General features: G+C 39.0%; 6 protein-coding genes and 1 pseudogene across 7 annotated transcripts; 6 read left to right on the forward strand and 1 right to left on the reverse strand.

Annotated features, from left to right (window-relative positions):
- Positions 1–11,666: 11,666 nt before the first annotated feature.
- On the reverse strand, positions 11,667–12,775 carry Or52b6 (olfactory receptor family 52 subfamily B member 6). Of its 2 annotated transcripts, XM_026401006.2 has the most exons (2): positions 11,847–12,646; positions 11,667–11,685 (listed from the first exon to the last, which is right to left on the reverse strand). In XM_026401006.2, the coding sequence occupies exons 1-2, from the start codon at positions 12,644–12,646 to the stop codon at positions 11,667–11,669; spliced, it is 819 nt and encodes a 272-aa protein (XP_026256791.2). The 2 variants fall into 2 exon arrangements, with proteins under 2 accessions (XP_026256791.2, XP_077653734.1); XM_077797608.1 differs by lacking the exon at positions 11,667–11,685 and having other exon boundaries at positions 11,795–12,775.
- Positions 12,776–28,744: 15,969 nt separating this feature from the next.
- On the forward strand, positions 28,745–29,689 carry LOC113191239 (olfactory receptor 52H1-like). The gene has a single exon (XM_026400915.2). The coding sequence runs from the start codon at positions 28,745–28,747 to the stop codon at positions 29,687–29,689; it is 945 nt and encodes a 314-aa protein (XP_026256700.1).
- A 7,785-nt stretch (positions 29,690–37,474) lies between these two features.
- On the forward strand, positions 37,475–38,422 carry LOC113191312 (olfactory receptor 52H1). Its single transcript, XM_026401005.2, has one exon. It carries the CDS (start codon positions 37,475–37,477, stop codon positions 38,420–38,422), a length of 948 nt encoding a protein of 315 aa, XP_026256790.1.
- A 12,558-nt stretch (positions 38,423–50,980) lies between these two features.
- LOC113191240 (olfactory receptor 52D1-like) lies at positions 50,981–51,997 on the forward strand. The gene has a single exon (XM_026400916.2). It carries the CDS (start codon positions 50,981–50,983, stop codon positions 51,995–51,997), a length of 1,017 nt encoding a protein of 338 aa, XP_026256701.2.
- Positions 51,998–53,397: 1,400 nt separating this feature from the next.
- Positions 53,398–53,810, forward strand: LOC144254645 (small nuclear ribonucleoprotein Sm D1 pseudogene; annotated as a pseudogene).
- Positions 53,811–57,624: 3,814 nt separating this feature from the next.
- LOC113191241 (olfactomedin-4-like) lies at positions 57,625–64,088 on the forward strand. Its single transcript, XM_026400917.2, has 6 exons — positions 57,625–57,693; positions 59,657–59,809; positions 60,662–60,886; positions 61,079–61,244; positions 61,620–61,779; positions 63,368–64,088. Exons 1-6 carry the CDS (start codon positions 57,625–57,627, stop codon positions 64,086–64,088), a joined length of 1,494 nt encoding a protein of 497 aa, XP_026256702.2.
- A 2,272-nt stretch (positions 64,089–66,360) lies between these two features.
- Ubqlnl (ubiquilin like) lies at positions 66,361–68,175 on the forward strand. The gene has a single exon (XM_026400914.2). It carries the CDS (start codon positions 66,361–66,363, stop codon positions 68,173–68,175), a length of 1,815 nt encoding a protein of 604 aa, XP_026256699.1.
- Positions 68,176–72,089: the final 3,914 nt, after the last annotated feature.

A 72,089-nucleotide genomic window follows, 5' to 3' on the forward strand; every position in this document is an offset into this window, starting at 1 on the left:
TTCAAGAACGTACTTTAGAATGCCTTCTTCTTTATCATAACAACCTTCAACTTCTGAATTCATTCTCTGTTCTGTCCTCTACTGTTCCAAAGCTGCCTGGAGGTTTTTCTGCAGGGAACAGTTATGTCAGTGTTCATTCAGGATTTAGTTCTATTGCTTACATATATTCCAGGATGGTTTGAATGAGGTGGGCTTAGAATTAGATCTTTTTTTTTTTTTTTTTTAACATGAGATCTTACAAGAAACACTTAGCTTTTGCCCCAGAGAGTGAAATACCCAGCATTAACTCCACTGTGCCTGGGATCATGGGGAAAACGGGTTCTTACAGATAGAATGTCACCCATTTTTCCCATTGCCTTTCTCTGGACCCATAGGGCCATCCTTTGCTCAGAAAGCCCTGAAAAGTTTCAACCTTGATAGAATTCTTTTTTTTTATATAGTTCTTTTTGCAAACATTAGCAATTCTTTATTTTCCAATTTAATTAGGAAATTACATTTTTTTATTGGTTGTTCACAACATTACAAAGCTCTTGACATATCATATTTCATACATTAGATTGAAGTGGGTTATGAACTCCCAATTTTACCCCAAATACAGATTGCAGAATCACGTCGGTTACACATCTACAATTTTACATAATGCCCAATTAGTAATTGTTGTATTCTGCTACCTTTCCTATCCCATACTATCCCCCCTCCCCTCCCCTTTGATAGAATTCTTTATGCATGCGGGACTCAAGTGAGTAGCGTATTCCATAGGGACCACATATATTCCCTGATGCTTGCAGGATCTCATACAAGCTGAGCAAAGACTGTATTATCTCCTCACATAACATTTATATTTCTTAGACTGGGTGTGTGGCTCAGTGGTAGAGTGCTCACCTAGCATTGGGTTCAATCCTCAGCATCACATAAAAATAAAATAAAGATATGTGTCCACCTAAAACTAAAAAAGTATTTTAAAAAATTATATTTCTTTTCTATGTCCCTTTAGAACTGTCTAAGGTGTCTTCCCCTGTAAGTTTTTCACCATTGTTGATGAGGTTTCACTTTTACAGTTACTCTGTTTTGGGACTCTCATTTAAACATATCAGAGGAGTCAAGAAGCAAAAGGAAGTCATTGAAAAATACACAAAAGGAGGGGCACTGGCTGCTCAAGAAAAGTACAAACCAACAGACAACAACAAAGGAGAGACTGAGGCAAGGCATTAGAAAGGAAATTAAAGGAAACTCCCCTTTCCATTCTTACATTTACCTCAACCACACTACTGACATCAAAGTCCATCCTTTCCACACCAAACTATTTCCTCTCAAGTAAGAAACTCCCGTGGGCAACATTCTGCACCATCTATTCTTCCCTATCCCCCCAAAAATCATACATTTAGGTTCTATGCAAATCTTCTGTAGGTAATAGATCATTCTTCCTGACTTACTCTCATTTTGCCCTCAGAATAGTTTAGCGTTTCTGGAATCAGACTGTGGAAAGCACAACATCTTCAGTGGAGAACTGTATTTGCCCAATAGAAGTTGAATAGTTCATCCTCTTAGACAAAGCACCTTGGTCCACTCAGTCTGCTTTGCCAAAATACCCCAACCGGGTGGCTTATGAACAACAGAAATTCACTTCTTACATACCAGAGACTGAGAAGACCAAGGTCAATGTGCAGGCAGATTGAGTATCTGTGAGGACCTGTTCCTCTAGTGGTTGCTCTGATTGCTTTTTTAACCTGAGACTCTTCATAAACTATGAATCTTACTTAGACCCTGCCCTCATGATCTAATCACCTACCAAGAGTCACACCTCTTGACTGACACCATTTTTTTTTGGGGGGGGGGTGATAGACCCAACCTGATCTTTTCTTAAAATTGGGCATCTCGCCACAAAGCCATGAAAAGATAATTTTGGCTTTACTATAAATTACTGCAAATTCTGAACCTGCTTGGAATGCCTGCCCGTGCCTTGAACTCACCCATGCCTGGCTCTCTGACCAGATAGCAGCCCTCTCTGAAACTTTAGTGACACCTCACAAATCTTGGCCTTCCCTGGCCAGACAACTACCCTCTCTGAGGCTCTAATGGTCCTCATAAATTCTGATGTTGGGGCCAGCAAAAAAAAATGTAAACTACCATTAGTGTGATGCTTGTCAGAGTTCTGTTATCTGTAACCCCGCTTTGTGTAACTTTCTGGGCTATAAAGCTGGGCAGCAAGAAAGCTGCAGGGCTGTCTTGTTCCTGCCGTTTTGGGAGGGAGAGGCAGCCCGGCCGGTCGAAAAAATAAGCTTGCTTTAATTTGATTTTAATTGGAGTCAGTGGTCTTTTCTTGCGTCCTGGTCTAACAGGGGTTAGGGTTTCAACATATTAATATGGGGAATTTGAATAACTAGTCCAAATACACTATACCTATATTTTAACAAAAGAAAAATTTTATCCATGTATTAGACAGAAAAATGAAGACTGAAATTATGAAATAAGTTGTTCAAAATTTTATTCTAACTTGCCAGGTGCAATGGCACATTCCTATAATCCCACAGGCTCTAGAGGCTGAGGCAAGCCTCGGCAACTTAGTGAGACCCTGTCTCAAATTAAATGTTTTTTTAAAAAGAGTCGCAGATGTGGCTCAGGGTTTAAGTGGCCCTGGGTTCAATCACTGGCACAATATATATATATATATATATATATATATATATATATATATATATATATATATATACTAATTTAGTGGCAAGTCTAGAACTGAATCTAAAATCCAAGTCAAACTTCCAGTTTTAAATTTCTTTAATTCAAAGGCAAACAATAATTAGTGCATAGCACTGGGGGTAGGTGCAGTGAGCAGATATGCATTAAAATCATACAAATAAATTAAGTTTCTAAATCAAATGGTCATAACTATATTTGGTAAGTGATATCATAAGCATAGTCTCGGGTTTAGAGAATGTCTTTTTTGGGAGGTGACATATAAGAAGAATATAAGGAATGAACAGGACTTTTCTATGTGCAGGAGAGAAGGAACAGAATGTGCCAAGATTTGTGGCGGGAAAAAATTCTATTCTGTGTTAGTAAGGGATGACAGTGCCTGGTGTGTGAGGGGCTGGTGGGAGGCAGGTGTGACACAGACTAGACACAGGACAGACCATGTAATACCAAAGAAGTCACAACAGTCTTTGCCTTGATGGTAAGAATGGTAAATAATTGGAAGCTTTTCAAGGAGTGATGGTTTTAGATTGGCATCTTTTTTTTTGGTACTGGGAATTGAACTCAGGGGCACTTGTCTACTGAGCCACATCCCCTGCCTCATTTTGTATTTTATTTAGAGACAGGGTCTCACTGAGTTGCTAAGCACCTCACCATTGCTGAGACTGGCTTGGAACTCAAGGCTGGCTTTGAACTCAAGATGTAGGAACTCCGCCTCCCTGGCACTAGGAATACAGGTGTGAGCCACAGAGACCGGCTTAGATTTGTATTTTGAAAAACAAATCAGATAGTAGTCAAGGTAATTTGGAAAAGACCTGAGGGGAGAAAATTTAGAAATGAAGGGATCACTGAGGAAGTATATTCACCCAAACCTTAAGAATATAAGATATACTGGGGACAAGGAAAATGTTACAAGGAAAATGGAAAATGTAACAAGGAAAATGGAGAGCTAGGATGACTTCTGGCATCAGAATTGAATATGCAATAAATAAATAAATAAATAAATTTAACCAGAAAGGTACACAAGATTTAGTTATCATCATTGAAAGACTTTGATGGCTAACAAGAGAAGAACCAACTAACTGTTATAGTTAGCATTCAAATTAAAAAGATACATTGAGCACACAGAGAATTTATCCTGAACTTAATGATTTTGAGCATGTTTTCTAGGGGGATATGTCTCTACAGAGTCATGAAGCATTTATAAAAGTTAGCCAAAGAAACCTGGTCTGGAAAATACAAGGAAGAGGTGCTTAATGACATGAATACCACGAATGTACAAGAAACCTGAGTGCACAAAGTTTGGACTTTTTTTTTTTAATTTTTTTTTTTTTTGGTTGTAGATGAACACAGTATCTTTGTTTTATTTATTTATTTTTTGTATGTGGTGCCAGGGATCAAACCCAGTGCCTCATGCACATGAGGCAAGTGCTCAACCACTGAGCCACAGCCCCGGCCCCTGGACTTTTTTTTGATATGACTGCCTTAGTCAAGGTTCTTCAGAGAAACAGAGCCAGAAGATCACATATACATATAGAAAGAGATTTATTTTAAGGTAGCGAATCCTGAGATTATGGAGACTGGCAAGTTTAAAACTGGTGGCATGGGCCATCCGGCTGGGGACTCAGGAAGAGGTGATGCTGCAGTTTTCATTCAAAGGCATTTGCTTGTAGAATTCCCTCTCCCTGGTGGGAGGTCAGTCTTTTGTTCTATTCAGACCTCAGAATAAGGTCCACCCACATTACGGACTGCAGTTAGCTTCACTCAAATTTTCCTATTTAAATGCTGATATCATCTAAAATGCCCTCACAGGAAGATCCAGAATAAGGTTTGACCACACACATAACTGGGTGCTCTGGACAAGTTGACCCATACAATTCATCATCATAGTGATTAAAACAACAGAAACCTTTTAAGCAATTATTGAATTTCCCTTTCCAATTCGGAGAGGGAGCCTGGATGCTATGTACTGGGACCTGAGAAAGCAGGACTTGGCCTTGGCTACAGGAGAAATAAAACAGAAGTCTTATGCACCCATCACCCTAACTGAATTGGATTTATGTTAACATATTTTCTCCATTACTCCAATCTTTCCAACATTAAATGTGTACTTCCATTCCCAGGGGTTTGAATGAGGGCCAACTGGGAGCTGGAAAGAAATTGAGTTTATCATTGTTAGCTGTTTAGGGAAATGCAAATCAAAACCAAAATGAAGGCTGGGGATGTGGCTCAAACGGTAGCACGCTCGCCTGGCATGCGTGAGGCCCGGGTTCGATCCTCAGCACCACATACAAACAAAGATGTTGTGTCTACCGAAAACTAAAAAATATATATTAAAAATTAAAAAAAATGAGATACCAATTTATACCCACTAAGAAGGCTAGAATCAAAAAGACATCAAAAAGAGGGTGTGGAAAATTTGAGATCTTCATACCTTCTAGTGGAAATTTAATATGGTGTAATCACTTTGAAAAACAGCCTGGCAGATCCTTAAAAGTGTAAACATAGTTACTGTACTACTCAGCAATTTCACTTCTAGGTTCATAACCAAGAGAAATGAAAACAATTCCACCCCAAAAATTTGTAAACAAATGTTCATAGCAGCATAATAGAAATAATCGAAATGTGTACCAGTTAACGTATGGATACATGGTAATACTAAAAGGATATCATCTGTGGGGTCGGATAATGATAATGCTCTAAAATTGATGGTGACAATGGTGGCAGAGCTCTATAAATAAAAATGGAATTGTATATATTTAAAAAGTGAGTTGCATACTATGTAAATTATATCTTGAGGAAAACCTCTTATGTAGAAGAAAAGAAAGAAATCGCCCTCATCTCCTGGAGCAGAAAGGGAAGGGGTAATGTGGGCTGCTGGTCTCAATCCATCCTAGTCTAAAGGGATCCTCCTAATCCAAGGATTCAGTGCCTCCTCTCCCATCTCATTTAGCTTCCTGCAGCAGGCTCTGCTGGGCACTAGCCTTTTAACAGCCACCTCATGGTCCAAGATCAGTTCTCCTGTGCTGCCTCCCCAAGCCTGGGTCACACTTTAAACTGTCCAAATTCTTACATTTCTTCACCGAACACCAGCAAATTCCTGAGGTTAGGTAGAGGAATCGAAACTCTCAGTAAAGAATGTGAGAGGTGCCCGGTTTCCATGGCCTTTGATGGATATGCAGATCTGGATGGGATAAGGAAAACTCCTGGGGTGGGGGAGGGGAAAGGAGACAGCATGGGATGCAGAAGGGTCTTGAAGGGATTTAGGGACCAGAAAAAGCCTGCCCAGAGGGTCAAGTTCAAGTAGATCCAGTCATTCCCAGCTGTGCTTTGTTCAGGGATGCTGCTTCACCCATCCTGGAGTGGTGGGAGGTTGAAGAAACAATTGCCAAAGCAAGGAAAAGCTGTGGCAGGATCTTAGAGTCCAGGTATGTTCTGATATTGCCAGAGTTCAGTGGATGCCGGTGTTGGGGTTTTAACGTCAGTGGTGTTTGCTTTTCTCCCACAATTTAAAGCAAATAAACACAAATAATATATACATACACATACCCACATTAATAATTAGCAAGGAAAGTGAACTGAAGTATAACAATATGCTGAATAAATAGTCAGCGTTCACTAATTTTGGTTTTAAACTGTCTCCTCCTTCCATGAGGTCAGTATGTTATTGTTTTAAGGATTTAAATATTTTTATAAGGCCCAAAACTCTACTATTGTGTGCTTAAGGAGAAGAAAAGGCCTAGGGAGTACTTGACCATGCTGTGAAGAACAGAGAAGCTTTTTTTACCCAAAAGGAAAGACGAATGTTGGGGGATGCCCCAGGAATCAGGAGAATACTTGCCTGCTCTGGAGAATACCAGCTCCCACTGCCCCAGGAATCAGGAGAATACTTGCCTGCTCCGGAGAATACCAGCTCCCACCGCTGTGCCCCTACCTCCCCAGCCTTAGCATTTCCATCAGCTGCAGCAAAAAGCAGTGGATTCTCCTGCATACTCTGCTCATACCTCCCTCCAGATGATTCTGCCACTCACTGCTTTGAGACCACAGGGAACACTGAAATTTTGCAGTTTATCTCTATTAAGATACAGGAAGCTCAAGATTCAAAGGCATTGCTCAGATCTCCATCCACAAGGCTCTGTGTATCCCTATATTCAATTCCATATGCCATTCCTCTGCCACCTTTGATTTTCTTCACTGACAATCAGGAACTTAGCTATCAACAAAATTCCCTGTATGGCCAAAATCTTCTTGGAATTTTCCTTTTCCTTTCTTGGTCTAACTGACTTCTTGCTTTCCACAGGACAATTCTTTATTTTCCCCCACACTTCTTATAATGTCTTGTCCTGGAGTTGGGGTTAGTTGTTCTCCTTGTAATATACCACTGATTTCCTCCCTTCTCTTAAAACAAAACATACCCTCCCCCCACATCTTTATTTCAATTCTTTATTTAACAGCTTTCACTAATTGTCTTTAGGCCAATTATCTGCTCATGGTTGACATTCTCCTTCTTTCCTTAGCAGTTTCTGTTCAGATTCTTAGTCCTTCTTTCCATAATTCTTTTATCATGATTCTTGATGACTTTGGGACTCTTGCTTATTCTGTCACTTCTAGTCATCATTTTCTCTAAAATGAATGTGTCTTTCATCCTCCTTTCAATCTTTAACTCCAACAGTCATGCATCACCCCTATTATCACCAGTAGTTACAACCTGCCAGTAATGTTAATTTCATATAGTTTGCTATGTTTCTTTATCCGTTAAACTTCCCTTTGTACTATCATCACTCCAATGTTCTTCTAACCTGTGAGGATTTATAATCTACTGGCTCCTGTCACCTTCCCCTGTCCATAGCACCTCCACAGTGTCCACACTTCCTCCTGTTTGCTCAATTTAACTTTCAGTACTATAACCACTCTTTGCCATATGTATTCAAACACTCTATCATTCTCCATCTTCATTGGATTTTCCTTGCAAAATGTCAAGACTATTTAAACTGAGTATTTAAATTTCTCTCTTGTCATTCAACCCAGGTTGGAGACACATACACATTTATACACAGACACTTTTTACTTTAAATTCATAATCACAAACCTCAGGTGAGTCTGCATTGCTATTTAATCAGTATCCTTTCTCTACTTCCTTATCTTCTCTCTCTCTTGTTAAAGAATTTAAAACCAAGGTAAAATCATCATACATATTCCTACAGCTATAATACATGCCAAAGGCTTATTGAATTTGTTAATTAATGAGGAAACCATATTAGAATCAGCTCAAGTAAAAATGTGACTTCAAGACTAAAAAATGAAATGGTCTACCTCCACAATTTATTGTCCACATTAAAAAAAAAAAAAAAAAAAAAACCCAGGGGCTGGGGATGTGGCTCAAGCGGTAGCACGCTCGCCTGGCATGCGTGCGGCCCGGGTTGGATCCTCAGCACCACATACAAAACAAAGATGTTTGTCTGCCAAAAACTAAAAAATAAATATTAAAATTCTCTCTCTCTCTATCTCTCTCTCTTAAAAAAATTACTATCCCATTGTATTTGTCAAGATGATTTCATAAAGCTCTTGAATAAGAAGATGTAACTTTCTAATAACTTTATTATTCAACCCAGAAATACATTTAAGTGAGCATCAACTTGTTCAATTCCTCAACAGATAGCAACAAATAATAGTTTATTCCTCAGAAACTTTTAAGCACCCTATTTAAATGTTCTTTGCTGTTTCCATCAACTCTAAGCTGTTATCTTTATTAATCCTAATCAAGCCCTTGAATTGAAAGAACCATTTTAAACAAGACTCCAAATTTTTATAAATATTTCAACTTTGGCTTCCTTCTTTTGAAGACTGTATCTTACTCTGTTAAGATTAAACTCTGCTTTGTCTTTATTTTCATATGATTTATTTATTTATTGGTATCAGGTGCTTAAGCACTGAGCCACATCCCCAGCCCATTTTATTTTTTATTTTGAGACAAGGTCTTAGTTGCTAAGTTGCTGAGGCTGACCTTGAACTTGTGATCTTCCTGCATTGGCTTCACGAGAAACTGGGATTACGGTGTGTACCATGGTTCCTGGCTGAAACTGAGGTTTAAAAAGGTTAAAAATATTCTACTGGGACAAACAGCTACCTAGTATGTAGTGAATATGGGTACTAAAATACTAACCCAAGTCTGTGTGCCAACAAAGCTTTTGAGTACCTGGGTAAAATTACCAAATTCTTATATTTCTAGTAAGCATTAACATGAAAATTTGGAATCCAGAAATTCAGACTCCATTTTCGATGTCTTATATATTTTTAATGCTACAAAATTTTACCATAATGACTAACTTTGTGAACATGATACTTTGTACATGTGGAGACATATCTGAAATGTAATTTCCAATAAATGTGATTTGTAAGTTAAAGGAACAATGTATAAGAATTTTATGAAATATTTCCAAATTGAACAGAAATACAATCATATGATCCAGCCATAAGCAAAGTATGAAAAGACCTGATTTCTGACATTATGGGCAACAGAGGGTTAATGCTTTTCATCTTTGCCAATCTGACAGGCAAGGAATGGCATCTTGGTTTTATGTTTCTCTAATTGATGATAAGTTAGGATTGTTTAAATTATGTCTTTTCCCTTTTTGTTCATCGAACTTTTGATTACTTTTTCCCTCTATGTTTTAAGGACCTCTTCTACAGAAGGACAAATGAGTCTTTCATTTGTAACATAATCTGAAAATGATTCATCCTAGTTTGTCATTGACTTTTGTTTCTTTGCTTATAATGCTTTTACATTTATTTTATTTTTTGTCATGAAAAAAAGGGAAACATTTGTTGTTTTTACTGGGAGATTGTAAAGATGTTTCTGTGGAAGAGACATATAAACAGAGAGCTGAATGGAAGAAGGGAGCAGTGTGTGTGGGGGGAATCCTGTGAAGCTATGTCTCAGGCGACAAGAATAACAAGTATGAGCCTGAAGGGGAAAGGAACTTGGCATGCTTGCAAAACAGCAGGAAAGCCTGTGTGTCTTGAGTGGCATGGCTGTATTTAAAGCAACGTCTGCTATTTAAAAAAATATGCTTAATTTTTACATATTAAAATAATATTTGACTGAATTCAGTTATTATAAACAATGAAGTAAAAAACATTTTTTCTGTTTTTTTTAAATTATTTTCTTTTTCCTGTTTCTCCTTCTAGAAATGAAATCAGAGTATTAGACCAGATAATCCATCTGTTTAACTGTGAGTCAGCAAATGAGCCCTTGATTAACAATAATTGAAACAACAATACAAATAAAGCTATCATTTATTTGTAGAGCATTTATATACCTGCCAAGACTTGTTTCAGGAAAATGTATATATTAATTTCTCTCTCATTAAGTCATTAAGAGAAAGGTACTATTAATTGCTTGCCTTTTAAAGATAAGAAGGTTGAGACAGAGAGGTGAAGCAGCTTATCCAGAGTCATACAGTTAATAAATGCAAGAGATAGAGTCTCTAAAAAGATTTAGAACTTAAAAACTGGTCACTACTCCTGTAGAGTTTTCTCATTCACACAGCAAGAATGCTAATATCTGTTCTTTCTAATTTTCATTATCATCATTATAAAGATGTGGAAAGAGCTTTGTGGGAAGAAAGAAGAAAAACTATACCGAACATTTACTGAATGCTTACTAAACAATAAGTATACAATGATGTATCATTCTCATCTCCTTTACAGATGCGTAGAAAAGTAAATTCACTGATGTACAAACTTTTAAGCTCGTTGACCATGTCACTAGTATATCTGGGTTTTAAATTCACATCTTCTGGCACCTAGCACTGTTCTTTTGTGTATGGTACACTGAATCCCAGGACTTAGTATTCTCTCAAAGAAGAATGAATGGAGAGAAGAAATGTGACATTAAAAATTTTAATAAGAATTTTGTATACATACACACACATTGTATTTCATGAGTAGGCTGTCCTGCTTTAGGCCATGGCAATAATAATATTGCAAAATAATATTTTCTCCTAAAGCATACACAGTTTAGACACAGGGACTTAAGATACATTCATGAAAAGATTTCTAATAAAACAAGGAAGAATATAGTCATGACCAACAGAATAGTGATTTAGATGAAAGGTGGTGCAAAATCTCAAAAGGTGGATCTTTCACTATGTGAGGGAGTGGGAACAGTTGAGATATGAACTGTTTTCAAGGATGAGTTGATCTTAGGCTGAAATTCAGGCTAATCTGCTTTTCTTAACCGCAGAGAACAGCAGCTTAGGTAGAATCCTGGTGTTAAAAATTAGTGAATGTGAACTAGTTATTATATTACATATGAATGTTTATTGTTTCCTTAACTATTCCTTAAAGCATGCAGAAATCTGTAGCTATCATATTTGAGTAGGTATTTTGACTTCTAATTTTAATGATGAATATAATTTTTAAATACAAAGCATATTTGGATGGAAAAGAGTACTCGTTTCCTATTATCTAGACTCTGTCAGGTCACACCAGTTCAGGAAAACAGGTCACACCAGTACAGGCTCTATGAGAGTTTTTGAAATTATATGTTGTGCTTAAAGTGATAAGCAGGTATGTCTATCATTGCATGCTGTTGTGTGTTAGTATTTTTGAATTGGGGAAGGGGGATTGTGGTGTCAGGGAGATGGTAAGAAACACAAATATCCTGTGAAACTATGTAAGCTTTTAGATATGACAGTTCTCAGGAGTTACCATGAGGAAGATTTTAAACTGATAAATAAATGTGAAAATTATATGCAAGAAATTAAGAACATATTAGAGAATTACTGCAAGTTGATGCCATGAAAAGTCCTATTTGCATGGTAAATTTGGGGTAAGTTATTACATTAACCCTGGTTTTCTAGTTCTTATTGAAGTGATGGAAGATAAGAATGCATTTGAATATTAGAAGATAGTGGGATGAGTATTAAAATAGGCTTCTAAGAAAGGAAATCTGGTTTGCCTAGATGACATATTTAAATAAGTTGGGACATGGGTTAGAATAACATGGTGATAATTGGAAAATGTAGAGAAGAGGATGTAGTGAAAACAGGAGAAATGATACGTATTGAAAGGGATTAAGGTGAAGCCAAGTTTATAGCATTTATTTAAATTCCTTGGCAAGATTTGAAAACATATGCTTAGCCCCTTCCAGAATTTGCTTGGTCCTCACTCCATAAATGATGGGATTCAGCATAGGTGGGATGACCACATAGAGGTTGGCCAGCAGGATGTGGACATAACGTGGGATATGTTTCCCACCAAACCTGTAGGCAAAGACAGAAAACAGTGCAGGGATATAGAAGAGCAGAATGACACAGGTGTGGGATCCACAAGTGCTCAGGGCCTTGGACCGGGCTTCTTGAGAAGAGAGGTGGAAGACAGCTAGGAGGATGTGGATATAGGAAATAGCAATTAGAATGATGTCCAGGCCTGTGGAGAGAAGAGCAGCTGCCAGTCCGTACCAGACATTGATGGAGATATCAGAACAGGACAGACGGGCAATGCCCATGTGTTCACAGAAGGTGTGTGCAATGACGTTGATCCGGCAGTAGTGCAGGCGCTTGAGGAGAAAGATGGATGGAAACATAATGATGAAACTGCGGGTCAAGGTGGCAGCAACGATCTGCCCAATGACCTTCCTCGTGAGGATTGTGGCATATCGCAGAGGGGAGCAGATCGCCACATAGCGGTCAAAGGCCATGGCCAGTAAGATAGCAGAGTCAGCTACGAAGAGGAAGTGGATGAAGAACATCTGGGTGAGGCAGCCATCAAAGGAAATGTGGCTAGAACCTAACCAGAAGTTGGCCAGTGCTTTGGGCATGGTGGAAGTCGAGAGTAGGATATCAGCACTGGCCAGCAGGGATAGGAATATGTACATGGGCTCATGCAGGCTTGGCTGGGAGAGGATGATGCAAATTAGAATGCTATTGCCTGCCAGGGCAGCTATGTACATGGTGCAGAAGGGCACTGAGAGCCAGATGTGTAGGTGCTCCAGTCCAGGGATGCCAGTGAGGAGGCAGCCTGCCACACGAGTGTCAGAGAGGTTCATAGCCGCTATGCCGATAGCAGATGAAAAAGCCATGATTGTTCTGCAGACTGTATCACAGGGGAAAAAGAGCTTCAGACATTGAATATGCTAACAGAGCTCCTGTCAAACTTGCAAACAACCACAAGGTCTGCACATACTCACAGCACTTAAGGGTTTAGCACAAAGGCGTACTTTCTATAGACAGTCACACCCTGGCTCTGCACAAAGTACACAATCATAAGTCCTTTCCACAGATAGGTTCTGCATCCTTATTCAGGAGCTCTCTACGCAGCTGTAAGAGGGAAATCTACAGAGTTCAAATACATCACAGACTCTGCACAGTACCCCAGTTCTGAAAAACACTGACATCTATTGCAATAAAAACAATCTGTAGGGCTGGGGCTGTAGCTCAGTGGTAAGGTGCTTGCCTCGCATGCGAGAGGCACTGGGTTGATCCTCAGTCCCACATAAAATAAAGAAAAGATACTGTGTGTTCATCTACAGCATATATATATATATATATATATATATATATATATATATATATATGTATGCCTGAGGATGTAGCTTAGTGGTAAAGCACTTGCCTCACATGCAGAAGGCCCCGGGTTGAATTCCCAGCACATCAAAAAGCAAAAACAGGGCTGGGATTGTAGCTCAGCGGGAGAGTGCTTGCCTAGCATGGGCATGACCCTGGTTCATTCCCCAACACCACATTAAAAAAAAAATAAAATAAATAAAAGCATTGTGTTAAAAAAAAGCAAAAACAAACAAATAAACAAAGGAATACAATCTCTGTGAGTGCAGACTGTAATAAGCTTTGCAATAGCCTCAGGCTCTACACAGAGGACTGTGGTCCTACAACAGAGGACAATAGCCTCTGCAGATGTTGTGGAAGAATAGAAAAATAGGGTTGAGGGTGGTGGGCATTGCAGATCCTGCACTCTTTCCCCCCAGGCACAGATGCTCTGATGAGTGGAGGCAGTGAAAACAGCTATGGCAGTTAGAAAGGACCCGGGGAGCTTGTAAAAAAAAGCCTAGTCAGATATCTGCTTTGTCAGTTATTAACTGTGGCTATTGACAGTGTGTTCTTGGATAATTCACTGTATTCTCTGAGTAACAATTTTCTGGTATTTAAAATGAGCATAATTTTTATCCTGTTAGTATATTAAATTAAATTCTTGTCTGTGGAAGTCTTACTAAACTGTGTGATGTTTTCTGAGTCCCCAAGTCTTGTGAAATGTGGTCTTGTGAAATGTGGTCTGGAGTGGGAAGGAAAATGCTTCTTAAGTATGGCTCTGAGACTAATATCATCAACATCCTCAGGGAACTTGTGAATTCTACAAACCAACTGAATTAAAAAATCTGGGCTGGAGAACTGCAACTGGTATTTAAGCAAGACCCCACTCCCTATGATTCAGATTGATTCTAATGTTTCTGAACCAGCGATAGAACCTTTAACTTTCTTCTCTATTCCCAGCAGTTGTTCATTGCTTCTGCCAGGACCATAAACTTCTCAGTCTCTGTGGGTTTCTGCTGTGTTACCCCTGAATGTGTTCAGGCTTCAACTCAGTCTAATTAGTGCTCTCTTCAGCTCACATGGTCAGGATGCAATGGAGATGATAGCCACGGAAGCAATCTTCGTGATGTATGAGGGCACTTAACACTGCCCTCCCCAGTTCGATTAAATTATTCTCACAACAAATATGCTATTCTTATCACTGTCCAAATCCTGTTTCTCAATTGAACTTTTCTCCTATATAGCAGACTTCAAAACTAAACAGGAGCCAACTCATATGGTCATTCTCCTCCTATAACTTATTTAATCTCTGTATCCATTTTTCAGTTTTAAAGAAAGTGGTGTTAATGTCTCTCTGCTATTCAATGTTTCCTTTGTCACATTGTAATATATTTTATTTTACCTAGATATAAGATCCTTAAGGGTTTTTTGTTTTTGTTTTTGTTGTTGTTGTTTTTGTAGTTCTAGGGATCAAATCCAAGGCCTTATGCATTCTAGGCAAATGTTCTACCTTTCAGCTATGTCCCCACACAGCCCTTCTCTCTCTCTCTCTCTCTCTCTCTCTCTCTCTCTCTCTCTCTCTCTCTCTCTCACACACACACACACACACACACACACACACACACACACACACCAGGGATTGGACCCAGGGGTGCTTAACTACAGAGTCAGTGAGCCACATCCAGAGCCCTTTTTAAAAACATTTTATTTAGAGACAGAGTCATGCTGAGTTGCTTAGGGCCTCACTAAATTGCTGAAACTATCATTGAACTTGTGATCCTCCTGCCTCAGCCTCCGAACCCCTGGGATTACAGGCATGTGCCATTGTGCCCGACTGTCTATTTTTTAATTAGACCCTTATAGTTATACATAGCAGTTGGGTTCATACCAATAAACTCATAGATGCATAGAATTTGATTTCAGTTTATGATCCCCCTTTTCTTTCCCCCTTTCCCTCCTCTTCCCACCCCTCCCCCTTCTCCTTCCTCTACTCTGCTAGACTTCCTTTCACTCATCTATTTATTTATTTGATTGATTCTTTTTCCTTATGCATAAAGGTGAAATTATCTGTGGTATATCTATATATACTTATAATCATGGAAAAAAATTAATTCTGCATTGACAACCTTTCTTAAGTTATTTTAAACACACACATACACACAGACACACACACAATTGCAAATCTAGGCAGTTTTCCCTGGAACCCCTCTGTTATCCTTTGACTCAATGCTTATTGGTTTCTTAACCCATGATATTGTCTCTAAGGCTTCTCTTCTCTCTCTCTTCCCGAGCTCCAGTACAACAAATCTATACTAGGTTGTTCTGGTTTATCACTGCCAGAAGAAATCCAGATCTTCAAACACAAACTCCTTTCTTTCTTTCTTCTCTAGATGTCCTTTTCTGTCTTTTAATTTTCTTCTTTCTAGTGGATAAATTATCCCTTTTACTATTCTAGTATATTTATATTTTATACTAAAATATTTTATATTTTATTCTAGTATATTTATATTTACTAAATATAAATATACTATATTTACTAAATATAAATATACTATTCTAGTATATTTATATTTTATACTAAAATATTTTATATTTTATTCTAGTATATTTATATTTACTAAATCTATACTGGGTTGTTCTGGTTTATCTCTGCCAGAAGAAATCCAGATCTTCAAACACAAACTCCTTTCTTTCTTTCTTCTCTAGATGTCCTTTTCTGTCTTTTAATTTTCTTCCTTCTAGTGGATAAATTATCCCTTTTACTATTCTAGTATATTTATATTTTATACTAAAATATTTTGTATTTTATTCTAGTATATTTATATTTACTATTTATAGTATATATATGTTTTTGAATTCTTTACCGGACTGCTCTGTCAAGGAGCTTGACCCTCGTATCCTTTGCACACGGTTCCCATGCACAGGAGTTAGACTTTTCCTTCTTTCCTTCCTCAATGTTTTGGGATAGGACCCAAGTGTAATTTATGAATCATGCACACTCCTTAGGAGCCAACGGTCAATTACCCACCAATATCTCCATCCTTACCTGGAAAATGACCTCCTAAGCTGCGCTTCTCCCACTCCACTCCCCAGGAAAACACAGTGACTCCAGCCACCCCAGCCCATTCTTCTCTTCAGCCACCTGCCCCTCCGTGAACATTGCCACAGAGCTGTGCACTCATCTGGTATCCTTTTCTCACCTCTCCTTTGTATTAGTACCTCTTCTCCATCCTCAAAAGTATCTGACTCAGACGTACCTCTCTGATGCCACCTTCTCAGACTGGGATTTTCTCAATTCAATATTTTACAGGGAGCACAGGCTTCCTTAATATAAAGAACAGAATATCACATCTTGCCTCAGTGTTTATTAAAACCTCTTCTCCTCTGGGAGCTGAGATTCTCTTGCCTCTGTGTAACATTTCCTTTCTCAGTCCCAATTCCCTCCAGCAGTGTTTGGGTCAATGTGACCCATGTTTAACACAGTGACAAAAGGCACACAGGTACATGGTTGGGCACAGAGCTAAATGGAAGGGCTCTATTGACAGACACTCTGGGTCATCTGGGGGCAGGGCAGGGCTCAGCAACAACTCAGAGGCTCTCAGCCTGAGTTGCTGTTCATTTCCTGTTCCAATACTTGTTCTTTCCTATGCCTTCAATCCCACATTTTTTTTTTTCTCTTCCCATTGCTCCTCTTGAAAGCATTCTCCTTGTGGGCTTTATTTCATTCATTACCTTTCTAGTGTCTGCTTTCAAACCCACGTTTCTTTTTACTTTAGCCTTCTCTTCACCCCTCCACTACTCATAAGTATCTCTTACATTCTTTGGTCATCCTAAAGAAAAGGATGCATAGGGATTATTGTGTCTCGCTCATTTATCCGTTTAACAAAGCTTAATGCAGTCAGCATTCGAGGTCAATAGACCACCAGTGATTGTAATACTTGTGATTAAAACATGCTATGGGAGCCCAGAGTGAAGGGGGATAATTCTACGTGCTATGGTTAGGGAGTCTTCACAGAGTGTCATATTGTGGCTGGGACTGAAAAGTGTGTATGTGTGTCTAAGATTATTGTGCCACTGAGGCAAGGAATATGAAAATATCTTGTAAATAAAATATATGGTGATACTAATTAGTGCTTTGGAGAATTCAGATGAAGGGTTATCAGGGGAACTAGAGCAGCAGAAAGAAGGCAGAAATATTAAAGGCTAGTATTTAGGAAGACAGGAAATAGGATACATCTGTCTCAGCATCTTCCAAATTTAGGATGACTGCCACTTTGGGGCTAGATTTTTCTTAGTCTTTTTAAAAATCGAGGTACAATTCACTTACCATAAAATTAACCCTTTTAGGGTATGAAATTAATTTACTTTTAGAGTACTCATTAGATGGTGCACCTGTCACTAATACCTAATTCCAGAACTTTGTTTTATACCTCACAAAGAATCTCTCTATCCATCATCAGTCACATTTCATACCTCACTTTTCTGAGCCCCTAAAAAAGACTAATTTTTCTTCTGTCTTTAGGGATGTACTTATTTTGGACATTTCACATAAACAGAATCATAGGATTATCTGGCCTCTGTGACTGGCTTCTTTAATTTAGCAATAACAGCTTTTAGTGTTCATCCATGTTATTGTGTGTGACATTATTTCATTCCTTTGTATAAGCACATTTTTAAGGCTTAAAAATTATAATTATTAATACACATTAACTGTAGGAATTAATGGGATTCACAATGATATTTTCATATGTATAGATTATATATTGATTATGTCATTCACCATTCATCTGCCCTCTTTGCCTTTCCTTTTTTCTTCTGCTCACCCATATAGCCAAATATTTTAATGCATGGACACAGTGCGTTTCATTTATCCACTTATTTGTTGATTGATGTTTGGATTATTTCCCATTTGGGGGCTACTGTGTTTGTGGTTTTTAGTTTTTTGCAGTACTAGGGCTTGAACTCAGGCCCTTGTACATGCTAGGCAAGTGTTCTACCACAGAGCTACATTCCTAGCCCTTTGGAAGCTGTTATGAATAGTGCTGCTATAAATATTTGTGTTCAGGCTTCTGTGTGGATATGTTTTTTTTTTTTCTCCTAAGTATAACTAAAGGTGAAACTGCTGGATTATATGGTAACTCTATGCTTAATTGTTTAAGGAATTGTCAGGCTGTTTCCAAGTGGCTGTATCATTTTATACACCCACCAGGAACATATGAGGATTAGTTTTCCCCATCTTCATCGAAGCTTGATGCTACCTGAAAATGTGCTTCTAGACACTTTGATGATCTAATTTTGATTTTGATATGCATTTCTCTGATGAGTGTGTGGTCATCTGTGCCCATGCTCAGTGATCATTTGTGTATCTGCTTTGGAGGATATCTATTCAGGTCTTTTGCTCATTTTTATAGTTTGGACATTTGAGTTTTTATTATTGAATTGTAAGTATTCTTTATTTCTGCTAGATACAAGATGCTTATCAGACACATGATTTGTAAGTATTTTCTTTCATTCTGAGGGTTGTTTACTTTTATTTATTTATTTATTTATTTTTGGTACCAGGGATTGAAACCAGGTGTGCTTTATGACTGAGTCACGTATACAGACCTTTTTATGTTTCATTTTGAGACAGGGTCTTGATAAGTTGCTTAGGGTCTCCCTCAGTTGCTGAGGCTGGCTTTGAACTTGTGATCCTCCTGTCATGGCTTCCTGAGATGCTGAAATTACAGATGTGTAGCACTGTGCCTGGCTGTTTGTTCACTTTCTTGATGGTGTGTTTTGAAACCTTTTTTTTTTTTTTTAATTTTGATCAAGTTGAATTTATCTGCATTTTCTTTTATCACTCAAGCTTTTTGTGTCACATGTAACAGTATATTGCGAAATTCAGGATCATGAAGATCTGCTCTTATACTTTCTTTTAGAAGCTTCATAAATTTTATTTTTGCCCCCCCCCGCCCTCCCTTTTCTTTAGGTACTGCAAATTGAACCCAGTGGTGCTCTACCACCGAGCTACATCCTTAGCCCTTTTTATATTCTTTGCTTTCTATACTGGTTTGGGGTACTATATATCGATCTTCCTGTTCGCTGCTGCTTTTTTTCTGCTTGCACCAATTTATCTGTGAGCTCCTGTAGTGAACCTTTATTTTAGTTATGGTACATGTTTAACATAAGAATTTATACTTGGTTTCTTTTTACAAGTTCTATCTTTTTCTTGATATTTCATAGTTGGTGTGATATTTTCCTTTTCTAGGCATACTTTTCTTTACTTCTATGAACATATTTTAACTAGTTTAGTTAATTTTTTGTTGTTGTTGTTCTTATTGTTTTGTTTTTGTATTAACATCTGGGCTCTTTCAGGGATAGGTTCAGTTGATTTTTTTTTTTTTTTTCTGTGATGGTCCATATGTTTTATGTCTTTCCTTTTTTGCTTGTTTATATAAAACAAAAGCTGGAAAACTTAAACAATGCAATGTGGTAACACTGGGAATTAGAGTCTTTCCCACTTTCCAGGATTCACTGTTATTGCTAATTGTTTTAAAAGTGACTTTTGGAAATATTTCTTGTAAAGTTTGCATTCTTTTTTATGTGTCACTACTGAATTCTTTATTCACTTATCTTAGTGATCATTTAATGAATAAACAGAGATTTTTCTTAAATTCCCAGAAAAAAGTAAATCTCCCAGTCTTTCCTGAGGGGCTTTGTTATCATTTTTGGACACATATACAACACTCAGCCTTTTAGTTTATAACCAACCTTCTAAGCCTTCACTTCCTGGCTTTTGCAGTCTTTAAGGTCAGCAAGAGGTGAGAATCTGGGGCTCCCACAGCTCTGCTTACACCTGAACTCTATATTCCTAGAGATTTTTAAGTCCTTTTCAAAGCTCCTCTGGATAACTCAGTTTCCTGCTTTGTACATTAAGCTTTTTGGTTAGTTTACTATTCATTACAGTGTTTATCCATGGTCTCAGACAGCCATAAAGTTAAAACACAAGCCACTCCCACACACATTGGCTAAAGGATTTTAGCACCAGCAGACTCTCAATCAGCATTTAAGTTGAATCTTCTTGGAATTTAGTCTAGTAGTTTCTGGCACAGTAAAAAGATATTATAAAGGTTTCCCTTTAATTAGTAATAAAATACTATAAATATCTTACATTAGTGGGGCATATTTGTTATAATCAGTGAAACAAATTATTATATTACTATTAATTAATGTCAGTATATATTAAATATACAGTCCATGTATATTTCTAAAATGCACGTATAAATTCTGGAAGATTTATTTCAGTGTATTGTGAATTTTGCAATGGAAATAATGCATCTGAGACTAACCCATAAAAGGCATTAAAACTACCTCTTTTTTTTTTTCTTCTACTGTGAATGAAGTCAGACTCCCTGTTCTAAGGACACTTCAATAAATGAAACGTGGTATAAATAGAGGGGTTAATAATGCTGTTACTACTACTATATTAATAACACTAATTGAAAGCACAAATTTCATGCCCACTCGGAACAACCATGGAAATTCAGTGTTGGACTGAGGGTGAGATCTGTGTAACTCATATTCTGAAAGCAGAAACTGACAGCCAAACAAGTAATTACAAGACATTTTGATAAGTGCCAGCTTATCAGGCAGTGAACACAGGGGTCAGGCAGAAAAGAACAGGAAGAGATAACATATGCAAGGAGACTGTGCTTGAGAAATTATAATGCAATTGGGGCTCTGTATAGATTCTAATCTATTTAAAGTGAATCTAGAATTTATGGCATACCTCAGGGTAGAATGGCAAGAGGACATAGAGTCTGAAATTGCTAGACCTCATATGTTTTGCTAATGAAGATTTGCTTTATCCTAAACACTTCTGTAAACTGCAGAAACAATACTCACATTTCTCTCTTAGGAAGATTACTATGGCTTTGGAGGAGAGTATGGGATTGAAATCTTTAGATTAATCAGAGCCCAATAGCAGAAATGACAAGGGATAGAACAATGACTGAAGAAAGAGAGTGATTCTTTTTTTTTTTTTTTTTTTAAAGAGAGAGTGAGAGAGGAGAGAGAGAGAGAGAGAGAGAGAGAGAATTTTTTAATATTTATTTTTTAGTTCTCGGCGGACACAACATCTTTGTTGGTATGTGGTGCTGAGGATCGAACCCGGGTCGCACGCATGCGAGACGAGCGCGCTACCGCTTGAGCCACATCCCCAGCCCAAGTGATTCCAAAGCTATCTGAATTGACAGGATTGTATGTGACAGTACATGTAAAGAGTTTTCTAGGAAAGTTCCACTGTTTGATCAATACCAATTTGTGATAACCATGGTATTCTACAAATCATCTTTCATTTGAACCAGAAAGAAACTGTATTCCTCCTCTCATCTACCCATTTGCATTCACATATTAAAATAAATAAATGATTGGATATTTACAACATTAATAAAATAGTACATGGAGAAGTTGTGGGCATAATGCTTGACATGTGTGAGGACCTGGATTTTATCCTCAGTACCACAAACAAACAAACAAAAAAACCATTTAGAGAAATTCAGATTCAGATTCCTTCAAATATACACATACTATAAACACTCAGATTTCCCAGTAGATTGTTCTAGCAACAGTGTAGAGAGCACAGAGTACTTGGAATATTTAAAGCCTCTGAGAATTCTTCTTTCTCAAGACACTACTTGTCTGGGAAGATCTGAGCCCGCAGGGACTCAGCTCACCTTAGCTCTTGGGACCTCTGTGTGGACGCTTGGGGAATGTTTCAGTGTGCAATCCACAATTCATTGACTGGGTTTATGTTCATGGACCCTCAGGGGACTGCAGGCTCTGAGTGCCCTCTCTGAAGATCCAGGAAGAGGAATAAGAGGAATTCTTCTTAAGAGTGCCATTTCTCTTCATCCCTCATTCCCCATCGGGGGTCAGGGGTTTAGTAAGTGTTGCAGCCAGCACTGGGAAGTCAAGGGCAGGCTCAGCTTCTGAAAGGCACAAAGATCAAGGGGAGGCTAAGAGAAGACAGGGATGGACTTAGACTAGTTTTCCCTGTGAAATAAAACCTGCAGCTGAGAGTTTAAAGTCTCAGAGAATGGAATGACTAGAATTAAATGGGCAAAGTAGAACTGAGGCTATATATGGAGGACACAATCTGACAGCCCAGATCAAAGGATTTGAACTTGGATCTAGAAGAATATACTCCAACTCTCTGGTTTCTGTGTGATCTGCAACTTTGTACTCTTGTGGGTTTTTGCATCAGTAGGTACATGCATATGTTTATAACAATGACATTGCATACTAGTTGCTACTTATGAGTGGTTTGATATTTTTCAAGTACCAAGCTAAGAATCTTTTTTTTTAAACTATTCTTTGTTTTTTTTTTTAGTTTTAGGTGGACACAATATCTTTATTTTACATTTACGTGGTGCTGAGGATTGAATCCAGTGCCTCATGTATACTAGGTGAGCACTCTACCACTGAGCCGCATCCCCAGCCCCATCCAAGCTAAGAATCTTTTCATATAATCCCCACATAACATCTATGAGGAAACAGTCATTTTAGAGAAATAAATTACCTTATCCAGTATAAAACAAATAAGAAACACAAATCAAACACAAGTTCAAAATACTCAAAATTGGTTTTTAAGCAGTTATCTAATCTGTGACTGTAGATTTTGTGAATCTGTATGTGCCTGGGTATATTTTTAATGGTATTATGTTTTTTATTCACTCACTCATTCATCTTTTAATTATTTTAGCTATTCATTCATTGAGCTGAACTTTAGTGGAATACAGAAAAATAGAAGGAGACTACAGGTGAGCTATGTTTCATATCAAACAGAAGCTTGTAAGCCATGATTTAAACATCATTCATTTATTCAGTAAAATTAAGTGTTTTAAGATGAGAAGATAAGGCTATGAATGTGAAAATGTCTAATCTCAAGAAAGAGAGAAGATATACAGATAAATGCAATAAACTGCTAAGTGCTACTACAGGGGATGAGTATATATGGCATTGTGAGTGTGTTCAACTGAGATACCTAATTCAGTCTTGGCAGTTAAAACAATTTTTCAAAAAGTTTTCTCCTAACCAATATAAAAAGGACAGGCAAAGTAAGAAATCCCAAAAAAGGCCTTATATTGCTGATGAAGTTTTTATGAACAGTGTTAATAAAAAGATAGTTATTATCTAATTTTTATCTTTAAAAGTAATTATTTTATATCTTCTTGGCTTGGCATATTAGTGGCTATCAGTTTTCATGGGCTTATTTTGTTTTATTTTAAAATAATTAATACTGAATAAATTAAAATATATTTTTAGAGACACTGAGTCAATGTGAATGTTCATTTTTGTCTGGACTCATTAGTGATATTCAATTTTGAAGTTTTATTGAGTGGCATCTCTGTGTAGTCACTGAGTACATTATTAAAACAAAATATGAACAAAAGTGACATGCTGTTTGACTTTGAAGAGATTGTAGTCGAGTCAGAAGAAAATAAATATTAAACAATTAGTTGTAAGTATGATGAATTTAATAAAAAAGGAGATATAATTTCTAATATAAAGAGATTTAGAAACTGTTCCTAGAGGAGTATCATATAAATATCATTAAACTGAATGAAAGGGGTCTTGTCTGAGACTTAACTGATACATAGAACTTAGTGTTGCTTTAAAGCAGGAGAAGGAATGGAAACAATTATTCTAAATCAAGGGGAGAAATCTGCAGATAGCCTCATGGTCTGGAGACTTTGGCTCCAATAGAACACGTTACCTCACAAATATTTGGAATAACACACCTTGTGTTTAGATTTATTTTATTTTTTAATTTTTTATTTTTATTTTTGAGAGAGAGAGAGAGAGAGAGAGAGAGAGAGAGAGAGAGAGAGAATTTTTTAATATTTATTTTCTACTTTTCGGCAGACACAACATCTTTTGTTTTTTTGTATGTGGTGCTGAGGATAGAACCCGGGCCGCATGCATGCCAGGCAAGCACGCTACCGCTTGAGCCCCATCCCCAGCCCTAGATTTATTTTTTTAATAACAATTGTTAAGAAGGAGCTGCATTCAGTGTATGATCAATCAAGGTATGGATCCCAGTTCAGAATGCCTTACGTATAACAGCTCAAACTGAAGGAAGGACAGTGGCCTTATTCTTCATCACAAAGGTTTCCTCTATTTGTGGCCTCGTTTCTGTTCATTTCAGAGAAAATATATGCACCTCAGTGAAAACTTAAGTGAAAATGTAAGAGTAAATAACTACATACTTAGAATGTGGGAAATAAAATGATAGGGAAATTTATCATGATGCTTATTTTTTTAATTGTTCTTTTTTTAAAAAAGTATTTTTTAGTTGTCATCAGACCTTTATTTTATTTATTTATATGTGGTGTTGAGAATTGAATCCAGTGCTTCACACTTGTTGAGCAAGCACTCTATCACTGAGCCACAATCCCAGACCCACAATGCTTTTTTAATGGAAATTTTTTTAAAACATTGATTTCTAGAAAATTCAGGATGTTTCTAGAAACATTTTTGGAATGGCTCAAAAGATGAAGCAAGAAAAGATTGTTGAGGCCTTTTTAGTTTTGTTAAGGATTTTAAATTTTTATTCAAAAAAGGATTGGCTCAATATTTCATTGTGCATGGGTCCTTTAAATACAGGCTGGTATAAATGTTGAATTTGAAGTTTCTGCTTTGGGTCATTGAGTGGATAACACTAATATGCTCTGACATATTGGACAAAGCCAGAAAAAGCAGGCTTTGAGGAAGTATGAGTACTGAATTTTTTGAAAAAATAATCTCCAGGTACTTATGAGACATCCAAAAGAGGGTATCCAGGGAGACATTGGATCTATGTGTCTTGCAAAATCTAAATGAGAGGTAACGAACTGGAACATGTCAATTGTAACGATTAATTGGAAACTTAGGAGCTAATGATATAGATCTGAAAAAGTGTGGAGAGAATAAAAAGGGACTCAGGCAAAGCCTTGAGAAATATCAGGATATAAGAGATGCAGAATAGGAAGAACAGCAAAGGATGAGAAAAGATGCCAGGGAAGTTGAAGAAAGTCTCAGAGTGTTGTAACACAACCTCAAGGTAAGAGAACGCATCAGGATGGAGAGAGATGATCAATAGTGTCAAGTGCTGCTGAGAAGTCAAACAAAGGCTAATGAGGTGGGGCACTTATGCCATTGGTGTCCTAAGTGAAAGCAGCTTCAGTGGACTAGTGGGAACCAGATAAGCAGGGGATGAGGAAATAAGGATAAATAATGCAGACAACTACATATCCACCTATGAATGAGAAAGTGCCCTTGGTTTTCGTTGTTTAAACTAGAAGAAAATGTTTCTGCACCTTTAAATTGTTTAAATGCTAAATGAACAAAATTTATTTTATTTATATATTTTTTTATTTTTTTTGGGGGGAGAGAGAGAGAGAGAGAGAGAGAGAGAGAGAGAGAGAGAGAGAATTATTTTAATATTTATTGTTTAGTTTTTGGCGGGCACAACATCTTTGTTGGTATGTGGTGCTGAGGATCGAACCCGGGCCGCACGCATGCCAGGCGAGCGCGCTACCGCTTGAGCCACATCCCCAGCCCAAAATGAACAAAATTTAAAAGGGCTATGTTGAAGACAAAAGACAGAAGGAGAATGAATGACAATGAAAGATACTTGGCAAGGAGAGAAAGCTTGAGATAGAAGGTACAGATTTGATTTTGGCCTCAGATATGAAAGGGGCATTTTTTTCCCCCAACTATAACAAGAAAATAAGGGTAGAGAAAAGATGCCAATGCAAATGTGAGGCCTCAGTCATACATGATTTCATATCTACTGACTTCTAATTTCTCTTTGAAATAAAATGAAAAGTTGTTGTCTAAAGATGTAGTTGGAGGGAGATGGGGAAGTTGGATGGAGATGGGATTGAGGCAAGTAGAGAAAAAAGTTATGGAAGGAGATGGATTTGAACATGGATGGATCATTGGGCAGCATCAAGAGTGAAGTTGAAGGTTAATTGTCATGAAGTTATGGGGATGCATATAGGCCTCCTTAAAAAGTTAGCAAGTTTGTTTTCCATGACCTAGAGAAATTACTAGGTTAATTAATCTAGGAATTGAGTTTTGCCACACATACATGATGGAAGGTCAGTGGAGCAAGGGCAAGCAAAATATTGGTAAGAGAGTAATTGAAATGATGAATCAGAATTTCACCTGGTAGAGAAGAATGCAAAGATGCCTAGAGTTTAAATGAGTAGAAGTGAGAAAGCAAATATCTTAGAGGTTTTCAAAGACCAAAGTTTTGATAACTGAATCACATTACTGAGCAGACTCAAAGTGGAATGTCTTAATGTTTTATTTACGGGGCTGATCAATGGTACTGAGTTATGATAGTTTTAAATATGGCATTGGAACTGGGTGACTATACTTCAAAAACAAATAAAACCATCCTGTGAGAACAACATTTTGGGTAGGTGAGCCACACAGTAATATTGGTAAATTTAAGTTTGGACTTACTCCAGTTAATGTCTAGGCATGTCTTAAACAATTAAAAAGAATTTCAAGGAGAATTGTGGAAGATCCTTAAAACATAGAAAAAGTGAGCAAATGAAGTTTCTAGGAAACTATCTCAAATAAGAGTTCTAAGAAGAATTGTCTGCCACTGGCATGACTTACATCTTCATCAAGGAGTATTCCTTATATTATACTTAATGCTTTATGAATGAAATTTTACTTTTTCTGATTTCCATTTTGGTAAGTTTTCTTCCTTTACATTTAAATTTGTCTGAATTATACATTTTCCTTATAATTTATCCTTTCTGGGTCATTTTGTTTTAGGTCTTACACGAGTAACATATAATTGTATTTTTAAAAAATAGCTCTGCTTTTTTAATAGGGGAGTTTAAGTAATCTATATTTATTATAAGTTTGATTTTATGATGTTAACTTCTTTTAGACTTTTAATTTACTAACTTTACATGGGTTAGTTTTGGGTCTTTTTTTAAGACTGATATCATATATACTCTTTATAGTCTACTGGTTCTCTATAGAGAAGTTTGGTGTTATATATGGGAATTTAGGAAAAGTCTCCTTGAGTTTGATTCAGATTTATCATTTCATTCTTTCCTTTTATTTTTGTGGTACTGGGAATTGAATCCAGACAAAATCCAACACTGAGCTATATTTCCAGCTATATTTTGAGACAGGCTGTCACTGAAGTTACCCAAGCTGGCCTCCAATCTTTGGTGCCCCTGCTTCATACTCCAGAATCTCTGGGATTATAAGTGTGTAACACCAAGCCCAGTTTATCATTTCCTTCTTGTGTGGCTATTGACAAAAGTTCCTTCTCTCTTCTTCATTTTCTGCATTCAGGAAGAGTAGATAATATTAAATACCTATCTCATAGGATTGTTAATAGTATTAAAAATTGATTTCATATGAAGATTTTTCAATTTTTGTTGTACATCCAAAAGTTCTTAAAAAGTATCAGTCCATTTTCTAAAGTTTGCTTATTTGATTTTATCATGATCCAGAATTCAGAATATATAAATTCTATTTTTTTTTCCACTAGAGGTCACCTCTGTATTATAAAAAGCACAATAGAACTGATTTTTTTTTTCTTAATTCTTACACAAGATTTCCTCCTTCTTTCCTTAGGGTGGACTGGAGATTGAGCCTCACATCTTTTCTGGTAACATTCTCCATGTGAGGGATTAAACATGACAGTCTAAGAGGACATTCCAGACTGCTAGTCCTAAGGACTTTCAAGACAGTCATTAAAACGTGGGTAGCATTGGTGTGCTGGACAAATTGTGGTTCCAGTGATGGACTTCACACTTTTCTCTACACTCCTATGCCCTTTGTGAATTCCAGGCCTCTGACAATATGTAAAAGTATCACCTGGCATGAGACAGTGGCCTGAAAGGTGTTGGCTGTGGAAACTAATGATCTAGATGCTGCAAGTTACTAAAGATGAGATCATTTTTGGTCAGATTATTTCTCAAAATTTCAGTTTCTATAAAAAATAAAAATAAAAAACTGAAGGGGTTAAAAATCCATGTTCCCAAAGGCTGTTCTAAGAAAGATAATATTTGTATAAGAACCTGGTGTATAGTAGGAGTCTATAATTGATAATGACCTTATTTTCCTAATTGTGACCCATTTCTCTTAGTTTGTATTCTTGCAAGTAGTTAGATTATTTTTCTTACCACACATACCTGTACAGCAACACAGAATATATTGACTTAGGGTAAACTTGTAATTAAAGTGGGAATAGCATTTTATGTATTTTAAGGTTCCAGAGGAACTTGTTGATGAAGGCCAGGAGTACTGGGGTCTGAGGATTATTTCTTAAAATGATGAGCACTGATCTTAAAAACAATGGAATTTCTTTCTTCAAATATAGGAAAGAGGAGAACTGGACCTGAGGAAGAGATGGAGAAATAATAACCATACAATTTTCTCATCTTCATTATAACAATTCATTTTTAGGACACAGAAGTATGCATTGGATTTCAACAGCCATGTACAATCTGAGTAGCTACAACACAGGCCCCTTCACCCTTTCAGGCATCCCTGGACTTGAGCAGTACCACGTCTGGATCAGCATCCCTTTCTGCTTTATTTATTTTGTGGCCATCGTGTGCAATAGTATTCTTGTCTATCTCATTGTGGTGGAGCACAGTCTTCACACACCCATGTTCTTTTTCCTTTCTATGCTGGCCTTGACAGATCTCATATTGTCCACCACGTGTGTTCCCAAAACCCTTAGCATCTTCTGGTTTGGTCCACAGAAAATCAGTTTCCCTGGCTGTCTCACCCAGTTATTCTTTTTGCACTACACTTTTGTCCTAGACTCAGCTATACTGCTGGCCATGGCATTTGACCGCTATGTGGCCATCTGCTCGCCTTTGAGATACACCACTATTCTGACCCCCAAAGCCATTGTCAAAATTGCTGTGGGAATCTCTTTACGAAGTTTCTGTGTTTTTGTCCCATGTGTTTTCCTGGTGAATCGCCTACCTTTCTGTAAGACACACATCATTGCTCACACATACTGTGAGCACATAGGTGTTGCCCGGCTTGCCTGTGCAGACATCTCCATCAACATCTGGTATGGTTTTTCTGTCCCCATCATGACAGTGATTATAGATGTGATCCTAATTGCTGTCTCCTACACCTTCATCCTCTGTGCTGTTTTTCGCCTTCCCTCCCGAGATGCACGCCAGAAGGCCCTTGGCACCTGTGGGTCCCATATCTGTGTCATCCTCATGTTCTATATTCCAGCATTCTTCTCCATCCTTGCGCATCGCTTTGGACATAATGTCCCTCGTACCTTTCATATCATGTTTGCCAACCTCTACGTGATTATTCCTCCTGCACTCAACCCTATTGTCTATGGAGTAAAGACCAAGCAGATCCGGGACAAAGTCATTCTTCTGCTCTTTCCCAAGAGATCCCAGTTATAGATGCTTGTATCCTGGGGGATCAGGGGGAAGTTCCTAAGTATGTTAGGTCAAAGACTAAACCTGTAGCCAGCGACTTCAGAGAAAGAACACATGAAAAAATTCTTGATTAATCAGAACTTGTGTTTCCTTTGTTGTTTTAGGCAGAAGTCTGTTCAGTCATTCTAGATATAGGAAAATTGTGAATCTAGAAAATAATAAATATTTATTTTACTTGTGGAAAAAAATCTTTGCAATTTCTTATGGTTATTATAAGGTAATATAAAAGCTTTCATAAAACAATAAAATAACTAGCATTGTACTTTCATAGTAAAGGTATCTCTAAGGAATCAGAATTATTTTTTTTCAGATTTATGGATCATATTAGTTTCTTTATAATTATAGTAGGGTAGGGAGTTATGGCTGTGGTGACTCTGTCAGGACCTGGATTTCCTTTCTATTCAGCATCCCATGTATGTCCTGGCACATACTAGGTGCATAAGCAATGTTTATCAAATAAATGGCAAATAATCATCAAATTATTAAACTAAGAATACAGATTTTTTTCCCTTAGGCAAAGGAAGAAAACAATGCTAAAACATGAAACTGATTTTTCACTCAGTATGAGAGAAAAATAAATAAAAATAAAAGGAAGAAGCTAAATTCCCACGGCCTCTGAGATGGAAAAACATGCTCAAACTAAAATGAGTGTAGAAGACTGGACCATTTGGAAGCCCTGGTGGTCCCAAATCCCTTTTTCAAGTTTGAATTTCAGTAGAAATTAAAAAAATGTATATCCATTTAAATGATTATCTCTTCAAATCCAGTATATTGAATTTGGCAGAGTGTGAGAGGGATGATTCAGAAAGAGGAATTAGTGCATGTAAAGAGACAGAGCTTAGAAAAAAGCTTGCTCATCAGAGTAACTGGGTTTAGGAAGACATAACAGTAATGGTAAAATTGTAGACCATGGAAAAATTCAGATCATTTTAAGGAGTGTGTTTAGTAGTCTAAGAATAAATGGAAGCCCTGGAGATTGTAGGCAAAATGGCAACAACGTCCAATTTTGTATTTTCAAATATTAGTTATAAATCTATTGCTTTGCTAACGTTGTTTGATGGGGCACAGGAGTTCAGCAGCCACCCTAAACTGCCCCTTCACTTTGACTTTCCTTATTGGTAGGCTGGGCAGCTTCTTGTGCCCAAAGAAAAATCTAACCTTTCCACTAGCCTGAAGGAAAGACAACTCAGCTTCAATTAAAAATGAACCAATAGATTAAGTGTCTGTGGGACTGAGTTCTGGTAAAATAACAAACTTCGAGTGGTAAAAAATAACTCAATGGGAATTCAATGACTAGATAAGAGTCACAATTAACATATATAAAATATTAAAATAGATACAAAAATTTACCATTTTAATCAAATACTCAGTTAATCCTTAAAAAACAATGACAAGATTTACATGTAAGTAACTGGATTGTGGAAACTTCCATTTTGAAATATTTAATTTGAACTCATTCATGAAAAACATATAGCAGCTGAGTGGTTTTTTTTTTTTTTTTAAGTGAGATGAAGGGTAGAAGATATATCTTTAAAACTTTTTTTTTTTTTTTTGCAGAGTTGGGGATCAAATTCAGGGCCTTTCATATTACTAGGCAAATGCTCTACCACTGAGCTACCAACCAAGACAACATTCACAATTTAAACATGAAAATCATAGACCAAGAAGGTAAGGCATCAGAGCATATTTTTATTTCAGTTCAATGGGAATAATTCACCATAAAATAATTTCTTTTTGTTTTAAAAGTTATTTTTTAAAATATTTATTTATTTTTTTTAGTTTTCTGCGGACACAACATCTTTGTTTGTATGTGGTGCTGAGGATCGAACCGGGGCCGCACGCACGCCAGGGGAGCGCACTACCGCTTGAGCCACATCCCCAGCCCATAAAATAATTTCTATTAGACTAGGATTCTTATAACAACATTAAACCCATGTACCAGGTGTTCATGTAAAATTCACGTAAATTACCCAGGACAATTTCTTTTCCATGCAATGGACAAAGAAAACTAAATTATTTCATAAAAAGGCAGAAAGTATAGCAAAGGTAAGAATTGTAAATTTCGGTGTCTTAAAGCCTGCCTGCTGCTCCAATAAAAATGATTGTTGGGCTGGGATTGTGGCTCAGCAGTGGAACATTCCTCTAGCACGTATAAGGCCCTGGGTTTGATCCTTAGCATCTCATAAAAATAAATAAACAAAATAAAGGTGTTGTGTCCAACTACTTCTAAAAAATAAATATTAAAAAAATGATTGTCCTCCCTCAAAAAAAAAAAAAAAAAAACAAAAAACCCAAACTTAGGTTTTATACTAAGCAAAACAGTAGTGTGCACTTAATAGACATTTTTTCCCCCCCTAGGGATTGATCCCAGGGGTGCATAACCACTGAGCTACATCCTCAGTCCTTTAATTTTGTGATAGGGTCTTACTAAGGCCCTTACTAGGGCCTCTTTAAGTTGCTGAAACTGGCCTTGAACTTGTGATCCTGCTACCTCAGCTTCCCAAGCTGCTGGGATTACAGATGAGTGCCACCACTCCTGGCAAGTAGGCATTTTAAATAAATTATGGGTCTTGAAAATTTGACATAAAGAGGTGGCCACTGAAAATTGAGTTATTCATATTATTCTTTCCACTCAGAAGTAACTTGCCTGTGGATGAGACAAAAGCAAAAAAAATCAGCAGCAGTGAAGCCTACCTCTTAGGGTTATAGGTGAAAAGTTTTGTGGACACAACAGCCCTAGACACAGGAGTTACCACATTCAGGGAAGTTGAGTCGGCTGTTTGATTTGTGGGATAAAAGCTTCTTAGGTGAAAAGTAAGATTTGAACCTCCAGAAATTCTTAACAACGGTACTAGCAGGGAGTTCTGTCTTTTTGAAGGAATACATTTTGTTTACTTATATCACTTTTACTAATGGAAAATGTATAATGAGGTTTTAACTTTAGTTTCATCTCTAATAGTAGAAATGTAGCAATCACTCAAAGATCTAGATGAAGATAAATAAAGGTAGAAGAAATAGCAAATGCTAAAAATCTGAGGTGGGAACAAAATTAGATTTAAGCTAAGAAACAACAATCAGATGTTCACTTGAGAAAGAACTTCTGTCTGCAGTGCCAGAAATACATTGAGGAAGACAAAAAATGGAAATAAGATGATCTCGTAAGAAGTGATCAGAGTAATTTAGGCAAGAAATGAAGGTAGCTGCGCAATGGAAACAGAGAAAGCATGGATTTAGAAGATATTTAAGAGGAAACAGCCATAGAGTTTGGCAAAACAACTACAACCAAATCCATGAGTAGTAAGGCATTGAAAGGAACAGGTAAGGCAGACAGGAGAGTTTTTAAGCCAAAAGAGAGAATTTGGCCAAAGATATTTTGAAAAAGTCACTATTCAGTGTCCATCAGGAGCAGCCTCAGACAGTCCTTTAAAGGAAGCAGTGCCCAAGACTTGTTTTACTTCTGCCCCAATAGAGTTAGTTCTAACTGACTTTCCTGCCTTCCAACTTTTCTGCTCACACCCACATATATCCTGGTCACCCAGAGAAAAATAAAGTGTACACAAATTTATTGTACTGCTTCTAAATAGAGATTAGAGAACATCCTCTCTGAGAAATAGCTTAGAATACTTTGAAGTGGGCCTTATAATTTTCATTTTAACCAGTGCCCTGGCCTATCGATCTATATTATGAGTTTGCCACTCTGCATTTGCCTCTAGATATTTTCACATACATGACCTTAATCTGTAATTTCTATGCAATATTCAATCTTGAGGAGTAGGTACTAATATTACTACTAATAGTGTTGCCTTTATATGGAGATTAAGTAACTTGTCAAGGTACTTTCTCTGGGGAGGACATGAACTTGAAACCTAGGTAATAGATAGGCACATACATATATGACCTTCCACCCACATGCATATCAGCTTACATACAAAGGAAAATGCAAAATAAAGAAAAAGCATCTTGCACCTTGAAGCAGTGGTGTGGGTTAATAGAACTTCTTCATTTTCTTCCCTTGAGGGTGAGAAGAGAGGGAACCTGCACCCCCTGGGTTTTGATGATCTCTTTCCCTGATTGAGCAGTGATCAGAGAAAATAAATGTGGGAGGAAGCAATCCTTCCACCAGTTCCTTCCCTTCCATTCATTTCCTTGGTTGGCTTATTTGCCCTTACAGATTTTCTGTGAGTCTGCACCATATTTTTCTTCTTTCCCTTTGGCCTAATCCTCAATATTAGGTGAGTATTGGCTGTTTAAGTGGGTTTGACTGGAACTTGGATTTGGAGAGAAAGAATGAGTGAATGAAAAGCTCAACCCTCCATTTCTTTGCAGCTGTGGACTGGGAACTACAACTTTCTTCCCTGAGTAATTCCCAGTTATAAACTAAGTTCATGGTCTGCAGTCCTTGTATTTATGCTCTATCAAATGGGCATCAAAAGACTAGAGTGGATGGACAGTTACACAACTGGATTAAGGATGGCCATGGTTAGTGTTGTTCAGAATGTTTCTGTGTCAGGCACTAGACAAGGACCTATAACTATAACTTAAAAAGTAGAATTGAGTGTGCTAGTTAGAATGTTTGTGTGCTCAGTAGATGAAGATAAATAAAGGTAGAAGAAATAGCAAATAACTACTCTTGTTAGTTTTCATGCATTGTTTCTATTCTCTTTTTCATGTGTTCTCACTGCTCATGACAACACTACCAATGTGAAATATAATCTAATAAGGGGAAGTGAACTTGTTGCATGTTTACTATGTTCCAGGCACTGCACTAAAGACTATTTTCTTGTGTGTCTCTTTTTGTCATAATAATAACTTCCCAAAGTAGATATATTAGTTTCTTTTAAAAAGCAAGGAACACAGGGATATTGTGCTTCAAACAACTTGCTAAATTCACATAGCTAGTATGTTGTGGAATAAGATTAAAATAAATTGTACAACACAGCTGGCTCCAGAGCACATACTCTGCACCAATATTTTACCAGGACATTGTGGGCACCCACATGTGTGTCTCTCATAGTACTCTAATCCCCCCCCAATAAAGCTAACACCAATTCCTTTATATTATCAAATCCATAGTTCACATCTAAATTTTCTTTCTTTTTAAGTTCCACATATAAGAGAGATCATGCAGTATTGGTCTTTTTGTGCTCCTCTTATTTAGTTTAGCATAATGTTACCCAGTTTCATCCATGTTGTTACAAATGATAGAATTTGTTCATTCAGGAAAAATGAGCTTTTGTGATCTGTTGAGAGAATGGTCACTATAATAAACACTAGTGCATTGGGTATTTCAAAGTAGCTGATATAATAGATTCAAAATTTTTCAGCACAATAAAAAATGTGAGTATGTGAGGTGATAGATTTGTTTATTAGTCTAACAATCATTTTACATTGTAAGCACATATAAACATATTTCCCCATTAAATATACATGTAATTATTAATTTTCAATTAAAAATGAAACAATTTATCTATTATTAATTACATTCTATACCTAGTTTATTTAAAGAATCCAATCAAGAATCACATTGCATTTGGTTGTTTACTTTTTTACATTATTTGTCAGAAATGTGCTTTTCCCATCTGACTCCTCTGACCTGTTAATGGCATTGACTTGTTGGAAAAACAACAAAACCCAGCAAACTGTCTTTTGGATTGCTGCATACTGTGGATTTGTCTGATTGTAGAATGACAAGCCTGGTAATTAACTTTCTATCTGTGTGTCCATGTGTGCTAGTGAATGCTTTTATGAAAATCTCTTATATTTGAGTTGATGAAAATATAAAAACTAGAGAAGACCTTTTCAGAGTATGTATGCCTAAGGGATGACCTTAGACAATCTTGGACAGCTGTGATTCGAGGCATATGTTTGAATGCTGATGTCATGTGTTGTTCAAGCATGTGAGTAATATGAAAAGTGGGATTTCAGCATTAAGACTGAACAATCTAGGCAAGTATGTAGTGTAAATAGGTGAACTCTGGCCCCTGGAGATGGGAGTCACAATGAAGTTGACTCAATAAGAGAGATAAAGGCAAGTAATCAGAGATCAGGGATCCCCAGCAGATGGGGGCTGGACTACGACCCACACTCCAAACTCTGAATTCTGTTCTCATAACCTAGAATTTAGGAATTGTGAAGATACTGTAGAGAAGGTCTGGGTTGCTTTAAGAAAGATGCTTTTACTTACATATGAGGAATGATCAGAAATGGAGAAAGAGATAGAGAGAAAGAGAGAGAAAGGGAGAGAGAGAGGGAGAGAATATTCCATTTCTTCTTTGTCTAAAGCAGAAGAGTGGGTAATCTAAGCCTTGGTCTGGGGTATAGAAGGAGGTAAAAAGTGGAGAGAGGGATAAGCTGAACCTAAGTTTTGGCCTTGCCAGGTTAGGAACATGAAGCACACAACTGTCACAGCCTCTTAGTGCTGATCTTAGTGCTGATCCTGGGAGTCCCTGGCACTGTTGCATGCTTGATGATCTTTAGAGTATAAGTAGACTTTCCAGGTAAAGGCAAAGGGCAGGGGAGGCATTATTAGAGAAGGAAGAAGATATAGAACCTAATCTTTAAAAAATAATTTCAAGGATTGGGGATATTTCTTGGTTGGTAGAGTGATTGCCTTGAATGCACAAGGCCCTGGGTTTGATCCCCAGCACCATAAATAATAATAATAATTAATAATTCCAGAGGAATGTTCTCTGGGATTTACAAAGCAGAGCAGGTGGCAGTGCAAAAATCCATGAAATAATTTGTTTTGTGTCTCTTTGGTGTGTGTGTGTGTGTGTGTGTGTGTGTGTAAGTGGAGTTCATAACTGAAAGAGTAAGTGTGGGTGAATGTATGATGACAAAATATATGAGATCGTGTGAGTATGGTTTGGGGTATGCCTGAGAATGTGAGTGTTGAGTGTCTGTGTGTGATTGAGAGAGCATGTGTCTTTGGGCTATAAGTCTCATACAGAATTAGTGTTCACAATGAAACAATCCTTCTTATGACTGATGGTGTTACTAAATCCAAGGTCTTGTGCAGTGTACAGTGTGTCGGTAAATCTTTTTTTTCCTTTTCTCCTCCTCCTCTTCTTCTGCCTTCTTTATTTTTTGTTTTGTTTTGTATAGAAAAGGCTCCTGAGCTTCAGCTATAAGAGAGACTTTTCCAACTTAAATGTGAGTCACACATGTTAACCAACATAGTGTCAGAATGCAGCTAGTGTTTACAGAACTGAATTTGATTACTGCTTGGCAATAAAGGGAGTTAACCTCACAAATCTAAGAACTACAGTCATCAGGTAGCAAGTAGTTGTTTAAGGGCAGAGATCATTATGCTACAATGACATAGCAAGAAGACCTTAACCAATGGTGCCCATAAAGTGACACAGACTGCAATCTACTAGCCCCCAAAATCCTATGTCCTCTAACTTGTTAACTGGTATCCAAGACAGTATGTAATGAAAAGAGTATAACAAGTCTGGAGGGCTTTTTGGAAAAAATTATGCAAACTTAGGTGCTGAAAAGAAGGGATAGTCTCTTTAGAAAGAATAAACATACATCTTCAATTGTCTGGGACAATCCTGGTTTATGCATGTTGCTGCCGTCATTATTAATGTTAACCTTTTTTCACTTCAGAGAGGTTCCTTTGCATGATAGATTACATGGTCACTCTAATTTCAGGAGTCAATAATGATTGTTTGGAAGTAAGAGTGACTAACTCTCCTTTATCATCCCCTGGCCTCAGGACTGAGATTTGTGCCATCCTCGTCTGCCATGATCATTTTCAACTTGAGCAGTTATAACCCAGGACCCTTCATTTTGGTGGGGATCCCAGGCCTGGAGCAATTCCATGTGTGGATTGGGATTCCCTTCTCTATAATCTACATTGTAGCTGTAATGGGAAACTGCATCCTTCTCTATCTCATCACTGTGGAACGCAGCCTTCATGAACCCATGTTCTTCTTTCTCTCCATGCTGGCCATGACTGATCTTATCCTGTCCACAGCAGGTGTGCCCAAAACACTCAGCATCTTTTGGCTGGGAGCTCGAGAAATCACATTTCCAGGGTGCCTGACACAGATGTTCTTCCTCCACTATAGCTTTGTCCTGGATTCAGCTATCCTGATGGCCATGGCATTTGATCGTTATGTGGCCATCTGTTCCCCTTTGAGATACACCACTATCTTGACTCCCAAGACCATCATCAAGATTGTTGTGGGCATCTCCTTTCGGAGCTTCTGCATCATCCTGCCAGATGTATTCTTGTTGACACGCCTACCTTTCTGCAGGACACGTGTCATACCCCACACATACTGTGAGCACATAGGTGTTGCCCGGCTTGCCTGTGCTGATATCTCCATCAACATCTGGTATGGCTTTTGTGTTCCCATCATGACCGTCATCTCAGATGTGATCCTAATTGCTGTCTCCTACTCCCTGATCCTCTGTGCTGTTTTTCGTCTCCCCTCCCAAGATGCACGCCAGAAGGCCCTTGGCACCTGTGGGTCCCATGTCTGTGTCATCCTTATGTTCTATACACCTGCCTTTTTCTCCATCCTTGCTCATCGTTTTGGACACAATGTTTCTCTCACATTTCACATCATGTTTGCCAACCTCTACATTGTTGTCCCACCTGCACTCAACCCCATTGTCTATGGAGTGAAGACCAAGCAGATCAGAGATAAGGTCATACATCTGTTTTCCACTAAAAGCACAGAATGATTTTGCACCAGGCAGTGAAACATCACCTTTGCCAGGATAAGTGAATACTGTATATAAATGTAGTAAGAATAAAAAGCAAATGCTATTTAAAATCAGGACTGCTTGTAGCTGTTTTGTATACCATGACACATGTGAGAACGTCCTATGCATTAAAAAAAAAAAAAAAAAACTTTGATGACCTAATTACCTAGGTAACAGAATTGTACAGGACATGATCAGGAAGGAGGTGAAAACAGAGTTGAGTTACTGTAAATGAAAAAGGCAATAAAAAATTGGAAATTGAGATTTGCAGTGATAATGATTGAGAAATGTGTTAAAGCAGACACTGAAGAAGACAAAAAGCAGAAAGTTCTCATTTAGGAGATTCGAAGAAGGATACTTAGGACATTTATGATAATATTTTAACTATTGTGTATTTTGTGCTTCACTGTAATACCCTTTTAATCTCACTCCACCACCCTCCCCATAAAGCCCTTCAGATGGAGTCTCTATTAATGAGTTCTATCAGTAGCGCTGTCAAGGGAATGAGGCAAATAGCATACATAGGAATGCCAGGGCCCTGGAGGTGGTGTTGGCAGAGGAGAGGAGCTTCCAGGTGCGAAGGCACATTGAAAAAGTGAATTGTAGGGGCTGGGGATGTGGCTCAAGCGGTAGTGCGCTCGCCTGGCATGTGTGCGGCCCGGGTTCGATCCTCAGCACCACATACCAACAAAGATGTTGTGTCCGCCGAGAACTAAAATAAATAAATAAATAAATAAATAAATAAAAAGAAAAAGTGAATTGTAGAACTAGCTTCAGGAGAGCACAGACTCTAAAAATAGTTAGAGATCTGAAGAAAGGGTTGGACTTCCCCAGTCCATAGACCTTAACCCAGTTCTATACACTAAAGGAAAAATTCAACCTTACTGTTTGAAGGGTTTTGTAGAGATTTATTTTATAGCCTGTGGGTGAAAGAAAAAATCAACTATGAGAGGCAGTTTAATTTTGAGGAGGGAGAATGATGAAGGGAACAGAACCATACAGTAATATTTTTAGTAAGCTGCATTCAAATTCCTCAGAAATTAAAGTTTAGAAAATGCTATTTGTTGTGATCAAAAGGGATCTGAGGAGCATATTCACAGACCATTAGGCAATGTAGAGTTGACTGATCCCTCCCCTAAGGATCTGAGCTCTGAGAGGTTGCTCTAGGGCATCTTGAGGCTTATGGGTATGGGGAGGTGTTTCTTATCTTCTTTCTCTACACCACAGAAGAAGATCCTCCATTATCTAGTTTTTAGATTATCTGCCATCATCGAGTGCTTAGTTAAGAATCTATTTGAAAAATAGGATTTTTGCAATGAATCTTGTTTTGAAAATCATCTATTTTGTTAGGAAATATTTGTCAGTGCCTACTTTGGTCTAGCTATTACTCTAAGCATATAGGATTTGGAGGGGTGACAATGCAAAGGATGCTCTGCTTTGCTTCCACGGAACTTATATTCTAGGGACAGTGACAACTAAGCAAGAAAACAAAATTAAAAAAAAATCATTGCTTTAAAATAATGACATAAAAATGTAAAGTAAAGCTGAACATGGGCAAGGAGAACAATGGTAGAGAAGAGAGCAAATACAGTCACTCTGGACTGGAAATGGCTTGACATGAATTGAGGACATAAACAAGGTCGTAGCCCAGTGAGCTTGGGGAGGGTCCAGGAGAGGAGTGAGGAAGAAGAACAGGACTAGACCTGGTGGAACTGGCATTATCCAAACCTTGTTATCATAAGAGAACACCTAGGCACACCGAGACTTTTCCAAGGCGCACAGCAAGAAAGTTATTAATGTAAAACTAGGATAAATTCTTCTATCTCCTCCTTTGGTGATAATCCCAATGAATATCCATAAGCCTCATGCTTATGGAAATAGACTTCAAAGGAAAGAAAAAAATCTACAAATATCACAACCTGTTTTTTTTTTTTAATTGTTGCTTTTAGTTGTAGTTGGACACAATGCCTTTATTTTATTTATTTATTTTGATGTGGTGGTGAGGACAGAACCCACTTGCCCTAGTCAGGCGTTCTACCACTAAACCACAACCCCAGCCCCCCACATGTTGTTGTCATAAAGTGTAGTTATCTTTTTAAAATTCAGTTTTTGAAGTTATTTTTAATTTTAATTGTGAAATAATTGTGTGTACATGTATATATATGTGTATATATATAATAAAATAAAATATTGTATTATTATGCATGCATGCATTGTGGAATGATTAAATCAGGTTTCACATGCTTATCTTTTCTTTGTGATAGGAACATTTAAAATCTATTCTTTCAGCAGTTATGAAGTATACAATAGCTTATTATTAACCATAGTCACCATGCTGTGTGATAAATCACCAGAACTTATTTCTCCCGTGGAACTAAAACTTTGTAGCCTTTGTGTAACATCTCCTCTTTCCCTGCCACTTGCTGCTCCAGCCTCTGGTAACCACCATTCCACTCTACTTCTATGTGATCTCTGGCTATCCTAAATTAGGCCACATCGGACTGTGCGAGGATTCTTTGCCAGCTTGCTAAAAATGTTCACAGTTACTAGAATATTTTCTAGTGTTCTCTTATTCTTTTCTGGTAATTTCCACCTTGCTGAGAACATGGATTAGCTAAGAGCTGCTTTTTCTTTAAAGCTTATATAAATAATAGATTCTGATCTGAGATAATTTGAAAGTACACACTCTATTCATCTCAGGAAGATCTCAAACACAAGATTATTCATCAACATGCATGAATAATGGATGAAAGAACAATGGACTAAAATCAAACCAAATCAAAACAAAGAAACCATTGCCCATACTAGCTTTATTTCCTCCTCCCATTTTTTTAAGTCTTGCCCAATTGTTTTCTATCATTTTCCTACTCTTCTTCCCAGGACCCGGGTTTGATCCTCACGCATGCCAGGCAAGCGCGCTACCACTTGAGCATCCCCAGCCCATATATATTTTAATTTGTGTTTTTTCATGGTACTGGGGATGGAAACTAAGGCCTTGTGCATGCTAGCCAAATCACTGAGCCATGCCCTCAGCCCTTGGTTCTTAGTTTTAATATTTCATTTTCTTAATAATTTTAGTGTTTGCTTTGTATCTCCAGGTTCACTAGAAAATGGAAAACGTAGATGATTGTATTTTTCAAATTATAAAATGTTTTTCTAATATTAGCTGCTATGTCATTATCTATAATAATTACTACTCCACTTTTACCTTAATTCCACCATGTTTAAAACTAAACATATCTTTTTTTTTTTTTTTTATTTAAAATCCTTCTCCTCTTTACTGTTCATGGGAGGAGAAAGCTGATAGGCCTATCCTCTTCCTACTGCTCCAAGTTCAGACTCATGGTTACTTGTAATGGCTTTTCTGTGGAGGTTGGTTGCTGATCTCCTGGTCATCATCAGATCACAAATGAAATCACAATAAGTGAAATGAGAATAATTATACAAGCACCACCAGGTAACTTTCCTATACACAAATTGTTTAATCCTATATGCATTTTCTTTGTGGAAATTTTTCTTATAGTAGAGACTATATCAACGGGGAATTTTGACTTATTTTATCTTCCTATGCTCATAACTTTGTATAGTTTCCTACAAATAATGGGGATCAGCAAATGTGTCCCTCCCACTCTTTATTCCAGATTTTCTACATTAACCACATTTTGGGTCTTTGTTATTTCATTTTTGTCACCTTTGGGATTTTATTTCTACTCATCTTGTTACCATGTCCCATTGTCCTAGCTTAAACCAGATACTTCCAATTTATACCTAGACCAAATATTGCCTATATGCTCTATGTCCTAATCAATGACAACTAGATGTAGTTTCTGTGTTCAGAAGAATGATTTGGCTTATTGTAAATGAGTAATAGAAAAGATTTACAGTGTTTACCTTATAATAAAGGAGGCAGTTGATGATTTTTATGTCTTGTGTCTACATTTTGAACCTAGATTATTAGAATAAATCTACAGATAATTTCTCTGTCATAATTTCAGTCCAACAATATTCATAAAGTATTTATTTATTGCATGAAAGAAACTATGTACAAGCTGAGTAGATAAATGGAGCCAGTGCACATACTCCTTATAGCTAAGAGGCTTTATAGCTTAGTGAGATGAGTAAACAGCATCTGCTGATAACCTGCCTAGGTAATATCACTTTTCATATTGCAATGATTGGAGATTGGATGTTAGGGAAGCAAAAAGGAAGTGTACTCTATTTCTTGGAGTCAAGGGATCCTTTCTGGAAGATCCCATTTCTATGATGCATCTTGAAGAATACAAAGAAGTTGAGCCTCAAAATAAAGCAAATGGGACCTGACAGCCAGAAGGAATTACCTGAGCTCTGGTGGAAAGCCATGTACTTTCGAGATCTGCCCATCATGGGTAATGGAAGCATTGTCCCTATCAATAATGGCATTGCTTGAGGGGTTGAGCCGTCAGAAATGTGGTGCTCATAAGCAAAGTTCTTAGTGAATATTGGCAACTGAGCAGAAGATCAGCAGAAGGGGTTTGTAAAACATCTTGCAGTTTAATGGCATCATTGGTATATGAAGGTTAATGATTAAACTCTCATCTTTTTTTGTTCTCTCTTTCAATTAGTTTGTTCATATGTTTTGTTTGGTTAGATTTTGCTTTGCTATTATTAAGAATTGGGATCCTGTCTCACAAAGATCTATGGATAGTGATGAAAGAAATGATTTTTAAAAAATTCTATCATTTTGAGGACTTTTAAGAAATATTTTATCCAAAAAGAGTCAAGAAATTCCATATTTTCATTATTTACCCTCAATGTTTCTTAGTGGCCAGTTCCAACAATTTATTCTGTATATTTTTAGTTAACTTTAATTGACTTTAATGAAATAGATAGATTCCAAATTCTTAAATTTCCTGTTTTTTTCTTTTTGATGAAAAATAAAAACAAAACATTCTACTAAATTGGTAGGTTGTTCAGTGATAACTTTTTTTGCAGATATGTAATATATAACATATTAGTTATTTTATTGAAAATTAATAGAGTATTTTTGTCAATCTAATAAGCAAGATGCAAGCTCATTTGGCACATTACCTAAATATTGATATATGTGGTACTCCATCAAAAGATGCATGTAGGCTTTTAATATGGGGTTTTCACTGTTTTACTCATCAATTTTTGTTTAACTATTGTTATTTTATAAAAATATGTCAGATTATTCTGTAGAACTTCTTATATTTCAAACTTCTAACTTCTGTATTTTCCTCTAAAACAATCCTGTTGAACATGTTATATGACAGTATAAAAAAATTAAGAATCTCAAAAGTAGCCAAATAATAAAATCCAGCTATCCAAGTTACATTCTTAAAATTTGGGGCCAGTTTTCTTATTTCTTACAAACACTAAAAATTCAGTTCACAGGTTTAACTTCTCAGTAGTAATCTTCCCTTCAACAACCAACATTCCTTATCAGATACTTTTTTTTTTATAATCAGTTTCCATGTTATTACACAATAAAGGGAATAATCTTGAAATTAACACATAAAGCTTTATATGATTCCCCACTTTGGTTATAGCATTAAATACATTATTAAGTTTCGTTGACTTATTTTTTTATATTAAAGTTTTTTATTACATTCTGGTGCAAATTCTTCAATTTTGCTAGTTAACCAGTGAAGAATATTTACCTGTGCCTATCATTGTTCCATCAGAACAAATAACCCTATCAAACTTAAATATTACATTTGTTGACAGTGCATAATTCCTAATTTTTTCCTAATTTTACATATGGCTTGGCAAGTGAGTTGAAAAACTAACTTCTTTTTTTTTTTTGGTACCAGGAATTGAGCCCAGAGGTGCTTAACCACTGAGTCACATCCCCAGCCCCTTTTGATTTAGAGAGAGGATCTCACTGAGTTGCTTAGGGCCCTGCTAAGTTGCTGAGACTGGCTTTGAACTCGAAATCCTCCTGCCTCAGGAGGATTATTAGTGTCTCTTTCATTAGTGTCTTGTTCAAATCACATATGTAATAAAATAATAATTATATTAACAGTATTAACAAATCGCAATGAAAAATGCTTTATGGACTTTATTCGTTCTGTGAGTTTGACTTCCATAGCATGAACTAATTCCTAGATATGTGAAAAAAAGTTATATTGTCATTAGAAGAAAGGCAGCCTAGAAGTAACAACAAGAAGTTGTGCAGTTCTCCCCTGCCTGTTTCTTTTCCTCTGGAAGATGTTTTCCACAGTGTTATTTCTAGCAGTAAAACTAGAGGACATTGGCTGAATACATTGTCACATTCACACAGTGAAATAATATTGGCCACTGAAGCTATATTATAGAAAATATTTATTGATTATGTTATTAAATAAAATTCTTAGCAGTTATAGATATCCACTCCTCCCACTCCCGAAAAAAAAAAAAGTTGCTCAGGCTGGATTCTTCATTGAGGACCTCAGGACTAAATCAATAGATATACATAATGGGCTTGCTGCTTATAATCCCTGGGATCTACCGGAATAATTACTTCCCTAGATTATAATGTGTACACACACACACACACACACACACACACACACACACACACTTCACAAGGATAAGGCCCAACAGGAGAGGGGATTATTGTGCCATTCTGGAATATCAAAACACATGGCCATAATTACATAAGAATATTTACTGTGGCACACCTCTGTAATCCTAGCTTCTTGGGAAGCCAAGTCAAGAGGATCATAAATTTGAGGTCAGCCTCAGCAACTTAGCAAGACCATGCCTCAAAATAAAAAATAAAAATGACTGGGGATGTAGCTCAGTGGTAAAGTGCCCCTGGGTTCAATCTCCAGTACCAAAAAAAGAACAGTTTTATTGTTGATAAATTGTGAATTTCTTCTGTGAGTGTATGTGAAAACAGAATTTCATTTAAGCTAGGGACTAAAAACAAATATATACTGTGGGTTACACATTTTAAAAGCTATTAAGGTGCTCTAAATGGGAGGGTTGGGAGGTACTGTGTAACTAATGTGTCTATTATTAAGGTACAGAAGTTTTTCTGTGTGGCTGCAGCAGGCACATTGGATAGGCAGCATATCTTTAAGCTGACTCTTCCCAAATTACATGTAATGTTGTGTTAATTCTCCTGCTAATTCTCAGGCACTGGTACTTCTGAACATCTGTGTTGGACTCAGTGTGGAATAAATCAGGTAGAGTCTGGGGGGTACCTTTTCAGGAGTCTCAAACCGTATCTAGGGTAACTATATCAAGGCACTCTTTTGGGTGCATGGTATATTAATTTTTACAACTACTTTTTTTTTTTCAAACTTGCAATTTTTTATTTGTTATTTTTAGTTATACATGCCAATAAAATATATTTTGGTAGATTATACATTCATAGACTGTAACTTATTCTATTTAGGATTCCTATCTTGTGGTTGTACATGATGTGGAGTTACCCTGATTGTGTATTCAAATATAAGGCCAAGAAAGTTATGAAAGATTAATTCTACTGTCTTTCCTATTCCCCTCTCCTTTCCCTTTCCTTCATTTTCTTTTGTCTAACCCAATGGTTTTATTCCCTTCCCCAACCTCCCTTGTTTTGGTTTACAACTACTTTTTTGGGAAGATAAACTAATCTTCATTGTACAGAGAAAAACTAAGCTCCCAAGGATTAAGAATACCTAAGGCTACATAGTAGTGAATCTTTATTCAAAAGGCTTGCCTCTTTTCACCAAGGGTCTTTGACTTCTTATAGGGTTAAGAGGTGGAAACAATATTAAAGAATGGTAGCTGTCAGTTTTCAGATGGTAACTGGGTTTGTCATTTGGTGTAGAGCAAAGCCAGTCTCTGTCTGCATTTGCTGCTACAACATCCAGTGGTTCTGCAGAGACCTCCCTGTCTGGTCTCTACCTTTCTCCAGGCCCTGAGCATGCCAGGCACATAAAGCTGGGCCTCAGGAAAGCCCACAGAGATAATTTTGGATTTCTGCTCAGTCCTCCTTAACAGTTCAGCTGAGACTAGTTAGGTTCTTAGTCCAGTAGGTGCTCAGTCCTTGTAGGGGTTCAGGTCCATGATCCTTAAGGTACTCACAAAAGAAGCCCATAAATTCCATTTTTTCACACCTGCTTTCTCCCAAGCTTGCCACAGGAGCTACTTTGGAGTCTCCTAGGTCCCAGGTGTACAACTAGCTCAATGTTTAAGCTCGAGGAGCAAGGTCTGGAGAAGGATTGGTTGCAGAGAGACAGCATGCTCACTCCTCATCTTTAATCCCACCTCTACAGCATAGAAGTGGGACATCCTTGGGCTGGGGATGTGGCTCAAGCGGTAGCGCGCACACCTGGCATGCGTGCGGCCCGGGTTCGATCCTCAGCACCACATACAAACAAAGATGTTGTGTCCGCCAAAAACTAAAAATAAATATTAAAAAAAAAAGATGTAAAAAAAAAAAAAGAAGTGGGACATCCTTGTCACATTGGTAGTAGTAATTCCTTCACAAACATCAGTCACACCCCAGACACAGTTTGGGGACTCCTGAAAAAGTGTCTCCTAACCCCTACCTGGGTTTACTCCACACTGAGCCCAACACAGGTGGTCAAAAATGCCAGTACTGGTTGGGCGCGGTGGCGCATCCCAATGGCTCCGGAGGCCAAGACAGGAGGATTGTGAGTTCAAAGCCAGGCTCAGCAACAGTGAGGTGCTAAGCAACTCTGTGAGACGCTGTCTCTAAGTAAAATACAAAACAGGGCTGGGAGTGGGGCTCAGTGGTTGAGTGCACCCGAGTTCAATCCCCAGTACTAAAAAAAGCAAAAAACAAACCAAATAAGTGCCAGTACTGGAGAAGATGCTCTCTTTGAATTGATAAAATGAGTTGTTCATACTTTTTTTCAAGGAACAACTAAAGCAGAGAACATTGAATAAAATTCCACTATTGGGTCGCCTTGAACACTCTCCTCAGCCTGTCTGAGCTCAGGTTTACATTCACAGTGAAGAGTAGGAGATGGAAGGCTGATATGCCATTGCCTGTGAGGACTGAGGCTGAGTCACCCGGTTTCCTTTCTCTGTATCATTGTCTCAGGTTGAAGTGAGGAGGAAATGTGAGGTGTGGAGCCACCACCATATTCCCCATCTTATTTAGAAATAGTCTTATAATCAGTGTAATTCCTCAACTCTATTTGCAAAGGAAATATTTTCTTTAATGCAATCTGATTTAATCAGAATCTTTCATTTTTCCTTTAGTCCCATTTAAAAAAAAATTACATTCAAGATCATTCTACTTCCAAACAAATGTACGTCAGTACTCAACTCATATTTTTTTAAATTTAAGATATATTAAAGGTTCATTGGATTATGGGTGGATTTAGGGAATAATAAAAATCCAAATTATAACAATAACAACATTTAACATGTGTTGGGCATTTACTGTATTGCAGGCACTATTGAGTCCCATATATTGCTTTAATATGTTATTTTGTTTAATTTTTGCAATTTTCCATGTAAAGTAGATGCATTTATTATTATCCCCAGTTTAGATATGAGAAAATTTTTGCCCAGAGAATTTGGGGATTCTATCCAAAGTCACACAGCTTTTATGTGGCAGAGCTAGGATTTGAGCCTAGATAATCTGGCTTTAGATTCTACTATGGATTTTATAACTGTGCTAAAATAAGAATAAACAAGAACAAAAAAATATAGCTTCATGCTGTTTTCATCAGTACCCTACCTCTTCTGAAATCAAGGTGAGACTATGTCTTCTGACTAAATCATGGTTCCAAGTGTTTAATTGATACATCCCAAATTCATTGTATGCATTCTTTTTCTGTTCCTTCTTTTCTCCTAGTGTAACTAGCTGCATTTACTATATGTTCTTTGATGTTCTACTCTAACCTGGAGGGAATACCTTTTCCCTCAAGCCTTCTAGACAGGACTCAGTATATGAGCCACTCTGAGTAGATTGTCTCCAAGGAGAAACACTCATCCTGCGGAGGATAAACTGAAGAAAGGTAAGATAGATGGTGACCTCACTGTGTGCTCTGGCCTTGAACCCTGTGGGGAAGAGGTAACAGATGGTCAGGGACAAGTCTCAGTCTTCATGGGCTCTTAGAGGTCTGTCTACCGTCAATGCTCCAAGGACCCAGGCTGGTAAAAAGGAGTTCATGTGTGAGCAGAGTTAGAACAAAAAGACACCCTTCTAGTGGGAATGGAAACCCAGAGGCATATGGCAATTTAGTGTCTGTGTGAGTGGCACAAGCATCTGCTTCTGAAGAAGAAAGATGCTGTCACATGAGGACCCAGGCAAAGAACCTGGGAGAAGAAACAGTCCTGGACTGGAATTCAAGAAATCTTGTTCTTGGTCACAGCTCTATGTGATTCTGTCTTTTTTGTGCATGGGTTTCTTGACCCTGGGAAGAAGCACAAGATAACATAACACATCTGTAGCAACATTACCATGGTGGAGAAGATCCAAGACCCTGAGCCACAGCCCAGAGCCAGTCCTGTGCCCTGCATCTCAGGGAGAGTGGAGATGCCTCTTTACTTCTCCTGCAACATGCCCCTGTCTGAACTGTGACTTGCAGAGGATGCTGGGCTGGTAAGATCTGGACACAGTGAGCGGGTAGGAGGCAGGAGAACAGAGCAGACAGGTAGAAGATGAGGAGGATGCAGCTGTGCCTGCAGAGAACCAGATAGGGAGCATAGTGGAGGCTGGAGGGTGTGAGGAGGGTTCCCTGCTTCCCTCTCCCCACTTCCCTCAGGCTATGGGAGGAAATTTAAAGAAATGTATGCTACAGACATGGAGGAACTAGGGTAATCATCTGTGGAATTTTGCCAATGGGAAGTGTGCTAGTAGACCCACAACCTAGTTATAAGGGCTTTCTTAAGAGGCCCTTGTTTGGGTGCAGGTTGTGCTTGCCCTGTGATTTGGAAGAGGCATTCCCAGCTGCTGAGGGAGTTGATTCCTCTTTCCCTTTTAAAGACTGGGCCTGCCCTGTGGTAGGCTGGGCCATGGCAGGATATTTCCAGGGTCTAGAGAGGACAGAAGGGCCCTGTCGTGAGCAAGTCAGGGCCAGGGCCCCTGACTGGACAAAGCCTCACCCTTTGTAAGGAACCTCAGGTACCTAAACCAATATGACTCCCCCATGGGAAGTCTAGTCTGCTTGGAGGTGTCTCTGCAGGAGTCAGGGTGTGGGGATGTGGATGTGGCACAGGAAGCAGTGCTGCAGGGAGGGCTCTGAGGGGAGCTTAGTTTCTCACCCATTCTCTGCTCACCTGCCCCAGGTTCCTCAGTCTCAAGAAATTCAAAGACAAATCTGTGGTCCTCAGATAGAGCATGGAAACCCCATCTTACCTCAGATCCTTCTCCAGCCTGTTTTATTTATCCACTTAAACCCAGGTCAGTAAAGTCTGCCCTCCCTCCCACAATCACATTTTAACCTGACCGCCAATGGCACTGTCACTGTGGCATCTGATCTCTGTCCCTTCCTTTGCAGCCCAGACTTGATACTCTGTATCCTTGGTGGGCATCAAATTTTCCCAGGCTTATTTTTGTAGAACCAGAAGTATCTTCCCATGGGCAAAGAGCAGAGGAAAAGGGAGCCATGAAACTGAGTCAGAGGGTGGATGTCTATATTGGTCAAAGAAGGGATTAACTTTCATGAAGCAGGTACCTACAGCTAGAGGGAGGGGTGTCATGGGCAACTGGAAAATGTCGTGGACAGACTGGAAGGGACATAATGTTTGGGAGAGTGGTTTCCGAGCTAAAACAAACAAATAACAAACACATAAAACCTTCCAGAAATGGATCATGGGATCATGAAACAAGAGTTTTGTCTGAGCATCTGTCAGTGAATGGATTGAAAAATAGCCATAGCTTATTTCCTTCCCCCTGACTTACATGTCCCCTAGGGTGCAGGGAACACAGGTGCTGTGCTACCATTGCATGGATTAGACTTAGATAACATGAATGACTTCCCATGTGTCTAGTTTGATGTGGGGACATTTCATCCTGAAAAAAGGACTTTCATAAGATAGTCTCCCCTGTGAGGCCATGACAAAATGTTTCCAGGACTAGAGGAGCCAGTATGGCCCTGTGGTAAGCAGGGCAGGGCCAGGCCCCATGACTAGGTAAAACCTCACACTTTAGAAGGAAGCTCAGGTTCCTAAACCAATAAGACTCTCCCGTGGGAAAGTCTAGTCTGTGCTTGGATGTGCCTCATCTCTGCAGGAGTCAGGATGTGGGGATGTGAGTGAGGCAGGATGTTTAGTCAGACGAGGTTTGGCTCAAATCCTAGCTCTCTTATTTTCTACCTGTGTGACTGGGAGTATGTTAACATCTCAGAAACCAAATTCTTTCATGAATCATACAGGAAAGTTAGTGAACCCACAAAATTGTTAGGAAATCATTGTTCAGTGTATGACAAATCCCATAACAGTGCCTGATTTGGAGTTCAGAAAATGCTACAGCATCTTAACCCCTCATCCTTGCCCCTACCTCACTATAATCTCAGTAACACTGGCAATTGCCTCTCACATGCCTCATTTGTGCCCTGCAGGTACAGAGCCTGGTGAAACCAGGAAATGGAGCTGGATCCTGCCCTGCCTGCTGTCAATCAGACTGTGCTAGTCTCTGCCCCTGGACCCTTTGTCTTGCTGGGGGTGCCGGGACTGGAGGCCTTGCATGCATGGCTGTCTGTGCCTGTGTGCCTGCTGTACATGGCAGCTTTGGTAGGGAATGCCCTTCTACTGGGACTGGTGGCAGTGGACAAGGCACTCCGGGCTCCCATGTACCAACTGCTGGGGCTTCTGGCAGCTGCTGACTTGATTCTGGCCACATCCACAGTGCCCAAAGCCCTGGCTGTGCTCTGGGGTTTGTCAGGTGAGATCTCCTTTGGGGCCTGTCTAGCTCAGCTCTTTGTTGCCCATGTGGCCTTCATTGCTGAATCCTCAGTGTTGCTGGCCATGGCTGTGGACCGCTATGTGGCCATTTGCCAGCCTCTGCGCTATGGGGCCTTGCTGACCCAGCGTGTGGTAGGCATAGTGGCTATAGCTGCAGTAGCTCGCGGTGCCTGTGTCATGGTGCCCCCTGTGGTTCTGCTTCAAAGACTGCCTTACTGTGGGCAGCGGGCCCTGCCTCACACCTACTGTGAGCATATGGGTGTGGCTCGCCTGGCATGTGGTGACACACGCCCCAACATCTGGTATGGACTGGCCACCACACTGCTCTCCCCGTGCCTGGACCTAGGGCTCATAGGTGCTTCCTATGTCCTTATTCTCCGTGCTGTCTGTCGCCTGCCATCCCATGGTGCCCGCTACAAGGCCCTGGGTACCTGTGGGGCACATGCCAGTGTCATTGTTCTTTTCTACACACCTGCCCTCTTCTCTTTCCTGGCTCACCGTTTTGGCCACCACACAGTGCCTGGCCACATCCACATCCTACTTGCTAATCTCTACGTGGTGGTTCCCCCAGCTCTTAACCCTGTAGTCTATGGAGTACGGACCCAGCAGATTGCTCAGAGGCTTAGGCACTTACTTCAGCTCTTCTGGGCAGGGGCAGTGAGGAAGGTGGACCCCGAGAGGGTATCCCCACAGGAATGAAGGTGCTCTCTCAGATGGCCAAACAGTGTATCCTCAGATGGCCAAACAGTGAGTGCTACAGGACTCATCTCTGACCAAGGCGTCTCCACCTTCTGCCCCTAGGTGGCCCTTTACTTGTGCCAATCCCATTACCCCATTTTCACCTCTCAGGCACGAGTACACCGGACTAACCTCTGCAGGCTTGGCTCTACCTGCAGTCTACTCCCACTTTTTATGACTCTATTCACCTCCATAGATAGATCCCAAACGTATAGAAGAAGTCAGGCCTGAACTGTGACAAACAAGGAGGCTCAGCCTGTGGTGGAGGATCTTGCCTTTCTCCATCATTCTACCCAAACTGAGCCAGAATAGTGCGAAGCAATTCAAGTAGGGCCTTTGTACAGTGTGTGGAACTAAATGGGAATTCCATGCTTGCTGATGGAATGAAGATGAGAGGGGCTGGAGAAATGGTACAATCTGAATGAAATGGAACACAAAAAACTCACTTGATTTCTGACCTGATTGTTACCCAGGGCTCTGTATATCTGGGAAGAGAGTAGACACTACTGTGGCTATCTCCCTAAGCTGTCTCCCATCTTTGATCAGAGACTGAGGCTATTCCTGTTTTGTGCCACTGACTAGTTGTAATTGGTAATAAATGGGAAGATGACCCCGACATCTGATGTCATGCTCCATGCTCTATCTATTCTCCTACTTTTCCTTCCCACCATCTCTTCCTCCATAAGGTGCCACAGATATAGTGACACCTGCCTGGACACTGATGGACAGGTTTCCTACTCTGTACACTTTAGGTTTTCCAACCCACTGTCTGTCTTCCTGGGCTAGAAGAATTGATGGAAAATGAATCTCTGGCCTTGGGCTGGGATTCAGAGGATGAGAATCTGTAAAGCAAGATGGAAATATCTCTCACCAAGGATTCCCAAGAAGAGCCCTGAGTCTGTCTTCCTGTGGTCTTATATTCACCTAAACTTTTCAATTCTTTCCCAGAAGGGGAAGTATGGGATCCATATGCCTTTTTTTTCCTACTAATCATATGCCAGGGAGGTAATCTCAAATGATGATGTGAATAAGCAGAGGACATTTGTGCTAAGTGGCTATAATATCTGAAGTTGGGGTTACTATGAAAAGAAGAGAAGCAACAAATAGCATAGCAGAGCTATAGAAACTATATTCCCCAACAGAAAATAGGGATGAGCTAGGGGCAGTGGCCTGTAATCCTAGTGGCTCAGGAGGTGAGGCAGGAGAATTGCGAGTTCAAAACCACCCTCATCAAATTAGCAAGATCCTAAGCAACTTAGTGAGACCCTGTCTCTAAGTTAAAAAGAAAATTATATATATAAGACTGGTGAGGTGTTCTTTATGTCCGGAGCCTCCGGAGTAGGCGTTTCCGGCCATTCATAACTCTTAGTTGGTGGGTCTTCGCTTGTCTAATATTGTGGACTATCAGACCAAGGGGGTAACAGCGCCGCTAGTATGAAGCTCGTGAGATTTTTGATGAAATTGAGACATGAAACTAACTGTAACCATTGAATTGAAGAATGGAACACAGGTCCATGGAACAATTACAGGTGTAGATGTCAGCATGAATACACATCTTAAAGCTGTGAAAATGACCCTGAAGAACAGAGAACCTGTACAGCTGGAAACATTGAGTATTTGGGGAAATAACATTCGATACTTTATTCTGCCAGACAGCTTACCTCTGGATACACTACTTGTGGATGTTGAACCTAAGGTGAAATCTAAGAAAAGGGAAGCTGTTGCAGGAAGGGGCCGAGGCCGAGGAAGAGGAAGAGGGGGCCCTAGGCGATAATGTGTCTCTTGATTACTGTTTGAAAGTGATAAATGACTTTGAGATATTTTTGTACAGATTTTGTTTGTCAGTTTTTAATAAACATAAGTGTGGGACAGAGTTGTCTGTTGACTTTATCAAATTAAAATTCCAGTTGTTTCCTGTCCATTCATGAAATTAACAGTGAAAACTAGGCAATTTCATTTTTAAATGATTAGTCTTTATTTTGTTTTTGTGGTGCTAGAGAATCAATCCCAGGGCTTTACACACATTAAATAAGTGCTCTACCACTTAGCTACATCTGCAGTCCCAGTCTTTAATTTTTTTTTTTTAGTCTTTAATTTTTTTAACTAAAATTTTTTTTCACAGTGTATATACATGGAATATATATCTATATTTAACATGTATTGAATATGCCTTTTATTGTTTTACTCTGATTTTATTGTATGAAGCCTATCTATTGGTCAAATAAGTTATTCATGGCATTTAAGAAAGTCCTTATGAAATGGAGATCTAAAATTATTTTTCCTCTCCTCCGCTGATAGTCATCTAATTCAAAAGTCATTGATTTTGTTGTCATTGGTTTCTTGAGTTAAAATTCCAGCTAATGTTCCCTAGATTTGTGAGCAGTGTTGAATCTGTCAGTGTGGAATGTCAGTATCTTATATAACTCCTTTATCAAGTAGTTTTATAAGGCATCCTTGAAGAACAAAAGGAAAAGTAACTTTTTGATAGTAAAATCTAGTTTTTTTTAAGAATTTAACCTTTATTTGTTTTTATGTGGTGCTGAGGATTGAACCCAGTGCCTCACCCATGTTGGGCAAGTGCTCTACCACTGAACTACAGCCCCAGCCCTCTCCAATTGTTAATAAAGATTGTAAATAATTGTTTTAATTGAGTAAACTTAGAGAGAAATATGACTCGGTAGATAACAGTTCTTTGTAAAGCTTACTATGATTTGTTCATATGCTAAGGAAAAAACTTACATTGAGGATGGCAGGGGGCTAATCTTTTTTTATTATTTTTGATATATATCAGGGTTTTAATATTTCAAATAAGGAAATTTTCTACAAAGATATTACTTAACATAGCCACTTTAAACAGTTACATGAATTGAGAGTAAAAGTGAGGTGTTTGTGTGTGTGTAAGAAGTTGGTATAAAACTTGTGGAAATCTATTTTTTCTCCTCCCATCAAATAAATTCAAATACTTCTTGATTATTCCCATCATTTCCATCTATTGTTTGTCAGTCACTGAGGTTACCATATCATTTTAACATAACTCCAGCTGTGGTCAGATAGCTTTATCACAAATTCATGATAATTAAGACCACTGAAACTGGGTGTGGAGGCTCATTCCTGTAATGCCAGCTACTCTGGAGGCTGTGCCAGGAGGATTACAAGTTAAAAGCCAGCCTTGACAACTTGTTGAGATCCTGTCTCAAAAAGGGGGCCGAGGTCGTAGCTCAGTCGTAGAGCGCTTCCCTCACGTGTGTGGGGCACTGGTTTTGATCCCCAGTACCAGATAAAAAATAAAGGCATTGTGTCCATCTAAAACTAATATATATATATATATATATATATATATATATATATATATAATGAGAGAGAGAGAGAGAGAGAGAGAGAGAGCTGAGTGCTAAGTAGTCCCTGTGTTTTCAATGGCCAATACTGAAAAAAAAAAAAAAGGATCTTTTTTTTGTGTGTGTGTGGTGCCATAGGTTGAACCCAAGGCCTCATGCATTTGGGGCAAGAGCTATATCTCTGGGCCACATCCCAGCCCTACAATCATATTAATTTCAGTAGTAATAAATATGGTTGACCCTCCATATCCATGGATTCTATATCCGGGTATTCAACCAACCCAGGATCAAAAATAATTGGAAAGAAATTGTGTCTTTTTTTTCCTTGTCATCCCCTAACAGGGTATAGCAACTATTTAGCATTTAAATTTTATTAGATATAAGTAGTGAAGAGATGATTTAAAGTATATGAGTGGTTGGAATGAGTAGCTCAGTTGTGGAGCATGTCTCTATCATACATTGGGCCCTGGGTTCAATCCCCAGCACACCAATAAATATAGTATGTCTGCAGGGGATCCTGGAACCAATTCAAGGGACAACTGTATTAACATTGAACCAGTGTGATAAAATAGAACCAATTTTTTTTTTTTTTTTTTTTGTAAATTAAACTGGGCTGGATGTGGTGCATGTTTGTAATTCTGATTCTGGAATCTGAGGCATAAGGATTGCAAGTTTGAGGGCAGTTTCCACAACTTAGTGAGACCCTGACTCAAAACAAATAAGAGGCTCAGTGGTAAAGTGTACCTGGATTCAATCCCTGAACCACACACATTAAAAAAAAAAAAAAAAAAAAAAAAAAAAAACCTGGGAGAACAAATACCTAGATGTCATTCTTTACCATCTGATCTGGTGGTGCTCCTATTGATTGTATCCAAGCAGATGGCAAGGGAATGGAGAAAAGATTTGAAAGGGTCAAATAAAAAAAGACTCCTGCCTTTGTGGAGTTTATGGTCTCAAAGGGAAGCATATATTAAATACAAATTAATAAAAAGTTGGAAACTGACCAAAAAGTATTTTATATTGTACCCACTTAAAAAGTATGTCTTGGGCTAGGGTTGTGGCTCAGCAGTACTGCGCTCGCCAGCAAGTGCGATGCCCTGTGTTTGATCCTCAGCACCACTTAAAAATAAATAAATAAAGGTATTGTGTCCAACTACAACTAAAAAATAAATAAAAAATTATGTCTTGGCAAAATAATAAAAAAAAAGACTGGTGATGTGGCTCAGTGGTTAAAAGCCTCTGAATATAATCCCCAGTACCATAAAAAAGAAAGAAAGAAAAAAGAAAAGAAAACTGGGATGATATACATACACTCTTCATAGGAAATACCTACTTTCATAGGAAATCTGGCATCCCCACTGCACGTCTCAGTGCCAAAGAGGTATTCATGTGAGATGGTAGAGGATGAGAGAGTAATTTAGGGCAATCATCACTAAGAAAACTGACCCATGATACCTTGTCCAGGTGTTAGGAGCCAAACTCTTGCTTTTCTTTAGAGATATCCAGAGGACTTGGAGGCCAGATGACTTGAGGCTCAATAACTTCCTGCAGCAGATTAGAAAATATTTTGGGGATTTTCTTGGGGGACAGACAGTAGAGGCTGAAAGCATCAAGACTAAGGGAACTAGGGAAGTATCTGAATAATGAAGTGGGATGGAAAATTTAGAGTACCTAGGGGAATGGAGGAGGCAAATTGCTAGAGGTGAGGGAGGGTATATGACAGAGCATTCCAGCACAGCATTGCTGAAGCAACCCCTCCCACCCCAGGTCTTCCTTTGGCCCTCCACTTTGGCACTGATACAAGGGCACAAAGTTAAGTAAATGGTTTTTGTTCTCAAGATTGAACAGGTACAGTTGCATTTCCTTTTAGAGTCTTTCCTTCCTTAAAGTTGAGGGAAAGATCACAATCCCTCCTGAAAAGGACCCATGCCAGGCACCCCCCCAGGATGTCTCAGGTTTTTCTTAATCTGTTTGGAGAAGAGGGCCTGGCAGGGTGGGAACAGAGCTCAGCCAGGGGATGAACAAGGAAGGCCCCATTTGGAGTGGGAATCCTATTTCCTCTCATGTTTGGAGGAGGTACCAGTCTGTCATAATCCTCTTCTCAACCAATCCAGCCTCCCCTGTATCTTCTTAGTGCTCAGCACTTTCAGATGTCGAAATCTTTGTCCCCTCCTCCTGAGGTTATTCATTTTCACTGGTGATAAATCCGAGGGGAGCCCCAAGGACTTACTGCACTTCTGCAGGAGGAGCAAGATGCAGCCTGTCCTAACTCTTCTGGCCACTTTACTGCTGCTGCCCCTAGTGCTCCTAGGACAGCCTCAGGTACAGGCAGAGGGTGGAGGGATCTCAAGCAGGTAGGGAGATGGTTCTGTACTTTGGGCTGGCTTCCTTCTCTATTGTGATTCTGCTCAAAAATCCCTTAATCCTTGGAGAGAGTGAAAGTAGAGAGAATTAGGGGGGAAAAGGAGGATGGGACATCATTTTGTTTTGATTTTCCCCTGGCTTGTATGGGCATAGGATGTAAGAGAGAAGAGAATGGCAAAGGAAATAGAGAACTAACATGCTATCTAACATGCCAAATTATGAGGCTTCATTCTCTTCTTCCTGTGCTAAGGGTACTGGAGCTAATGGTGGCTAGATCAGGTATAGCAAACTATGCAATATTTGTTTCATTATCCCAACAAAGCTCAACTATTGGGTTGGAATTTGCAAGCTGAATATATAACCAGAGTAGGTTATTGTTTATAGGACCAGAAAAGCTATGTGTGGGTCTTCTCTGAGAAATACAAAGGCCACATATTTAATTCTAGAAGATTTGGTAAGAAATCCCAGCTAGTGCCACAGGTCTAATTTAAAAATTGGGAAGGAGTCTTTAATCTAGTGCTTGCTCATCCAGTTTCAAAATGGGTGTGAAAAATTGGACCTTGAGAATTATAATAAAATAAGGACTCTATCATATGCAGGTAAGCACTATTCCAAGTGTTTTACAAAAATTTTATCTATCTATCTATCAAACATTCTTAAAGTAAAACTATAAGACAAATGACATAATTTCTACCATTGTACACCCCAAAACACTGGGACCCAAAAAATAAGTAGCCAACCCAACATCAAGAGCTAAAATTAGAATTTAGGAATTCTAGTTATAGAATTAATGAGTTTGGGATTTATGTGAGTATGAAAGTGATATGAGAGGCAAGAAGACTTCCAAATAATGCATATCTTAGCCCTAGAACATTCTTCTTTGTTCTACTGATCTGAGACAAGGGATCTGCCTCCCACCCTCACTCTTTTGGCCTGTACTACATACTCACCTCAACATAGCTCAGAGCTCTTTAGCTTCCCTAGGTGTAAGAGCACAGGATCTCGAATAAACATGAAACCTAAGGGCAGATTGCATCCTCAATACTTATTAATCATGTGGCTTCATAAGGTATTTTTAAAGTCTCAGACTCCTCTCATTTTTCAAGTACAAAATATGTTTTACAGTTCACTTCAAGTCACATTTCTGTGAATGATAATCGAGAATATTAGTCAAGAATCTGATGATTATGGTGCTGTTACTGATGATTCCCTTCATTGATGATTAGGAACTCTCTTTACCTGGTGTCTTTAAGACAAGGTGAAGTTGTGGGAAGTGGTCAAATCCCTAGAGTGGCGATATTTTGAGACAGGATTAAGCTCCTTAAGCCTCTCCCCCTAACATTTCTCTGAAAGCTAGCTTTGCTGTCTTGTATACAGCTTTAAGGAAAATTGACTTTCAGCTATGCAAACTGCAGCTAGATCCAGCCAGTACGGAGGTAGGGTGAGGATGGCTCAACCAATAGGAGCTAGAAGAGTACTGAAGCTTCAATTATGGGAAATTAAAAGATGAAGACTAGGCCAGGTGTGGTGACTCAGACCTATTATCTCAGCTACTTGAGAAACTAAGTGTGGAGGATCACAAATTCAAGGCCAGCCTGGGAAAGTTAATGAGATCCTTTCTCATAAATAAATAAATAAACAAACAAACAAACAAACAAATAAATAAATAAATAAATGTCAGTGATAATATAGTTTAGTGATAGGGCACCCCTAGGTTCAACCTCAGTCCCACCCCCAAATACTCAAACCCCTGATAGAGGTATATCCATAAGTCAAGAAGAACCCTTCAAGTGAAGAGAGAACTCTTCTCTGGCACTCCAGAGTAGGTTCAGTTTCTTCTCCTGCCTCAGGTTTGTAAACAGCATGTTGTAGTCCAATATACTTCATTCCACTTATTGTGCCCATGCCTATGCTTTTGCAGCTGGTGAGAAATTTGTCAAACTCTATGAATGAGAGTGGCACATGCCATTGTGTGGTTCACCTGCCCAACAGCTCGGTCCTTCTGCAGCAGCTGGAGCAACTACAAAGTATGGCAAAGGAGCTCATTGGCGAGTACGAACAGCAGCTACTCTGGGTGAGTGCTGAAGCTGTGTGCCTGGGATGGAGCTTGGACTTATCCAAACACAGCCTCCTTTGGATCCAGCATGGGGTTGCGTCCTGGCAGTAGAGAAGAAACTGGAAGAAACACAGTCCTTATCTTTGAAATGAATCCTTAGATTAAATGTAAAATTAGGAACTTTTCTTGAGATTTCCCAACAGCAGAAACAGTATAGAAAGGTTTATGTAGGGGTGCTTCTTACATCAATGAGTGAATTAATACATATGGGTACCTGGAAGATGAGCAGGGGAAAATCTGGGCACAAGTATAGACTAGGCAAAGGTGTCAAGTGAAATAAGCAATGCAAAGGAACCAGGGACAAGTTGAGTTGAAGAGTTAAAATGAGAACACTGGGTGGAAGGACTTTTGATTTGGACTGGCAAGCTTAGGGTTGTTTTTATAACAAGGATGAGTGAACAGAAGTGCTGTGTCAGCAGTGTGATACGGGCACTTACTTAGTTTATCTTCAGTTGTTGAGTTTCTGGGGAAGCTTGAGAGATGCGGCCAACTGGAAGTTGGGAGTCCTTCCATTCATTCTTTCACTCACCAAACCAGTTCTCAGGGGTGGCTGTAATCAGGGTAGGGGAAAAAAAATTAAACCTGGTGTGGGGTAAGAAGTCTTTTCTTGCAGGGAAAAGAATGAGTGTCCTTAGCTGTGAAACAGGGGTAATGCTAATTGCCCACCTAAAGGACTGAATAGGAGCAAGTAAGATGATACACATGAGAGTGATTTGTAAGCTGTATGGCTCTGGGAGGAGGTGAATGGATGGGAAGAGACCTGGGGAATTGACCTTTGGAAGAACTGCCTGTCCATCTCCGCATGTTCAGGCCAGCAAGTATGCACGTGCCATCGAAGAGCAAGAAAACCAGGCACTGGAAATGATCCAAACACAAGAGATCAGGAATCCCAAAACCATTACCTCCCTCTATGAGACACCGGCCTTCAATCTGCTGCTCCTGGAGCTAGAGGGAGCACAAGCGTTGACAACTGAGCTCAAGTCCAAGGCAGGAGCTAGTAGGGCTGCAGACCTTCTTCACCAACTCCAGGAGCAGGTATGTATAGATTAATGAACCCTCCCTTCCTTTCACAGCCACCTATTTTTTTAACCTCACATATTTGAAATTTTCCAAAATTGATTCTTGTTTGAGGAGAAAAAAAATCTCAGAGCTGAAAAATAGGAGAGTCTGAATTCAGTTCTTAAGTTCAGATCTATTATCCACATTCCTGGTGTCTCATTTCCTCAGGTGACGAATGCCAGTCTCTCACTCAAGCTTCTGGCTGACTCTGACCAGCGCAACTTCAGAGCTCTCCAACAGGAGGTGGATATACTCCAAGGCCGGCTAAATGAGTGTGAGAGGGAAAAGGAACAAGAGCAGGCCTCCAGTCACCCTGGTCCACCCCTGCCCCCTGGTGAGTACACAAACTCAATTTCTCAAGATTTTCTTTCCCCAGCAATAAGTGCTGAGAGTGCAGAGTTGCAATAGAGATGTAGATGGGAACTAAATCTTTAATTTTCTTTTTTTCCCCCCTCTTTGGTGACACTGGTAGATGCAAAATACAAACTAGTATACTTTTACCCAAGGATGATTCAAAACATATGAACACCTCATAATTAGACATACACACTGATCTCTATTTATGAAAAATTGACCTGTTTCTGTACCTGCCTATGCACTGGGGTATAGGCATACAGTATATGTAGACATAGTCATTATTTTTAACATTCTCCTCTCTCTGGATTGTATACTTTGCACATAGCTCAGACTTTTCCTGCCTTACCTCTAGGTTCTTGTGCCCATGGAGGACTCCAGAAAGTCGGTAGACCCCTGGTGTTGCAGCTCAATTGGAGAGGCATCTCACACAAGGCAGGTGCTTGGGGCCGAGATTCAGCTCCCAGTCCAGACTCTCCCCTTTACTGGGTGGCCCCTCTGCGTACAGATGGCAGGTGAGTCCTGGATGACAGTTTGCTGCAACCAGGTTCATTCTACATGTTCCCTCCCCTTTCCTTTGCAGGTTTCTTTGTAGAACCAGTCCAGCTTCCTCAATTTTAGGTGTGTTCCTGGAAATATCTGTTCTAGACCTAAGAAGTCTCCTCTTAACATTCTTCTTAAGAGATAAGTTTGGCCCAGACCTCCATGAGCTTCCTTCAAAAAATCCACTATCTGAATTTTTAAAAATCTTATTATGACCCAAAGATGATTCCATTATGTAGTCTGATCTTATCTCAAGGACAAATTATTCTATACTTGACCTTAGAATCCCAACTTCCTGCTTAGAAGAAATTTACAGAATGATCCTGACCAACCTTAAGACTTAGAGTTAAGCTGGTCTGAATTTAATTCTCAGCACTGCTACTTAAGCTAAGTGATCTTGGAGAAATGGACTTTTTTCATCATTTTTAAAATGAGGATAATATGTGAGAACATTATATGGACTGATGAATATTTGTTGGATAAAAGAACGGCTAAATGAATAGATGAAGGAGCCCTTCAATATGTCAGTCTGATTAGGGAGGTAGGCACAACTCACTGAGAGTTTGAAGTCAGTACATGCGGATATGTGGTGTGGAATCAATTGGGTAGAAGCTCATAGGAAGTAGAGATAAATGTGGGTTGAACCAGTCATTGAAGAATCCAGTTGCATCTTATCTCAGAAGGATTAGCCTTAGTGATAATAATGCTCCTCAAGTCTTATAAATATTTGGTAGCATATTAAATACATCAATATGCCTTTGCTCTTTGAATCTTCTGAAAATTCTAGTTAAGTCCTACTGCCCAGTGTTAAGAAATAAGATATTCAAAACTTAATAATAATAAATAATTTAAGGAACTTTCCAGAGTGATCTTCTGAATACAGCTTCAGAACTGTCCTGTTACAGTATACCTGCATCTCAAAGGCAGGTGAAAGGCAGTGGAGTCTAGGTACAGAAAAATGTCCATAAGAAGAATACAGTAATATCTTATCATTGGTTAAATGCCTGCCATGAAATACTGTACTATTGTTTTTCCTTTGCATTATTCCAATGCCTTCCATCAATCAATGAAGTAGATTCTTTTGTTGTTTCTTTTACAGATATAAGTAATAAGCTAGGGCAGAGGGTGTAGCTCAGTGACACAGCACTTGTCTATTATGTGTGAAGCCCCAGATAGAATCCCCAGCACTGCAAAAACAAACAAAAAAAGAAAATTTATAATTTGTGTCAACTTGAGCAAAGTTGACTTAGCCCCCTAATATGAAAGGATAAAATCTACCTTACAGTGGCTTTATTATAATTAAACAAGATAATGCATATTTAATGATTAACAGGCACTGTAGCTGTTGTTTTTATTACTGTTATTTTCACAGTTATTTATTTTGTCATGGTATACAAGAAGTAAAAGAAGATGAATTAAAACTCAATTCTATTTGGCTCCTATTTGGTCCCTATTCTTAATTGGTCCACTAACCTGCCCATTTTTATAGCACTTTATTATCCTGTTCATTGCTGTCACCTAATGGTCTGATGTGTGTGTGTGTGGGGGTGCTTGGCCTAGGTACTTTGACTACTATCGGCTGCACAAGTCCTATGATGACCTGGTGATGCTAAAGAACTATGAGCAGTGGAAGATGGGCTATGGTGATGGCAGTGGCAATACTGTGTACAAGAACTTCATGTACTTTAACTACTATGGCACGAATGACATAGCCAAAGTGGACCTTTCCTCCAACACCCTCGTGCTGCAGCGCCCATTGCCTGGTGCTACCTACAATAACCGCTTTTCCTATGCTAGTGTGCCTTGGAAGGACTTAGATTTTGCTGGTGATGAGAAGGGGCTGTGGGTGCTCTATGCCACTGAGGAGAGCAAGGGCAACCTGGTTGTGAGTCGTCTCAATGCCAGCACCCTAGAAGTAGAGGAATCCTGGCGCACCAGCCAGTACAAGCCAGCCCTGTCGGGGGCCTTCATGGCCTGTGGTGTTCTCTATGCCTTACGCTCACTGAGCACTCGCCAAGAGGAGATCTTTTATGCTTTTGATACCACCAATGGGCAGGAGCGCCACCTCAGCATCCTGTTGGACAAGATGCTGGAAACACTGCATGGCATCAATTACTCCCCCTCGGACCACAGGCTCTATGTCTACAATGATGGTTACCTAATGTATTATGACCTCACCTTCCTGACACTGAAGCACACAGTATCTAGACCAGCAGCCAAAAGGCCCTCTGGGGATCGTGCTTCACCCAGAGTTGTCAAATCCAAGCCTTCTGGGTCCTGAGACCTCAGACTAGGCAGGGCATTGGAAGAAGTGTATCCTTTTTCTCATCTCTAGAAGGACCACCCTCCAAAATGGTCATAGACTCTAAGTGATTAAGAAACCTGATTCTATGTAGCTAATTCTTTATGTAATTCATATTTCAATCAATACATTAAGGTTCCATTTAATAGTAGTCTTTGAAGTTTTGCTTGAGAAACAAGTAGTAGAGAATATATTTAGCAGGCACCGGACCCTGGGTTCAATCTCAATCATGATGGTGAGAGAGAAATAGTCTTTTCAATCCCTAGCATGTGAGTACACACACATACATACACACACACACACACACACACACACACACACACACACACACACTTAGCTAGGAAAATGATACCCACTCATTCTGATAGTTTGGTATCTCTTGTTCTGTGTTTTAAAACTCTGAACCCAGCTCCTAAAAATTCTAGGTTATATGACTTAGAATTCCCAGTGTCAATTGAGAACATCTGAATCCAGTGTAGAAGATCCATGGAAGCTGGTCATTAGAGTAGGATATTGAAGTTACCATTCTTATCCTTTTTGTGGTTCCTAGGGAGAAATGAGGCAGGGTCTTGGTCTTGAAGACTAATATTTTTTAATGTCATAAATCAATCTCACTTTTACATATATAGCTGAAAAAGAGGCTTAAGCCTGGGTCCCACTCTAGGAAGTTAGCAATTAATTGGAAACTGTACTGGATCTGACATGGATTGGGCTGTGGGTCCAGACATTCTCAATAAAGAATTCTAGGTGTGACTGCAGGAAGTCTCCTAGCCAATAAACTGAATTGTTTTGCTTGTCTTTGTTACAAGTGAGAACATATGGACTTGGACTTTGCATTTCCCTTATCCATCTACATAGTACTCTGCCTTCTCCAGGCAGGTGGATGGAATGCTTAAGGATCCAGACCCTGAAGTCTTCCCAGTCACACAAAGTATGAATTCACTTTTACACCACATATATCCACAAATATACATCCAGTAAGACATACGAATCTCACTCGTTTGTGTACAATAACTCTATCTATACCCAAACATCAACATAGACATTTTAGCATATCCACTAATAGCTAATTCATCAACTACCCAAATAAAAATCAAACACTATCTCCAAAATTGAGAATCTGACTTTTCAGTTGCCTAAACCTGTCTGTCCTCATAGGAATTATACTAGTGACCACTTCCACTCTCACCTTTTGATTTCAGATGTCTCTCCCCCTTAACGCTTTGTCACAAAGACAAGCATTTAAAATCAAACAAGGCCCTTGAAATAAATCATCCTAAAAGTTCTGCTATGATGGTATGTAAAAAAGCCACCTATGAACTATGTGAAGAAATCTTGTGCTGCAAGTGGTGGCTCACTCACCTTTAGCTTGCAATACTCCTATAGCTAGCTACCCAGGTAGCATTATTCCTGCTTCTTAGAAAAGAGGAAAGGTTTTACCCACCATATGAGACACTCTGAAGTTTAGAATAGCAAAATCTGGACCCCAGAGAAGAACATGATCTCCTTTTCCATATAATATCTTTGTTCTTGTTCTAGTTTCTTTTCTAAGGCCCACCTTTTGCAGACCACTAGTAAAATTAACAAGTTCCTTCTGGTGGCATAGTCTCCATTCTTGTTTTTAGGAATGTGATTTTGTCAATGGCTTCAGTAGATCTCATATTTTATATAACACGCCTGATATTTTTACAAAGGGCCTATATGTAATGCCACACATGAAACACACATCACACACACAAAACATCTGTATATATGTATGTTTTTTTAAATCTTTTTTTGTTGTTGTTGGGGAATTTTGTCTTTGTTCTTCTGGAAAATTGTCTTATTTTATAATAGAGATTTGGACCCTATCCCCAAATACATCCATTTTCCCCAGCTAGTCCTTGACATACTATGAGGCTTAAGTTGACATCACAATATCCCTTTTCTGAGGAGGTCATGGCCTTTGTGGGTGGGGCAGGAGGAGGGGCAACTATGAGGGGAGTTATCGCCACTTAGTCCACCTTGTGCCAATATGAATCAATAGCCACACCAGGCCTCAGCTGGGCCACATCTGGAGATCTGGGGTGAGGGTACAACATCAAAAATACTGGTCTCCGTCCAGTCACTCATCTGTTTTTGGACAGCAAGAAAGCTAGCCTGTGGCTTGAGAACAGAGCACCCACAGCGAAGGCCAGCAGAAACATTTGCCTGCCCTCACCCCTCTGCCCCTGCTTCTACTCACTCCCCATCTGCCCACCCACAAAGTTCCATGACGCATGTCATCTCTCGAACACCCAAAATGCCCCAGAGAGGGCGTTCTTCAGGTCTGCCTGCAGACAGGACCATCTCCAGTGTTACTCGAGTGATAGTGAAGACACCAGGCAACCTGAAAGACTTTATAGTAGCTGATGACACCTCAGTGAGGCAGTTCAAGGAGAAGCTATCGGCTCACTTCAAATGTCAAATGGATCAACTAGTGCTGGTCTTCATGGGCCGCCTTCTCAAAGACCATGACACACTGAGCCAGAGGGGCATCGTAGATGGCCACACCATCCATCTGGTCATCAAGTCCAAGCACGGTTCCAGATCCCTGGCCCATTCCTCCAGGAACCTGCCAGTCAGCGAGCCCTGCCATGGGGACAGAAACACCAAAGGAAATAGCAGTGGGGTATGCAAATCTGCCAGCATGAGTCAAACACCCACGGAATCAGACCTGTTTGTGAAGACTGATGCACCCAAAGTGCGTACGCAGGACTTGAAAGTAGACACTTCGGAGTGTATAGCACGGATACTGGAGAATCCTAATATCCAACGGCTTCAGTCCAACATGGAGTATATGCGGCAGTTCATCTCCGAACACCCAGACATGCAACAATTGATGCAGCAGAATCCAGAAGTCTCCCATCTCCTTGACAATTCCGAGATCCTATATCAGACTCTGGAGTTAGCCAGGAATCTTGCCGTCATTCAAGAGATAATGCAGACCCAGCAGCCTGCACAGAACCCTGAGCATCCACTGAATACACTGGGTTTTGAGACAATTCCAGGTGGGAATAATGCCTTGAGTCAGAGCTACACTGATTTCAATGACGGAATGCTCAACAATTCAAAAGATCCTTTTGGGGGCAACCCTTTCACAGCTCTCCTGGCAGGACAAGCACCAGAACAGCTACAGACTTCACCCACAATTCCACCACCATCTCAGGAATGGCGTGACCAGCTCCCACAGCTCCCTACAACCAAAGTCATCTATACTAGTTCCCGTGGTTTTTCCTCCATCTCAACCAATGGCATCTCAACCAATGCCACCCCAAACAGAGTCAACCATACTTCTACGATCTCGACCAACGACCAAAGCCCTGTCCATGACACTGAGATAGCAGCCTTGCCTAGTAAAGAAGTTACCCAAAAGTCTCAAGAGGAAGACCAGGATGCCACTATCTCTATAGATAGTCCTGAACAGAAGTTGGAGGAAGATCCCCAGTTGTCAGATGAGCAGAATAGTTCTCAGATCACAGGAGGCATGATGCAGTTACTTATGAATAATCCCCACTTGGCAGCTCAGATGGTGTTCATGGGTATGCCCCAGCTGAATGACCAGTGGAAACAGCAGCTGCCCACATTCCTGCAGCAGTCACAATTCTCTGACCTTCTTTTAGCCCTTACTAACCCTAAAGCGTCACAAGCAATATTGCAGATCGAGCAGGGACTCCAGCTGTTGGCCACAGAGGCTCCTGTTCTTCTGCCCTGGGTTGCACCTTACTCATGGGGCCTAGGTTGTCTTTCTGCCCCCAACTGCAACTATCCTGACCCAATGCACTGGGCCTGGAATATGCCGGATATACCCGAGTCCAAGAGATCCGAGTGCTGCCACATACCTGGAACAGTCCTGCAGAAGCTACAGTCCCTAGCTGGAGATCCTTCCCACTTTCTACAAGCCCCTGAGATTCGTTTCAGCAAGCAGATGGAATCTCTTCAGGCCATGGGATTTGGGAATCACTATGCCAATCTACAGGCACTCATTGCTACTGAAGGGGACACCAATGCGGCTATTCGCAAGCTCATGAGATCCCAGGGATTCTAAATACCACATCTACCTGTCTGCTTTCTACCTGTCTGCTGACTCATGATCACCTCATCTGCCTTTTTTTTTGTTCTTTTTTAAAAAACCTCTTCTGATGCTTCCAACCAGGAGTAGTCCTGGAAAAGGAGAAAGCAACCAATGCTTTCTTTACTGAATATTAGACCATTGGTGATGGCTGCAAGATCTGTCAATAAAATGGCTGCACCTACATGCCCTCATCTGAGGTTTGGTTTTGTTTATTTTGCAGAAAAGTGACTAAATATATTTGATATCCCTGTCTTTCCTCACATATGCACGCATGTGCGTGCACACACACGCACCCCACATGCACATATTAATAAAGATCTGAAAAGAACCACAGTTGCACCTATGCTCAAATAATCAAAACATGCATATATAGCCTAACACAGGTGCAAACACACACAGGTACACATAGATACCTAGAGACATGTAAAGAGACCCACATGTAGGGGAAGAGAAAATGAAATTCTCCTACAGAAAGGGAAAACTTACATAGAAACAGATACTTATTCATAAAAACTGATATTTCGTAATACATTTTTTAAAAAAATCTACATTGTTCATTTTTGCAAATGAAAGAATGGCCTGACAGGTCAATGTAGGAAGAATTTACATATTGGCCAGGCCTGGATGAGTACTTAAAATTGTTCCTCTAACTAACTGCCAGTGATAGAACTTGGATGGGTTGTTGCTATTGTTTCTTTAGCACACACAGGTGCAACTGCTGCCATTTTCACGGAATACAGTCACTAAACCCAGTCTTTTATGGGATGCAGCATCTTCCAGGATGTTCACACCCTCCAGTATATCATTTGTACCTTTTGTGCTTCCCACAGTTGTTGAAGGTTCACTTTCCCTTCCTGTCTCACCTGGGATGTTCCAGATTGGCAGGATATGCAACCAACTCTGGTTCAATTATTCAATTGTTCTATAAGTTAATAAGCTTTTAATTTAGTAAGTCAACATGGTTTTAGGCATTGGACAAACAGCAGTCACATAACAAAAGATCATTTGTGGAGCTTACTTTCTTTTGTGAAGATACAGACAATAAATATCAAGATTATTTTATAAATGTATTAAGTTGTGGAAAGTGCTACAAAGAAAAATGAACTAAAGTCAGTCATTGTGTTGTGTACCTATAATCCCAGCAGCTGGGATTATCGTATTCAATTTTTCCCCTCATCACCAATTCTATAAAGATTTCCACATTTCAACTGTACTCTATAATTCAGACCTTTGCAACAGAAAAACACTCATGTGTGCAATGTTCTTTCTAAAGGTTTCCTTATTTTTTTTGCTATAACATGTCTGTCCAGTGCCTTGCCAGCTTAGCAATGGCAAGACACTAAGCAACTCAGTGAGACCCTGTGTCTTAATAAAATACAAAATAGGGCTGGGGATGTGGCTCAGTGGTCAAGTGCCCCTGAATTCAATCCCTGGTAGTCTCCCCTGCTTCCCCCAAAAAAGAAAGAAAAAGAAATGAAAAATTAATTAGGATTAGCTACTCAGAGTAATCAGGAAAGGCCGATCTGAGATGACAATCAGGTTGAAGGAAATGGAAACAAGATGCAATTCCCAGGAGAAGAATGATCCAAGGAGAGAAGGTTGTATGAAAATAAAAGCATTGACATAGGGTATTCCTGTTGTGCTTGAAGAATAACAAGGGGGTTTATGCACAAGGCAAGGCAGGGTGAACAAAAAACCCACCTACCCAACCAACCCAACAAATCAAAACCCCAGGGGGCAGGGTCAGAAGTATTGTGAAAATCTTTGAAGAACTGGTGAGCATTTTGCATTTTATTTACCATGAATGTAATAAAAGCCACTGGTGGGCACAATTATTAATTGTAGACATTAAAATATATCACAAGATTCCCCCAAAATGAAATTTAAACCCAAGTGTTAATTATTCTCCACTGTGATTCCTTCAACCACACTCTGATTGTGCCAGAAATTTCTCATTTTTCATCTTAATTTTCATAGAGACCAACACTGTTTTTCTTTAACATGCTTCTTTGATGATCTGAATATCTTTTAATTTGGATTAAAGTTCTGGCATACTTTTGGGGTCTAATAGATAATTTTATTTATAATTGCTTCTCTGTTGTATTTTAAAAGAAGAATGAAATGAGCAAGTTGTGAACTAAAGTTGTGTCTTAAAATTGTAAATGTCACAAATAATCCATTCTAAAAAAAAAGAAGTTGCTATTGAATTTTTGAGCAAAGGGAAGGTACCATGATGCAATGCATCTGTCTGGCTGCTGAGTCGAGGATAGACTGTTACAGGAAAACTAGGGAAGCAAGGAATCCAAGTAGGGGGCTTTTACAATAGAGTAGGAAAGAGATAATATTGTCTTGGGCTAGGGTGGGAACTAGCAGAGACAGTGAGAATATAGATAGATCCTGAACTCTAAGTGGACTCAGAAATTTGTGGGATTCTCACAGATTATCTCTCCCTAACCTTGACAGTACCATCTGTGAGAATGAAGGACAGGCCCACGAAGTTCCCAGTGTCTGGCAAGTGCACTACAAAAAACTATACTACTGTCTACCAAAAAAGCTAAGTTTTGAGAAAGAAATGTTACCTAACATAGATTGTATTTCTCCATTAAGATATCTCTTTTAGTCTGTTTGTCCTCATTTATTTTAAAAAAGCCTAGGCCTGGGGATATAGCTCAGTTGGTAGAGTACTTTCCTCGCATGCACAAGGTCCTGGGTTCAATCACCAGCACCACCAAAAAAAAAAAAAAAAAAAAAAAAAAAAAAAAAGTCCAAGCTCCCAAGTCATCTTTCTAATTTCATCCCAATTTGCTATGAAAAAATTCCTTATCATATTCAATTTTCCCCTAATCACCAATTCTCTAAAAATTTCCACACTTCAACTGCACTCTGTAATTTAGACCTTTGCAACAGAAAAAACTCATGTGTGCAACTTTCTTTCTAAAGGTTCCCTTATCTTTTTTGCTATGTCTGTCCACTGAAATTACTGCTTCTCCAGAGGAAAACTAGGAAAGCTAGTACTTAGGGTAATATACTTAGGGTAATGATGTCCATCACCTACTTCTTTCATTCTCAATGGACCTAGAATTGGGCAGGGTCATTCCTGCACTTATTACTGCTTCTTCACCTTAATTCTCTACCTTCAAGACTACACAGTCCATCAGTATGACCATTCTGGCATAGTAATCACCTATTAAACTCATACTTAGCCTAATCTCTGTATAGGTAGAGAAAGGAACACAACCTTGTTGACAAGTTAGATTTAAATTTATTGCCAAAGGACTTAATCCTAACTGATCATTTCCAGTCAATGATTCTCACTAGAATCTGCATCTGAATCACCTGGTGGGTGTGTCAAAGCTTAGCTTTCTGAGCTACACTACAAGGGTTTCTCCCCCCCTCCTCCCACCTTATTTATTTATTTATTATTTATACATAACAGTGGAATGCATTATAATTCTTATTACATATATGGAATATTTTTTCATATCTCTGTATACATAGTATACTCACACCGATTTGTATCTTCATACATGTACTTTGGATAGGACTAGAATGGGGCTCCACATTGTCCTTCCTAAATTTCCAAGTGCTGCTGGTCTGAAGACCACACACGGAGATCCATTTGTCTAGTCAATTCATTATCTTATCCTTTTAGATGCCTATTTCATATCTTTTCTGCTTTTCTAAAATCTTCAATGTCCACTTATATTCCAAATCTCAGCTGATATTTTGCCTATTTTAACAAGAAGACAAAAGAGATCAATCAAAAGGCACTTCTACCATGTCCACTGCCAAATGACCAACTAACTGACACCTGTATCTTGCACATTCTGTCTCCTGTTCTGTTATCATGAATAAATTGTCCATGTCCCTAAACCAAACTCTCTATG

Source organism: Urocitellus parryii, chromosome 4 (assembly GCF_045843805.1).
Source record: "Urocitellus parryii isolate mUroPar1 chromosome 4, mUroPar1.hap1, whole genome shotgun sequence".
Taxonomy (NCBI): Eukaryota; Metazoa; Chordata; class Mammalia; order Rodentia; family Sciuridae; genus Urocitellus; species Urocitellus parryii.

Bases quoted from the DNA above. Each gene is read 5' to 3' on its own strand.
- Ubqlnl (XM_026400914.2), top strand. From the start codon at position 66,361: ATGACGCATGTCATCTCTCGAACACCCAAAATGCCCCAGAGAGGGCGT.
- LOC113191241 (XM_026400917.2), top strand. From the start codon at position 57,625: ATGCAGCCTGTCCTAACTCTTCTGGCCACTTTACTGCTGCTGCCCCTA. The intron at 59,810-60,661 runs GTGAGTGCTGAA...CCGCATGTTCAG, and splicing joins ACGAACAGCAGCTACTCTGG to GCCAGCAAGTATGCACGTGC. The intron at 61,780-63,367 runs GTGAGTCCTGGA...TGCTTGGCCTAG, and splicing joins CCTCTGCGTACAGATGGCAG to GTACTTTGACTACTATCGGC.
- LOC113191239 (XM_026400915.2), top strand. From the start codon at position 28,745: ATGTACAATCTGAGTAGCTACAACACAGGCCCCTTCACCCTTTCAGGC.
- LOC113191312 (XM_026401005.2), top strand. From the start codon at position 37,475: ATGATCATTTTCAACTTGAGCAGTTATAACCCAGGACCCTTCATTTTG.
- LOC113191240 (XM_026400916.2), top strand. From the start codon at position 50,981: ATGGAGCTGGATCCTGCCCTGCCTGCTGTCAATCAGACTGTGCTAGTC.
- Or52b6 (XM_077797608.1), bottom strand. From the start codon at position 12,775: ATGGCTTTTTCATCTGCTATCGGCATAGCGGCTATGAACCTCTCTGAC.